At 39.1% G+C, this 72,089-nt stretch overlaps 1 protein-coding gene across 1 annotated transcript; it reads left to right on the top strand.

Annotated features, from left to right (window-relative positions):
- Positions 1-27,847: 27,847 nt before the first annotated feature.
- On the top strand, positions 27,848-71,120 carry LOC126210619 (uncharacterized). The gene is made up of 3 exons (XM_049939912.1): positions 27,848-27,913; positions 50,077-50,230; positions 70,964-71,120. Exons 1-3 carry the CDS (start codon positions 27,854-27,856, stop codon positions 71,053-71,055), a joined length of 306 nt encoding a protein of 101 aa, XP_049795869.1. The 5' UTR covers positions 27,848-27,853; the 3' UTR covers positions 71,056-71,120.
- The last annotated feature ends 969 nt before the right edge of the window (positions 71,121-72,089 follow it).

The following is a 72,089-nucleotide window of genomic DNA, read 5'->3' as shown; positions in this document are numbered from 1 at the left end:
GGTAGGTGACAGTGCTGCCCAGAATTGAGCTCTGAACCATTGTCTGGAGAGTAGTAGTGGGCAGGTGGACTCCTACGATGGTTAACAGTCCCTTACAGTTGGTTTCAGAGTGCTGGCTGCCAGGACATGCTCACTTAGGCAGAGGACCGTGGTTCACAGCACGGCAGTGTCAGTGGTGGCTTCGTTGCTGCTTTGGTAGCTCTCATAGCGATAACGACACGCAGCTGGCAACCTAACACAGTCTCACCATACCAGTCACTATATACTCAGCAGGACCAGTGTGTAAATGCAGCTGCTTGGCCCAGATCATGTGGAAGGGTAGCCTTTGTGTGCCACTGCAGGAAAGTCAGGAACAGGATAAGTGACCAGCATCTGTCTGTTTGAGGTGACAGTGTGTCAAACTGTAGAAGCTTCCTGACATCCCAGATCACTGACCTGCAGAAAGAGGCTCAAACAGAATTGGATGCACTATGAAGTGTGCTTCTGTCAGCAAGACATTGATCATAGCTATAACACTCCAAATACAGCAGTGGCATTCGCTGTGACCTAGACCTTTACATTATGATATGGGGGTATTTTCTGTAGTTAGGTTGTTTTTGCGGCATTATAATTAAGAAAACTCCATATGTGGAAGGATTTGGACACATTTTACAGCATTGTGTACTTTATACAGTAGAGGAGCAGTTCAGAGATAATGATTGTTTATATCAGCATGACATCACCCTATCATAAAGCAGTTTGCATGAGGCAGTAGTTGGCGGACATTCGCATTCCTCAAATAGGCTGACCTTCCCACAGTCCTGACCTGAACCCATGTGGAGTACCTTAGGCTGAATTAGAATATTGGCTTTGCCCAGAATCCAACACTGAACATCACTACCTTCTCTGGTTTTGGCTCTTGAGGAAGAGTGACCTGCCATTTCCCCACAGACATTACACCTCATTGAAAGTGTACCTTGATCACTGAAAGGCACAGAGTGGACACCTACCACATTAATTTGTACCAGTAGGTGTTTTGATACTTAGATCTCATAGCATATATTCATCTCAGGTAATTGGGTATTGTCCTGTTATTTTATTATTATGCCCTCAACACCAATGTGGCAAGCATTTGTTTATCATACACCACCAATTTAGAAACATGTCTCACACATATTCCTCATTCAGAACCTCTTACTCAGCTTGAAACTTTCATTTCTGACAATTAGTTCTATACATCAAAATAGTTTTGCTTTCTCTGGTGCTGTACAACTTTGACTCTAATGATTTGTTGCATGTAGATGTGCCTCAGTTTTTGATTTGTATTTTAAAAAAGTAAACCTGGGGCTTGATAAGTTTCCCTTGTGCCAGATTGATGTTACAGGTCCATGGGCCGATTCCGCAAGTGCTGCTGCTGCATCTCGCTTAGAAATGCCACACTCTTCATCGCTGTGCTGACCTCGGTACGTATTGCAACTAAAATCAGCGTCTAATTAAAATTGTACCGTGCTTATAATGTCTAATCTCCAATAATCCCATTCCGATAAAATGTAGAGTCACATCCAATGAAATGAGTTTTGACATGCACTCCAGACTCAATGTTGGCAATACTGTGTCAGTTTGGGCACATGTCAACTAAATCTGTAGTGCGTGTACTAAAATCTTTTATGAAGTAAGTGTGCTTAATTCGCAGGGAAAGTTAAAGAGTAACTGAAGTATAATCATGCTAACCTGTTCACATACCTTGAACACAGCAGGTAGGTCACCACACCTGTATTGAACTAAGACGGCAGAATAACAACCCTTGGTCTACTACACCAGCCAGCCTACATGTAGTTCTCAGTGGTTTTCCACTGTCATTTAGGTCAATGCTGGGATGGACCTGAATCTTTCTCAGAAAATGTAACAACCAAACAGTTATAATAGGATATGTGGCACACAATTTCCCTCCCCTGGTTTAAAAACTACTGTAGTGACAAGAAGGTTATCCAGCAACAAATTAAAAATAATTTATCTCTGCCGTATCATGAAAACAGTAGCCCCACAGTATGGGATAAATGATAGGAAAGAGTGAGACGATAAAAGACATACATATGCATACACCCAAGTGGAAATGCTAATATCATGTACTTAGCCCAATTTTAGTCCAAGTATTACAGTAAAAAAAGATATTAATTGGAATGATCTAAAGTAGTACAGCATACAGTATTCTATCAAAAGTATCCAGACATCTACTGGTGGACAGAAATATGTGATTGACACAACCTTCGCCTTTGACAGATTGAACGCTGCTGGGGACACTTTCAGAGAGGTTTCAAATGCCTGTGGATGAATGACAGCCCATTCCTCCTCAAGAGCCCAAAACAAGGATGGTAGTGGTTACGTTCAAGTCAGAACTCTGGGCAAGCCAGTCTATTTCAGGAACATTATTGACCACAAACCATGCCTCACAGAAGCTGCTGATACAAACCATCATGGACAAACTGTTCATGTACTCTATGAAGTATACACTGCTGTACATACGTTCATATCCTGCATTTAGTGTGTTCTTAAGCACAATAAGGGTACCACACTCTTCCTACAAAAAAATCCCCATACCAAAACACCATCTCTCCATACTCCACTGTTGGCACTACAGATGATGTCAGGCATTCTCCATACCTAAACCCATCCTTCGTATTACCAAAGGATTGTTGTTGTGGTCTTCAGTGCAAAGACTGGTCTGATGTAGCTCTCCGTGCTACCCTATCCTGTGCAAGCATCGTCATCTCTGAATAACTACTACAACCTACAGCCTTCTGAACCTGCTTACTGTATTCATGTCTTGGCCTCCTTCTACAATTTTTACCCCCCACATTTCCTTCCAGTACTAAATTGGTGATCCCTTGATGTTTCAGACTGTGTCCCACCAACCAATCCCTTCTTTTAGTCAGTCTGTGCCACAAATTACTTGTCTCCCCAATTGTGTTCTGTTCCTCCTCATTGGTTACTTGATCTACCCATCTCATCTTCAACATTCTTCTCTAGCACCACATTGCAAAATCTTCTATTATCATCTAAACTGTTCATCACGCACGTTTCACTTCCATATGTGGCTACACTCCAGAAAATACATTCAGAAAAGACTTCCTAACACTTACATCTATACTCAGTGTTAAAAAATTTCTCTTCTTTAGAAATGCTTTTCTTGACATTGCCTGTCTGCAGTTTATATCCTCTCTACTTTGGCTGCCATTGGTTATTTTGTTGCCCAAATAATGAAACTCATCCACTACTTTAAGGTCCTCATATCTTAATCTAATTCCCTCAGCAACACTTGATTTAATTTGACTTAATTCCATTATCCTTGTTTTGCTTTTGTTGATGTTCATTTTATATCCTCCTTCAAGACACTGACCATTCCATTCAACTGTTGTTCAGTCCTTTGTTGTCTGTGACAATCAAAATGTCATCAGCAAACCCCAAAGTTTTTATTTCTTCTCCCTGGACTTAAATACCTGTTCCAAATTCTTCTATGGTTCCCTTTACTGCTTTCCAAAGGGTATAGAACTACTGGGCAGAGGGTGACTGGAAACAAGTGATTTGGAGTGGTGGATCCTGCCAAAGGGTACAGCATGATTCATCACTCCAAATCACTCATTTCCAGACACCCACTGCCCAGAGGTGTTGCTCTTTACTCCATGTAAGTGTCGCTTACCATAGATCACAGAAATGTGTGGCTTATGAGGAGGGGTTCAACCATTGTAACTCACATTTTTTAATTCCCTATTGTAATACCACAACCCTTTGGAACCCTACCAGTCTCATCCCCACTCTCCCAAAGAGAGCACATGTGTGATATCAGTATGCTGCTTTGATTTTATCTTTTTTGGTTTTCTGGATTTGAATACACTGAAGATTTTCTTTTGCAGCAAATTAATATTTTGCATTAATTTATGCTATTGTTTTGACATTGTTTATGTTGGGCCTCACCAATATGCAGAATGAAGGAAACATGTTGGGTTAAAAGCTGATTTACCATCACAATTTGTACATTATACAAACTTCAGGCACATAGTAGGAATAAAATTGTTATTGTAATTATGGAGTAATTAACAATTGAAGTTCTGGTATTTCTAGTCATCAAAAGACAGCTATTTTTATGTTTTCAAACTAAAAATCAAATTGTATCCATAATAGAAATGTGACATGTTAATTTTTCAGTCAGAATTAAGCATACTAACATTTTAACTGGTGTTAGTTAATGGAATTGTAATTACAACTATACAGAAATGTAAAGTTTTACTCTTGCAAAATTTAATTAATTGAATCTCAGACTTTCATTCAATAAAACTAATCCCTCTGTTCACCTGAAAATGATAGGATGATTATCCTTTAAGTAAGTAAAATGATATATGCAAATTATTGAAATATATTGTTGTAATGATAAAACATGTAATTTATAGTCTTAATAGAATAGGAAACAGATTGTTCCTGTTGTTGTAGGAAATTATTCACTTTTATTTCATGTAAATTTCTATATAATTTGGCAAGATTTATGTAAAAGTTTTAATTGCTAAACCTAAAAATTTAATATGTAACAATGTCAGTAATTATTTAAAATCACATAAATATAGGTGATTTATACACCACCATCTCTCAGTTGGAGTTCAGTTTGACATCAGTCATGAGACAGTGTTAAGTCAATTTTACATGTCGTCTGCCACCGAACACCTAGTGAACACGTATTCCTCGAGCTTATTTCTACCATCGCACGATTCCTGAGTCGCGGTGCAGTAACATCAAGATGAACCTATGGCAGCATTAAGAATCAGCGCCTCAGATTACACAAGATACGTATTATTTATTTGGTGGAGGATATCTGTAATATGATGTGGTATTCTGTTGTGTTAAGCAACAATACACATCCCAGACTACACCACAACAAAAAATCATTTTTCGTTATGTTACATTACACTACACCTAGTCATTGCGCTAACTGGACAGCTCATAGTGCTTTGGCACTCGAGCGATTCCTTCCAAGCCGGCCGAAGTGGCCGTGCGGTTAAAGGCGCTGCAGTCTGGAACCGCAAGACCGCTACGGTCGCAGGTTCGAATCCTGCCTCGGGCATGGATGTTTGTGATGTCCTTAGGTTAGTTAGGTTTAACTAGTTCTAAGTTCTAGGGGACTAATGACCTCAGCAGTTGAGTCCCATAGTGCTCAGAGCCATTTGAACCATTTGATTCCTTCCACTGATTTGATGTGATTTTGTTCAACCACCCTCTCCAACCCTCAGTGGTTCCTGTAAATTAGTATATGAGGTCTGTCTGTAATAGTTTAACTGTGATTGTTCCTTCATGTTTCCACTTCAGAATCACATCACCAACAGGTGACTCAGGTAGTTTTAGAAGGGTTGAAATATTGTGGACAGATTTGTTACTAAAGTGATGTCCAATGACTAGTCTACATTCACAGCAATGAGCTCTTCAGACAACCAGTTCTACTGACAATGCAACGCTATCTGGTGGGTCCTCCTCTCGTGATACCTAGTGGACAGTCTCTCATTACATAAGGGGGTCTATACTTTTTATAAGGTAGTGTATAAGAATCCCTCTACAATCATAGTAGCAAACAAGAATGATCCACCCTCTCCACAACACTTTAAAACCTCCAGCACCAAATTTGTGAAAGTTTTCCTCCATTTGTTTATCAGCTACAATAGGGGCCACGTCCCCACTTAAGTTTGCTGCTGCCCTCTCCAAGATGTGAACTGCACTCGGATAAAAGGTAGTGTGCAATGATTCGTACATCACATGTATCACAGATTGGAGACATTTCATGACAGGGTTAATGAATAGTGTTGTGTTCAGAAATGGGTTAGGGTGACTTCAGTCCATCAGAGCAACAAGTATGAGTACACCACAGCCAGGTGGCTTGGTTCACCAACAGAAGTTTACTATCAATTACTGTTAACCAACCATGCTCACACAGATCCACAGCTCTAATCTCTCAACAGCAAGATGACAACGTGCAAGGGAATGGTACATTGTGCCACATTTTGTTCCATGCAGGCCTTCTTGGCTGCATGGTCTGTTTCGTAATTCTGCTAGGTCCCCACATATCCTGGTAACCCAGCACAGCCACAGTACTACCCCTGTTGTTGAAGAAGCTGCAGTTTATCCCGTGTTGTTTGTATAATCCTCTCTCCTGGATACATTTGCTACAATGCTTGAGGACACTAAGCAAAGCTTTTTACTTTGATGATGCATCACCTGATCTAGTGCCTTCAGAATCAAATGCAGTTCTGCACTAATTTTATTGTACTGACTGTGAAGACAGTTCATGAAGTCACGGTCAGGGAAAGTGACTGAACAGCCTAGGAAACCCCCTTGCTTTGAGCCATCAGTGTACTCAGTAATATCATCATGAAGCCCACCTAAAAGTTATAAAATTAGGACCTAAGCAATAAATCTGAAGTTCATTCATTCTTAAAATTTGTTAAATCTAAAATAATTATAATTCTGCATTTCTTAAAAAGTCAAAAATGAAATCTACGTCACCTTACTGTAAAACTTTGAAGTGAAATACACCTATCTCTAAAACAGTCCTTTTTGTGGATTCCAGACCTCTATGACATCCAATAAAATAACAGACATTAAAGTCTTCAGCAAGTTTGTATTTATGTGTTTGTCATTAACACAACCCACTCACCTATTTTTGACCCAACATAAATAAAGCTGGTTTCATTAATATTCGTACGGCTTAATCATCATTGTTGCAGTGACTATGTTTGCTGTGTTGCAGGACCAATTAGAAAGATTAGCCAGTCATTCACTGTTGCCCAGGAGATTCCTGAATAAGAACATTCTTCATGGAGGCTCCTTTCTTGTCCCCTCCAAATAAACCCAGAAAGTATATAATCATTTAAAAAATGGTGAAAACTATTAATTTGTGTCTTCTGTTTATAAGACTAAAACATGTACAGTGAAATAGCCATGCCAAGGACTAAAATTAATCACCACCAAGAGACATCACACTAACACTGTGTAACACAACCTAGCCATTATAACGGCCTCAAAGAATTGACAAGTTTCAAACAATGGAAAATTCAGGATGTTGTTACAGTTGACAAGTTTCTTCATATGTCATAGACAGCAGAAGTGAATCATTGATAATACAGTCTTGTAGAGTTACAAAATTGCAATGATGTTGGCTGTTGCATTTCACCTGCTGTTCCAAATAGTCTCAGATGTTTTCTATGGAATTAATATTGGGTGATTTAGCAGGGTGCCTCAGTATTCATCAAACCAGAAATGTCTGCACACAGCCCTATAAACATGGCTGTTGTCATCTTCGAAGATGGAAGTGCCTGCAGCATGCTCGCTATGAAGATGTAAAAGCTAGGGCAACACTTGGTAACCAACAATTTTGAAGTAAACATGCTGGTTCATGTTCATGGTAACTCAACTCACATGACTGTCATGGAAGTTGGCCCAATGAGAGCAGCAGTACCACAGATCACTAAACCACAGTCTAACAGCCACCATCTAATTCTGACACATTATGGAACATGTTTCTTCTCCTTGCACAAGTCATGACACCATATTCTCACAAACAAACAACATTCAAGTCAGATTTCTTAATAAGAAAACTACACATTAAACTCTCCTTGTACACAGAATGTAGTAGGTGTTTGTTGGAATGGTGCTTCCAATTCCTTTATTTGAACATAAACACTAGTTCCAAGATTGGTACAGGTTGAGAGTTTGCAGTCAACACAAACTTCCAGTTGCAAGCAGCTTTGCAAAGAATGAACACTGAGAAATTCTACAAGTTCAAAAATAAAGCCCAAGTCAGTCATACTGTTGTGAGAAATCCAGCCAGAGTCAACAAACAATCATAGCCCAAGCTTGGAGAATGGATCATCAACAAGCAGCTAGTGTATAAGGTGTAAGCATGTAGATTGAACACAACAGTCACTTTTTGCCAGCCTTATCCTGTTTTGGAGACCATGGAATCTTACCATGTGACATGACATGGTCGAAAAGGGCACGTCTCCAACCTACTTCACTTTGCTTGCTGCCTGCTGCATGTATGCATTCCCTCTAGTTGTGGCTCTATGTAAATAGTCTCACTGCCTGAGTTTCTGGCTATAGCCCCATTACTCCTACCTATTTTTTTATGGATACTCTTAAATAGTAATTGTGCACATATCTGAACATGTAGTACTTTGATCATTTGTAGCATGCTACCTTCATGGTGTTTGTATTTTATTAACTAGCTGTGTATATGGAACTTCCTGGCAGATTAAAACTATGTGCAGGGCTGAGACTCAAACTCAGGACCTTTGCCCTTCTTGTGCAAGTGCTCTATCAACTAAGCTGCCCAAGCACAACTCAACCCATTCTCACAGCTTTACCTCCGCCAGTACATCATCATTTGTCTTCCAAACTTCCTGTCTTCCTTTCTTCCAGGAGCGCTAGTCTTGCAAGTTTCACAGGAGAACTTCTGTGAAGTTTGGAAGGTAGGAGACAAGGTATTGGTGGAAATAAAGCTGTAAGGATGGACTGGGAGTCATGTATGTGTAGCTCAATTGATAGAGCAGTTGTCCACAAAAGGCAAAGGTCCTGAGTTTTGATATGTCTGACACAGTTTTAATCTGCTGGAGGTTTAATATTAGCACACACTCCACTGCAGAGTGAAAATTTCATTCTGCAAATTATATGTTAAAGTTTCAGCCCCAAAATGGATCCCTGTGGTTCCGTAGTGTGTACGTTAACACGGTTGTCGGCTCTCGAATGTACGGTTACTCTGTTTGTTTACTGCTGCCACAAAGAATGATTACAGAGTAGACACGACATCGATATAGAAAGCGCATTTGCAGGTGTGCAGCGTGGCCGACCTGACGGGGCGAGCCGTGGAGCTGCTGTCGCTGGACCCCACGTGCTCCACTGCCGTCTGGGAGATTGCAGCCCTGAGAAGACTCGGCATCGGGCTGGATAGCGCAGTCGACGAGGGCTGCCTGACTGGGGCCAGCGCACGTGGTGGAGGTAACAGCGGTGGCGGGCTTCGTGTTCACGGTGAAAGCAGCAGTGGCATTGAAGTTGACATCCGGGAGAAAGGTGGGGACATCACCCAGGACGGAAGTGGTGCTGTGGCCGGTGGCTACCGGGGGCGTGAGTACTGTAAGGGAACCTTCATTCCATTCTAGTCTGTCACTACATTTATAAACAATACAACACCCTCAACATGAAGACTGAAAATCAAAAACAAATTATCTATCAAATTATCTACCAAATATTGCCCCAATCACATTTTCATACACTGGTGCCCAAAACTTAAAACCAAAAGTAGCTTTCACATTGTGTCACTGTCGAGAAACATAGCTCAGTAAAACGTAAGGGCCATAAGAATTGTCACACACCAATAGGTGGCTTGCAGAGTATGATGTAGATGTAACTGAAAGAATTACTCAATGATATGAACAGAAATGATAATTTTACTCAGAGACAATAATTACACTGAAGTCACCTTAATTCATTTTGGTCCATGGACATTACAAAAGGAGGAATATACAGGATGTCCAGAAAAGGAGTCCCTGATTTCAAAATTAAATATCTCGAAAACAAAGATCGATAGAGGAATGCAGTAAACGGTATGTTTATTGTGAAAGCTGTAAGAAGTTTATACAGCAGTTTGAAATAATAGTTACAAAAGCTGCTAACAGATGGCACTGTACGCTGTACAGCTCATATCAGTATACATAAGTGAAATAATCGTATGAAAACAATCTTTGCAAACAATCACATCACATGTCGCAGAACATGCATTGCCACCGGACGTGATCACACATCTTATTAAAAACCATGTCCTGTCTTTTGTAACCTCCAGGGGAAAATCATGAATTGCAGTGACTTCAATGTAATTATTGCCTTTGAATAAAAGTGTCATTTCTGTTCATATCACTGTGTATTTCTTTGAGTTTCCTTCTGTACTATGTTGCAGTAGTCCCTTGTGTGTTTGGTCCAAGTTCCATTGAGCTATGTTACTTATCAGTGACACATCATGCGCAACTTATTTTCATCCTCAGGTTGTGCACACCACTGTATTAAATCTGAGCACTGTTTAGCAAAGGTTATTTCCAATTAGGGTAAGTCAATTATTATCCGCAAAGTAGTTATAAAATTTTATTGTAATCAAATATGAAACATAAGAACATCATTTTTCGATATAGTCTCCTTGCGTTTCAACACACTTGGTCCATCATTGTACAAGCTTCCTGATGCCCTCATAAAAGAAGGTTCTCGGTTGAACTGCAAACCAGGAAAGCACAAAAAACAGATCACTGAATGTTGCTCTTCTTTGGTGCAAATAGACAGTGGAGCAGCAATGATTAACAGCAAGGCAGTGGTAACGAAACTAACATAGCAGCTTGAAAACTGCAAAGATACAACAACAAATAAACAAAGCATGCATCATCAACATAAAATGAGAGTACTACAAAAATAAACAAAAATATAACTAAATTTCAGATAATAATTGGCTTGCCCTCGTATTTAGTGAATTCACATTTGCAGAGTGGCATGTTATAATTATACTTCACCCATCTTGGAACTTGGTGCAACAGTAAATGCGCAAATAAAATCATTTCCATTTCACTTGACTTCAAGCATTATTGTAATAAACGCATCAAAGCACTGAAAAGTCTATAATACATGCTACACAAAATAAACAATGATTCCATCAGCACAATTTGAGCCAAAACTGAGAATAATAATGCATAGCTGAGTCTGTGATAACAATTATCCATAACTGTGACTATGATAATAATAAGCCCAAAATTGAGACATAACTAAAACTATAGCTAAACCAAAAACAAAAATGTACCATGCAGTTACAGCCACCACTCAATTTATAATCATTTAACAATTAATAAATCTCTTACTTTGTTAAATTTTATTCTTAAAATCACAATTATTTTACTTAAATAATTTTTTTAAGATTGTGTGCCGTTATTTATTCTGGATTCCTCTTTATATTTGTTGACATCAAATTCTTTTGCCAAATCTGTCTATCTAGTACAAATATGTGACCATTTTCATACAATTCACAAACGATTCCACATTTATTTAAATTTATCCTTATCTAAAATTTCTTTAAATGCTATCATCTATTGAATAATTATGCATCACATAGAATAATTCGAGCTCTGTTTTATATCAGTTGCCTTATTTTCATATGACAAATAATGGTTTTACATAACATATAACAACAAAGAACACATCAGCTGCTTGTTATTGTTATGTATATTCTATAAGTTATGCTAATTTTTATATATAAATTCAGGACAGAACAAAATACTAGAATTATTAACCAAAAGTGTTAAATTGTCTACTCAGGAACTGTACGTTATTGCCAGTACTATGAAATGACAATTTATAAATTGGAAATATGAGTGTATCAGGTACTTTATGGAAAGTGTAGAATGAATAATGTACTAATAATAATTTAAGATGGTTATGTTTCATGACTCTTTCACAAAAGTAACTTTTTAGTGAAAACTGACCACTCATTGTGGGTGTATGTCACATACTATTGCTTGTAAATCAGCAATCTCAACAATGTGGTGAATGTGTCAGTGACTTCAATGATTAATGTGTTGAATTTAGGGTTCTAAAATGCTGAGAGTGTGCTGCAGGCTGCAGATCCACAGAAAGAAGGGAGTGTGGCATAATCTACTAACACTGGAAATTAACCTACTCTTGCTGAGCTCACTCCTATTATAGCAATGAATTTTGTGCTTCCGAACCTTCTTAATAATTATCTACTTGTTTTCTTACCACAGTTAAAAAATTCATATGAAGCACAGGTATCTTTTCTTACATTGCTCTCCCATGAAAGAGATGAAATATTTGTAAACAAAAAGGTACTGGTACTGTTTTTTACATGTTACTATACATGCACAAAGAAGCAGCTAACAGTGTGCATACATGATAATATAAATTGATACATGTTTATGTAAATTGTTTCATTGGTGAAGAAGTCAGTTCTATTTAATAAGAAACTGGCACTTACAAAGAAAACAAGATATAAAGTACATAGTATAAAGAAAAATGTTATTTGGTGTGTTTGTAAGCATATATATTTTCTTGATAACATGAATCTAGATGTTTTAAAGTGTTCAGACAACATGTTTCCTATTCTTCCACTTCTCAGGAGTGTAGAGAATTTACCTTATGACCTTTTTCAAGAACATCCATTATGAATTTCAGTTTGGTCATTAATAATCTCTATCTTTGCTTGTTCGATTAATATGTTTCAATGTTTTCATAAAACGAATGGTCTCTCAGTATCCTCACTTTCACTGTTCAGCTGTCAAACTTCACAGCAGACAGCTCTCACAACCCTTTGGTGATAAGCATGTAAATAAAAGTGACAATTCGTGACATGTAAGACTGAGTACAGCAATAAAACTCCAAGGTTGCAGCTGTAGACTTACTTACCACAATAGTCAATAGAGACAAAAACACTGTTCATGTAAAAGGGGCCTAGTCTTTGGCAGCTAATGTTCCTGATGCATGTTTTGTGGAGCGGTGCTCAACTCTGAGGTAACAGGTTTCAGTCCTGGCTGTGGAGAAAATATGAATTAAAAGGACCTACAAAATTGAACATCAGGCACAAATGGGACAATGGAATGGTTCCATTCAAAAGTAATCATGACATGTGTTGAGATATTTTTCCCACTGGGAGATGAGGTGATCAATTCCTGTTTTTTAGAATGCAGTCCGCCACTGTCAGATCCACAACTGCACCAACCCTTGCACTTCCTCATCCAACAAACCAATGTCCACACGTCTTCCTTCAGGTTGCCAAAGATGTGAAAATCACATGATGAAAGAGCTGGGCTGTACAAATGATGTGGCAGTGCTTCCCAACCAAATTGCTGAAGTGTGCTCTTCATCTGACTGACAGTGTGGGGGCGGGTTTAAACGAATTATGCAGTAGGCTGATTCCATCTGACAGCATTCCTGGGTATTTTGACATTAAGGTATGTTGCAGTATCTGCAAAGTGTCTTCATAGTGGTGCACATTGACTGTGGTTCCACACTTGAGGAACTTGAGGAGCAGAGGGCCCTTGCGGTTGAAGAAGGACGTCATCATAATCTGATCAGAGCTTATGTGAACAGTTTAGGATTTGTTTTGTGAGGAAGATGAGGGATATTTTCACTGTTTGCTTTCCTCTTTGCCCTTGGGCTATTGGAGTGCTGTTGGTCTGAATCATCATGTTGCATGATAATGCCTACACCCACACTGCTAACTGGACAAAGGCTATGCTTCAGTGATTTGATTGGGAAACACAGCAACTTCATCCATACAGCCTGGATCTTTCATTGTCTAATTTTTACATCTTTGGTGACCTGAAGAAAGACATATGTGGACATAAGTTTCTCAGATGATGAAGTGCAAGAGTGGGTGTGGTTGTGGATCCATCAGCAGTTGCAGCATTGTATAAAACAGGAATTGATCATCTTGCTCCCCAGTGGGATAAATGTCATAACACATGAGGTGATTATTTTTGATGGAAACATTCCATGGTCCCACTGTGGCATATGTTTGGTTTTCATCTGAATGCCCCTCATAAGAAAATACATTTATATTATTAATACGTGTATGGATACCACTTTTTTGATTTATGATCTGAAATCACATCATATAATTACATTCAGTGCATCTGATTAGTGAAGTTGCACAGTGTTGAGATGTTGAATGCTGGTTAAAATCCCAGTCCAGCCATCCAAATTTAAGTTTTCATTAATTTCCCTAAACAGATTATGGTACATTCTGGAATACTTCCTCCACAGCCAGGATTCAGACCTGCTACCTCCAAGTTAGCACTATTCCAGCAAGCTTCTTTTGAAACCCAAGTTTTAACCCCACTCATTCAATTTCCAAGACTTTATCTTCTACAGGAATGAAATTTTAAGTTACACATTCAACAAAAAGTTTTCATTTTCTAAAGAACTATCTAGTTTGAATCATGAATAATTTTTGTACTGATATACGAACAAATTTGGGTTTACTTCCTATGATCACACTCAAGGTAAAAGTTTTAAATTATCTATCATGTATCTTTAATGCACCCTCCACTGCACAGTCAACAACTATCCAGACAATAGTAAAGCTCATCCCATTCTTTTGTGAGCATGTCTGCAGTTACTGCATTCACTGCTGCTGCTGTGTAGCATTGAATTTCACCCAAATATGTTGGACTAGAATTCATGTATATGGAGTTTTTCACAAAAGCCCACAAAAATAAATCTCCAAACATATCTGGTGACGATGGGGGCCAGTTGGGTGATGCAAGTCCTGAACACACCTTGTGCTGTAAGAGGCACAGTCCCATACTCTGGAAGAAAATCACTCCATGCAGTTGTAAATGAATTGCTCCTGCTGAAATTGAGAATGCAAAAATACCTTTTGTTGCTGTGTTGTCAGTATCTCAGTTCAATGTACATTGTATAATGAACGAATGAGCAAGCAAGCTAGCTGTGCAGAGGAGACAGTAGGAGCAGCCACATGAACTGGCAACTTACGACTGGTGCCAAGATAAACATCTAGTGTCAATGCTCAAGTTAAAATTTAGCACAAGTTTCTATCTTTGTTTGTGTAGAGCATAACTAGACCCACTAGTAATATAGTCGTCTGCTTCTTTTTGTGAGTTTTCTACACAATGTGATGCCTTTCACATCCAGGTTTCCATCTCTTACTATCTTGTCAGTCCTCTTCTTGCATAGTTCTGTCCTGCACCACAAACTTCACTCCATCATTCCAATGCAGCCAGGGTCTTCCTCTTTTCTGTGTCATATAGATAATTTAGAAGGCCATCTTTCCTCTGGTATTCTTCTAAGATGTTCATACCATTTTAGCCACTTATTTTCAATTGTGTCAACAGTATACATTGTAAATCCCACCTGCTCTCGTAGCACTTCATTTCTTATTTTGTCTTTTCTTGTTACTTCACAACTTTGTCTCCAAACCTCCATCTCCATTGACTTTAATTTTTTCTGATTGATCCTGGAGGCTTCCCATGCTTAGCACCATACAGAGCAATGCTCTCAACTGTAGTTGGCTATATCCTTTCCAAATCTTATGATGTAATTTTATTTTTTTTATTTTTTCCCTTTCCTCTTCTTTGCTTTAGTTCATCATTGCTACCACGTTTATCCAGAATGATTGTCCCTAAATATTTATATGATCAACTACACTTGACTGTAAATCCATCATCCATACGAGATCCTTCCTATACCTTCAGCAACCATATGTTCAGACGCACCGCTGCTCATAATCTTCTTTAAATTTTCTTAACATATATGACACAGCATTTTCTTCCTCAGAAAAGATGACCTGATTGTCAGGAAAATTTATGGAGAACAGGACATCATCATCTACTCTAATTTCCATGTTTTTGCACTTTCTTTTCCAATTTTTCAGTGCTTTGTCCAAAGTATTTTGAAGAGAACTGATGCTAAGCAGCATCTTGTCTCAGTCCTTTACTAAGCTTAAGTTTCTGTGATAGTAGCTTTCTAATTTTAACATGACAAGTATTATCTGAATACAGCTTTCTAATGGCTTGTACACAACATTTGTGAATGTTCTGTTTAGTCATTGCTTTCCACATCCAGAAAGGGGTACACTGGAGACACACATGGTTATTATAGACTTTCAGAGGGCCTATGACAGTGTACCATGTGTTTATATTCTGGCTATGAGAAGACTCCCTTCTATACTAGAGTTCACAGTAGTTTGCTGTCATGTCATAGGCTCTCGCCTAATAGATTGGCACCTCATGTGTTATGCCATTTATCCCACTGGGGAACAAGATGATCAAGTCCTGTTTCATACAGTGCTGTCAGCTGCTGATGGACCCACAACCACACCCACTCTTGCACTTCCCCATCTGACAGACTGATGTCCATATACGTCTTTCTTCAGGTCACCAAAGATGTAAAAATTAGACAATGAAAGACAGCTCAATCATGCAGGCAGCTACTACTGCCCCTGCACACATCAGCATCACAAATACATCTACATCTATACTCTGCAAACCATTGTGAAGTGCACAGCAGAGGATACATCCCACTGTACCAGTTATTAGCATTTCTTCCCATTCCATCCATATGTGGGGCACAGTAAGAATGAGTGTGTGTGTTGTTGTTGTTGTTGTTGTGTGTGGGGGGGGGGGGGCACACGCGCGCGTGTTTGTGTGTGTGTGTGTGTGTGTGTGTGTGCAGTAATTATTCTAATCTTATTTTCATGAGTGATACATAGAGAGTCGTAGTATATTCATAGAGTAATCATTTAAAACCAGTTGTTCAAACTTTGTTAATAGATTTTCTTGGAATAGTTTACAGCTGTCTTCAAGAGTCTGCTAGTTCAGTTCCTTCAGTATCTATGTGACACTCTCCCATGGATTAAACAAACCTGTGACCATTTGTGCTGCCCTTCTCTGTATATGTTAAATATCCCCTGCTAGTCCTATCTGGTATGGGTCTGACACATTCAAGCAATGTCCTAGAACTGGTCACACAAGTGATTTGTAAGCAATCTCTTTCATAGACTGATTTTACTGCCCCAGTAATCTACCAATAAACTGAAGTCTACCACCTGCTTTACCCAGGACTGAACCTATGTGAGCACTCCATTTCATATCACTACAAGGTGCTACACCCAGGTATTTGTATGAGTTGGCTGATTCCAGCAGTTACTCATTGATATTATAGTCATAGGATACTACATATTTTTGTTTTGTAAAGTGCACAATTTTAAATTTCTGATCATTTAAAGCAAGTTTCCAATCTCTGCACCACTTTCAAATCATATCAAGATTTGACTGAATATTTATGCAACTTCTTTCAGATAGTGCTTCATTGTAGAAAACTGCATCATCTGCAAAAAGCCTTTTTTACTATTAATATTGTCTACAAAGTCATTAACATACAACATGAACAGCAAGGTTTCCAACACACTTCCCTGGGTCACACTCAAAATTACTTGTACATCTGATGATGACTCTTCATCCAAGATAACAAGTTGCATCCTCCCTACCAAAACGTCCTCAGTCCAGTCACAAATTTTGTTTGATACCCCTCAAGAATGTACTTTTGACAATAAATATGAGATGACACCATCAAGACCGACCACCAACAAGCGAAGCTAAAGCCGGGAGAGGGCACCACCAACAAGGAACGTACTCAGTTCCACATGCCATATGACAGGGAAATAGTTCCAACAGTATTCCAACTCACGCAGCCACATAAGAGAGTAACAGGACAACAGGAGTTGCCTTAGAGACCCGTAATTGGTCCAGGCGAGGGATGTCTTCAATGCATCAAACAGAATTGTTCTCGAAGTCCATCATTAGGGACAACAACCCTTGCCAGAAGTCATCACCAATTATTCTCCCAGACTCTCATACTGCCTGATGTCCAGAGAAGTTAGCTTCTGCAGCAGCACAGTGTACTCATCACTAGTGATATTATTCTGAATAGGACATTCCAGCATTTTTGGCCCAAGTTCCTAAGTAATATCTTGTTGAACCTAAGCCCGGGTAGCCATCACATACAGCCAGTGTTCATATGTTGAGTTTAGCATCCAGCAAGTGATTGCTCCTGAACTGGCTCCAGGCAATGTTTCTCTTGATGTACTTCATTCTGACCATTCTGACCAGTGACCTATTGTGATCAAAAGTGATTTTGCACCTTTTTTGTTATGCTTCTTACTGTATTATTGGCTTCTAATCCCCTACCATCGAAGCAGACATATGAAAATGTATGGTTCCAGAGACCTTTCAAAGTCTCAAACATTTATGATGTATACATTCAGACTCGAGCAATGAATAAAAATTTGTACCAAGTCCGGAATTTGAACCCAGATCTCAGCTCACTAGGCAGATGTGCTAACCACTATGATACCCTGGAAAGGATTAAATCACCTAAGTTTCAGGCAGGATCCCCCATTTCGTACTATGCTGAGGTGCTATTCTAATACAGCTGAAGAGCCTCTGCAATGCTGTTTGAATTTAGGGGAAATACCTAGTGGACTGAGGCATGAATGGGAATTTGTTTTGAGGAGGGAGGTTGTAATCTGACATTCCCTCACGTCACCTGTTGATTGTCACTCATTTCATAATAAGTTCATTTAATAAGTTTCGAGAGAAGTAAGATTTACAATAAACTTGTTACTTACCTTCTTTTCTCATTGTTGGCTCCAGTTCTTCACGTCTAGGGGTTGATTCTTGAGGCTGAAATTTTTGTAGATTCCAAATGACATGATAATGCTGGAGTGAGCCTACTCCATAATTTCTGTTTCTATAATGTTTTTATTATATCAGATTTTTCTATATCACACTGTCTTTACAGTTTCCACTTTAAAATAAAAATTACACTGTTATAGCCAAAATTAAAAACATTTCTGATCACATCAATGGCATGCCCACTCCTGCTTCATTCTGCGGTACTAACAATATTCCAAAAAGTTTACAAATTTTGTTGTTGACACATGGCTTTCAGTTAATTATTATTATTATTTTATAAATGTATCCAGAAATAAATTTAATGATTGGCATCAGATTGTGCAATTACTAATAGGAATTTTAAGTGTGCTGAATATTTTGTCATTTGAAATGTTTCTAAATGAAGAGTAATTTTAACTGTACGTACAGAGTTCTATGTACATATCGACTGTAATAAAGAAAATAAAGAATTTCTATTTATACATTTTAGCCTGACACATAATAATATACAAAATCATATGAAATTGTTTTAGAAAAACAGCTGAGATAATATTAGACTATTTAAAAGTTAGAAGGTATTTTGGTATTGATAAGTTCTGTTGAAGAAAGGTAATGTTAGAGGAGGGTGTCTCTTTACAATATGCCTCCACACAAAATTTGGAAACAATGTGTTTACAATATTTTGTGACAGACTATAAGGTTTACAAAATGATGCCAAAATAGAGAATACAGATGTATAGAAGTATCTGATACATAACGTATTACAGGAAACAAGAGTAATATCTGCTATACAAGTCATAATCTATACATATATCAGGACATGACATTCAGATTTTCAGGTCTGTGGAACATTCTGTCACAGGACAATTGATGCAAAGTTAAAACAACATTGCAATACTAAACTATAGAAATAAATACAGAGACAAGGTAAATTACTAGAATTACAAATAGCAAGTTTACATCCATAAAATCACACCTTCAAAATCTTCAAAAGAGAAGGGAAAAAATCAGAGTCTAAGTGTACGATGAGTGAGCCAACTCGAAAAACTCTCCACAACGGTTACAGAGCAGAAGAATACATTCAATCCTGAATAGGATTATAGCACAAAATCAATCAGCCACATAAACCAGAGTATTTAAGGATATGTTGACTCATGAAAGGACACACTGGGTGTGTGTGTGTGTATTGTTTGTTGAACCAGGGACCTAGAAATGACGGAGAGGCTGCTTTCCGCCACAGCACCACAACAGGCCACAGCAGTCCACCCACCCCACCGCTGTCCCACTCTGAACCGAGGGTTCTTGTGCGATTCGGCCACCAGTGCAGTGGACCCCCCCCTCCTCCCCCCGACCTAAGTCGAAATAAGGCCCCAGGAGTAGACAACGTTCCACTAGAACTACAGATAGCCTTAGGGAGGGCCAGCCCTGACAAAACTCTACCATCTGGTGAGCAAGATGTATGAGACAGGTGAAATACCCTCAGACTTCAAGAAGAATATAATTCCAATCCCAAAGAAAGCAGGTGTTGACAGATTTGAAAATTACCTATCAGTTTAATAAGTCATGGCTGCAAAATACTAATACAAATTCCTTCTCTCTATTAACATTTTTACTGTCATAGAAGTTACCATGATCTCTGTTTCTGTAGTTATTGCCATTATGATTTCTATCATTCTGATTATTATTGTACGTACTTCTTTCTACTGCCCTATCCAGCCTGTCAACATATCATAAAAATTGTTAAAGACAATCATCAGGTCCATGTACTAAATCCCATTGCAACCTTTCTGGTAATCTCCTTTTAAGTGTATCAATCATTGTCATTTTGTCAAAAGGTTTGTCAAGGTGTGTTGATTTATTAAGTTGATTCTTACATAACTCTTTCATAGTAAAATCCCTACTCCTATAATTAGGACTATTCAAGAATTCACTTTTAATTCTCCCCTGTTCAGCTTCTGAGCAAATTTATTTAAAAACCTTTTTCGAAACTTTTATATGTTTCCCACTGACTTAAATTTGAATTTATGCAGGACAGAGCTTCGCCTTCAAGACAGTTTTTAACAAATTTAATTTTTTGATTGTCTGTCATGCCTTACACAAAACTATCTCTACAGTAGTGCAGAAAATCCTGTGGTTGTAAATTGTCTGATAGGAAACTTTTGATTGACGAGTTGGACCACACAATACCATTGTTTGAATAGACTTTTGTGAATACAATTTTCCTGAAATGCTGAAATTTTTTGATCTAAAACATTTACATTAGTTTGCATATTGTTTCCAACATTTAAAATTTTTTGATCTAAACTACTAAAGTTCTGTTCCATTTTTTCACTATGGCCTTCTGTTCAACTCTGACATCATTAACATTCTTCATCTGTTTTGCAGATTTGACTGTGAACGCATTTTCCAAAACAATAAATTTATTTTCTAAGACATCAACTTTTTCATTCACACTCTTTCACCCCTCTGACAACCCATTTTTTAGCTCTAAACCCTGATTACTAAGTTGGTCTATTTGGTATTGTACCCTCTCCATTGTCCTATTGTTTTCAGTTTTCAAGTCATTTAATTGTCCTTGTAGTGAAGTAAATTTTTTGGTTAACTGATAATTAACTCCACTAAATTTGCTACTGTTATCTGTCTTCATTTTCTCTAATTTTGCCAAAATTAACTGCAATATATCAGTTTTTACTGTTTGTTTGCTGACTATGCTTTCACTCGCCTCAAACATGTCCTGACTGTGTCCCACAGCTTTCACATCTGCATCACAACTACCCTCATCTGTATTCATTTTGTTAACAAGCACACGAGTCTGCAAACAAATTAATTTCACAAATAGTTAATACTTATCTTTCATTTTTGGTGTCCCTCATCATAGTTGTAAAGTCCTCTCTCATTCAATCTGGTGTGTCATTTTAGGTAATACCTTGTCACTGTTGATATGACTTTGTTGGGAAGTCCTCAGTCTTCTTTCTTCACGTGATTGGAAATTCATTCATATATAAACTGTAAATGACACAAGTCACTGTGCCTTCATCTGCATCAGACAAAACTTCATTATCAGTCAATTGAGCCTGCATGATACCACACTTGATTGTCACTCATTTCATAATAAATTCATTTAATAAGCTTTGAGAGGAGTAAGATTTACAATAAACTTTTTACTTATCTTCTTTTCTCATAGCTGGCTCCAGTTGAGGCTGAAATTTTTGACATTGTAGGTTCCAAATGACATGATAACGCTGAAGTAAGCCTGCTCTGTAATCTCTGTTTCTGTCTTTTTTTTTTACTCTGTCACATTTTTCTATATCACACTTTCTTTACAATTTCCACTTTAAAATAAAAAAATTATGTTCTTATTGCCAAAATTAAAAACATGTCCATTCACATCAGGGGCATAGCTACTACTACTGCAGTGTGCGTTACTAACAATATTCCAAAGAGTTTGCAAATTTTGTTGACAAATGACTTTCTGTTAATTTCTATTATTATTTTATAAATGAATCCAGAAATAAATTTAATAATTAGTGTCAGATTGTGCAATTAATAATAGCAATTTTAAGTGTGCCAAATATTTCATCATTTCAAATGTTTCTAAAAGAAGAGTAATTTTAACTGTACATACAGAGTCAATACATATTGATTGTCACAAAAAATAATAAAGTAATTTCTTTTTATACATTTTAGCCTGAAATATAGGTCATGGTATACAAAATCATATGAAATTCTTTTAGAAAAAGAGCTGAGATAATATTAACCTGTTTAAAAGGTAGAAAGTATTTTTGGTATCAAAACCTTCTGTTGAAGAAAGGTAATGTTGGAGGAAGGTGTCCCCTCACAAAGTGCACTAGGGTGATCCATGCACTTGGGTAAAGTCACTGTGGTGGGGAGGGGTAGTGGTCAGTGCACCAGCCTAGTGAGCAGCAGATCTGGGTTTGAATCCTAGCCTTGGTACAAATTTTCATTCGTCACTTCAGCCTGCATATAAACATTTATTTGTTCAATAAACTTGTAATATATTGGACAGTGTTTCTCTTGTGTCACAAAGTATGAGACTTCAGGAGCCTTTGCATACTGTTGGTACACAGGTGTTCATATTATTTCACTCAATCTTGTATCTGCTTGTTGATTTTCCAAATGTGATAAAATATTTCAGCACCTGTGTATAGATTTTGACCTACTTTTCACTAAAAGATCCGCTGGTTTGTGAGAAAGGTTTGCATACATAATTTATAAATATTTCCTACAAATTGTCTGAATTATGGTGAATTAAAGTTAAGTTCTGAAAATGATGCCATTGCCAACTAACAAACAGTCACCATAGCTCAAGAGAGCAGCGGGGCTTGACAAAATTCACATCCGGTATGGTGATGTAGCAGTAGAGTATGTGTCTGGAAACTGAGAGGCTGTGGCATCAAATCCCAGCTGGGTCATTTTTTACACTCTGCTTTTTACGCTAGTATTCACCTAGTATTATAAGAGTCGAGGGGCATGAAAGGGAAACAGCGGTTGGGAAGGGAGTGAGACAGGGTTGTAGCCTCTCCCCGATGTTATTCAAATGGTTCAAATGGCTCTGAGCACTATGGGACTCAACTGCTGAGGTCATTAGTCCCCTAGAACTTAGAACTAGTTAAACCTAACTAACCTAAGGACATCACAAACATCCATGCCCGAGGCAGGATTCGAACCTGCGACCGTAGCGGTCTTGCGGTTCCAGACTGCAGCGCCTTTAACCGCACGGCCACTTCGGCCGGCGATGTTATTCAATCTGTATATTGAGTAAGCAGTAAAGGAAACAAAAGAACAATTCGGAGTAGGTATTTAAGTCCATGGAGAAGAAATAAAAACTTTGAGGTTCACCGATGACATTGTAATTCTGTCAGAGACAGCAAAGGACTTGGAAGAGCAGTTGAATGGAATGGACAGTGTCTTGAAACGAGGATATAAGATGAACATCAAGAAAAGCAAAACGAGGATAATGGAATGTAGTCGAATTGAGTTGGGTGATGCTGAGGGAATTAGATTAGGAAATGAGACACTTAAAGTAGTAAATGAGTTTTGCTATTTGGGGAGCAAAATAACTGATGATGGTCGCAGTAGAGAGGATATAAAATGTAGGCTGCCAATGGCAAGGAAAGTGTTTCTGAAGAAGAGAAATTTGTTAACATCGAGTATAGATTTAAGTATCAGGAAGTCGTTTCTGAAAGTATTTGTATGGAGTGTAGCCATGTATGGAAGTGAAACATGGACAATAAATAGTTTGGACAAGAAGAGAATAGAAACTTTCGAAATGTGGTGTTACAGAAGAATGCTGAAGATAAGATGGGTAGATCACATAACTAATGAGGAGGTATTGAATAGAATTGGGGAGAAGAGGAGTTTGTGGCACAACTTGACAAGAAGAAGGGACCGGTTGTTAGGACATATTCTGAGGCATCAAGGGATTACAAATTTAGCATGGAGGGCAGCATGGAGGGTAAAAATTGTAGAGGGAGACCAAGAGATGAATACACTAAGCAGATTCAGAAGGATGTAGGTTGCAGTAAGTACTGGGAGATGAAGAAGCTTGCACAGGATAGAGTAGCATGGAGAGCTGCATCAAACCAGTCTCAGGACTGAAGACAACAACAACAACAACAACAACAACATTCACCTCTCAATGATATGAAGATTTGCTAGAAATGAAATCAGGTTCCACAGTAGCTCCCCTTTCCCTGGTTGGATAATTGGTTAAGGACATGTAAGTCACCAAGCTGAAATCCAGTTCATTGCAATCATTTCAGAACAACAACAACAAACAAAAAAAGAATCCAAAACCTGTGGTTTTCAATACCTTATGCATAGAGTAAAATGTTTCCTGAAAATCTGCTGCAGCTTTGCTTAGTTTACATAAAGATAGTTTTGCAGCAGTGCATCAGATGACTCAACTTTCAGCTTTCTGCTTTCCTTGGATCAAACATAGACGCGCACGCTTTTCTTTGTGTTGTGTGGCAAAAGACATTATTTGTTTGGACACTTTTAAATTATATAGAAGGCTGGTAAATGAATCTCCATTGGTGAGAAAGAGATGTAGGTCTTTTAAAGATCATAGAGACATGGGAACAATCCTCTTGGATGAGATTCACAAATTTCTTGCAGATGAATATACAAGATTTTGGAATACTGCTACAGATGATCGAGGGATGCATTTCAAAATATTCTTTTCTACAAGTAAAACATTCTCCGAAAGACTACTCCAGCTCCTTTGCTTCATTTACATACAGTACACTCTTTTAGCAGTGTAGCACATGATTCATCTTTCAACATTCTGCTTCCCTTCAATGAAAACTAGATGTAGCCATGATTCTTTGTGTAGCCTGGGGAAGAAGTCTGCCATAAAGACTATATGACAAACAACTGTGGCAGTGAGTGTCAACAGTGCATCACAGTGTGTGCTAAGCTTCACAAGAAGAGTACATTAAGCATGGTTTTCCCTTCTTTTTTATTTTGTGAGTGCCACCACAGCCAGCCCCTGATACATAGTGGAACAGACACACACACACACACACACACACAGAGAGAGAGAGAGAGAGAGAGAGAGAGAGAGAGAGATGATTCACATAAAATATTTAATTGGATGTGAACATATTACTCACACCATGGTGTGCTCCCATCATTGCCATGAGATGTTACTCCAAATACCAATTCAATAAGGAACATGTAAATTCATATCTCCAAACAACTTTCCTAGCAAGTGCTGCTTATGTTGCATAGGCCACGCAGTGGCATGTTAACAAAATATGTTATGCCAGATAAGCCAACGGGCATAGCTATCTGTGTGAAGCTGGGTAGGGTCACTAGCATTACAAAATTCCTAGTTGTCCAAAAATGGATGACAAATGACATAGCTAAAATGATTTCCTTATTCGAGTATCATGTTACCAGTTACACAGGTCTTTCACTTTAGTGCCTCGAGATGACTGGGTGTTTGTGTTGTCCTCATCATTTCATCCTCATTCATGAAAGAACTGAGCAAGGGTTGGGAATTTGTACAGGCACTGATAACCACACAGTTGAATGCCCCACAAACCAAACATCATCACCATCAGTTGGTTGGTTTCATATTCTGTAGATCATATTCTCGATAATACTCCCCCCCCCCCCCCCCCCCTGATCTATCCTCTCTCTCTCTCTCTCTCTCTCTCTCTCTCTCTCTCTCTCTCTCTCTCTCTCTCTCCCCCCCCCCCCCCTCTCTCTTTCTCTCTCGAATTGCTCTGTGGTAGAGTAGGAATTGTTAAGGAGAAAGAAGTTAAATTGACACTGATGGAAGAAAATTGCAACACCTACAAATAATTCATACAGATAATGAAATTTCAGAATACATTTGTTTATGTAAAATATTTAAATGATTACCTTTGCAAGATCACAGATAAATGTAAGAACGAGATAAGCCACTGCAAATGTGAAATGCTGGTACATTAATAATGAATATAACCACCAAAATGTTGAATGCAAGCATGCAAACATGTGTGCATCATGTTGTACAGGTGCCAGATGATCAGATTGTGGGATGGAGTTCCCTGCCTGTTGCATTTGGTCAGTCAACACAGGGAGAGTTAATGCTGTTTATGGATGACAGAGGAGTTGTCATCTGATGATGACCCATACATGCTGAAATGGAAACACACTTGGTGATTGAGGAGGCCAAAGCAACATGTTAACACACTGTAGAGCATGTTGTGTTAGAATACCGGTATATAGGCAAGTGTTACCCTGTTGAAAGCACCCCCCTGGAGTGCTGTTCATGAATGGCAGTACAGCAAGTCAAACCACCAGATTCATGTACAAATTTGCACCCAGGGTGAGTGGCATAACCATGAGAGTGCACCTGCTGTCATACAAAACTGCATCCCAGGCCATAACTCCAGGTGCAGGTCCAGTGCTTATAGCACTCAGCCAGGTTGGTTGCAGGTCCTCAACTGGCCCCCTCCTAACCAACACACAACCATCACTGACACTGAGGCAGAACTAGCCTTCATCTGGAAACAAAATAGACCTCCACCCTGCCCTCTCATGAGTTCTCGCCTGACACCACTGAAGTTGCAAATGGCTGTGGGTTGGGGTCAGTGAAATGTATGCCACAGGGCATCTGGCTCAAAGCTGTCCTTGCAGTAACTGATTTGTAACTGTTTGTTTTGTTGCTAAGGAGCCTGCTGCTGCATATGCAGTACAACGCACCAGAACCGTACACCAAAGGTGATGGTCTTCCTTCTCAGAAGAGCCACATGGGCTGTCTGAAGGCCAGTCATCTTGCATCCGTACATTCTTGTGACCACCACTGCCAGCAAATGTGTGCAGTGGCTACCTTCCTGCCAAGTCTTTCTGCAGTATCACAGACAGAACATGCAGCTTCTCATAACCCTATTACACAATCTCATTTAAACTCAGTGTGGTGTTGTTAATGGCATCTTTGTCACCTCGAAGACATTCTTAACTAACATCAACTCACCATGTCCAATCTACATCTACATCCATACTCCGCAAACCACCTGACAGTGTGTGGCGGAGGGTACCTTGAGTACCTCTATCAGTTCTCCCTTCTATTGCAGTCTCGTATTGTTTGTGGAAAGAAGGATTGTCGGTATGCCTCTGTGTGGGCTCTAATCTCTCTGATTTTATCCTCATGGTCTCTTCGCGAGATATACGTAGGAGGGAGCAATATACTGCTTGACTCCTCAGTGAAGGTATGTTGAAACTTCAACAAAAGCCCGTACCGAACTACTGAGCGTCTCTCCTGCAGAGTCTTCCACTGGAGTTTATCTATCATCTCCGTAACGCTTTCGCGATTACTAAATGATCCTGTAACGAAGCGTGCTGCTCTCCTTTGGATCTTCTCTATCTCTTCTATCAACCCTATCTGGTATGGATCCCACACCGGTGAGCAGTATTCAAGCAGTGGGCGAACAACTGTACTGTAACCTACTACCTTTCTTTTCGGTTGCATTTCCTTAGGATTCTTCCAATGAATCTGTCTGGCATCTGCTTTACCGACGATTAATTTTATGTGGTCATTCGATTTTTGATCACTCCTAATGCCTACTCCCAGATAATTTATGGAATTAACTGTTTCCAGTTGCTGACCTGCTATATTGTAGCTAAATGATATGGGATCTTTCTTTCAATGTATTCGCAGCAAAGGTAACTAACACTCGTGGCTGTTACGGTGTGTATTAAAAGCAAATGTGGTTTGCATTCTCATAGTGGTCCTTCCAGCACCCCTCTCAGGTGAATGGTGTGATTTTTTAATAGACATTATCTTTCAGGTGTAGAAACATATCTGTCAAGTTGCACTTGTTCTGCAACTCCTCCTTGGTGCTGTTGGCTTTTTCCATCAATGTATATTTGAAAACACTTTTTCTGCCAGTCAGACATTTTATTTCAGTGGGCTGCTTTTTAAAGAGTTTTGTAGTTGTGTATTGTGCTTCTTTCTGTGCTAAAGTTAGATTCACAAGAGAGAAATGCAAATCATTTTCACTAGTGATGGTTGCGTTCATTTCTGCCTAGCTCTGTAACTCATTTGTCTGGTTATTGCAGGGGATGTGCGGCCCTACCTGGTTGCAAGCATGGTTGTCAGCTCCATATGGGCTGGTGCAGGCTTCTCCCTGTTTGCCGGTACTCTCAGGGTAAGTATTGACATACAGTAATGGCCACTAACCTACTTTCATGATGCAGGTTGTAGTGAACAGTCAGTCAACTGCACTTTCTGAAGCTGTTTACACAACGATGGATTTATTATGTTGTCCAGTTTGAGAAGCTAACTAGCTCCACATAATTCCAGCATTTGCAATGAATAAAAAAGTCGGACTAGTCTCACCAGCTGTACAGATGTAATTAAACTACATCATAATTTATGCAGCTAAACTGATCACATTTACCCTTTTCAAAATTATTGACTTTAGACAGAAAAGCTTTTATCCATAAACCAGCAAAGATTTAGAAACCATGGCTTGTGCAACACACTGCTCACCCTTATCACATCGTGCAAACTGTAGATGCACACCAACAGGTAATCTATATTTCTAAATTTCCTGTATGTAACACAGTGTAGATTGGTGACAACGAATTAAGCATATGGAATAAATTATCAGATATATGACTAGCTTAAACTCTTCTTGAGTGACAAAATCCGCTTCATTGTCCTGAAAGGCACGTGTTCATTGGAGGAAGGGTAATGTCAGGACTGTTTAAGGGAAGTGTGATAGGACCACTCTCGTTCTCCATGTACATAAACAATCTATTGGATAGGGCTGGCAGTGATCTGAGACTTTGCTGATGACACTCTTATGGCTGGGAAAGTGTCATTGTTGAGTGTGTAACATGTTTAAGGCATGGGAGCCTTTGTCAGTGCATATCAGTCTCTTTGTTTTATGTAACTGCACAGTATAAATTAATTTAAATTGTCATTTCTGTAAACAAAATTTAGAAAATCATAAGATATACATTTGGAGTAAGGCTTACATAACTAACCTGTTGTGTGTATGATCCTGTTCAAAAAAAAAGAAAACCTATTTGTAATTTCTTTAATATTTATCTTTTCTAATTGAAATATAGATATTAAAATGTTACAAAATAATTATTCCATTTTATAAAATATGCATAATTTAAAATTGTCATAAAAGTACGAGGGTTGACTGAAAAGTAATGCCTCCACCTTCATAACTCTTCAACAGTTGGCAGCATTGTATGCGGCAGTTACTAGCTTGTTCTGTAGCGTCTTATCTACAGCTCCAGTTGTCGGAAAGCCTTAGCATTGAATGATTGTGCTGTTACCGTGTAAAGTATGGAACCCTGTGCAGACAGTCGGTCAATGTAATTTAAGCAATGTGCAGTCATTGAATTCTTGACAGCAGAAGGTGTCACCCCATAGGAGATCCATCAGAGAATGAAAGCAGTTTATGGTGATTGTATTGATGTGAGTACTGTGCATCATTGGGCAAATAAGTTTAAAGATGTTGAGGCGGGAACATCTGACCTGCATGACAAATAGAGTTGTACATCCTGTGACAGCAACCACCAAGTTTCACAAGCAAAATGTTGATAGATTGATTCAGGACGATCGTCGTATCACTCAGAGCAGGGCCAGCGCAAGACACGTGTGAAACGTGCGACCACACAGGGCGGCACTCTCAACACTCATGTCCAGGAGGGGATTCGAAACCAAACCTCGAAACCTCGGAGGGAGCGGCTTCAAGAACTGTGGCATGGCGCCTCGACTACCTGCCAGCCACCCCTGTTGAACAAGGAGAGGGAGGAGGACTAATTTCTTCCTCACCACTGTGGCATCACCCTCGTGTTTACACCGGAGGAACAGAGAGGGGGAAGCAGTCTGGCGTACACACCAGTATTCTTATGAGTGGAGCACTGCAAGCATTTTACACGCTGAGCAATAACGCACAACTAATTTTGCAGAAGATGAAATCTAATTCGGAAATTCGAATGCAATGTTTGATACTGCAGTTACATGTTAAGCCTGAAGCAATTTTGCTAAGCCCTTCAATGGCAGTTTCTGAGTGTTTTATTCTTCCTGCATTATGTAAAAAGAAACGTTGAACATTACTACAGTAAAATATGTCCAACACCTACAATGGTTAGAAGTATTCTGAATGGGTAAATACGCTGCGAGTAATTACAAGGGATAAAGACATTGCTAATAAACCTGGCATAAGTTGGGATTCAACGTATTTTTGAAAATTTTTGCTATCTGTTTCTGAGTGATAGTCAGACGTTTTGGTTTTTGAGCCATGAAACACTTGCCCCGCCTGCATGAACAACAATTAAACCCTGACCAGCACCTCTGTTTGACAATACTGCTCGCACACTGTCACTTTGCCAACATTTGTTTGCTGTATAATGCGTGTGAATACATGTTTCATCTTAGTAAACTACTGGTCGCTTTGATACTGATGAAAACCTGAGAAAGTATGGTCTTTTAGCAACAATGCCGCCTTGTCCACACAAAACAAAACGTAAATTTTGACACCTCCTAAAACAAAAATACATAGACAGAACATTGCTTCTAAGGGTTTCCTTGCTAGCTTTGAAGCTCATTTCTGTTTGACAAAAGTTGTGCAGTTTTCACAAAGTTCGTATTTCCTTCTATTGTTTGTAATGCCATAGAAATTGCTGCCTGATAATACATTTACCCATATCATCAGTCACATACTTATTGTGAGCTTCTTGCTTCTTCTTCTTGGGCGCTAGTTTAACCATAGCCTCGTTGTACCTAGTCACGTGACCTAGTTCCTGGCACTGCCGCATCACCACTTCGCCTTTCCAGGCAATAGGTATTGTTGCGTTCTCTACAACAAAAACTACAGAATTCATTTCGGTAGTTGGCCGAGGGAGTCAAGATTGCATTTCGTAAGAACAGAAGAATTGGTGCATCTGAATTTATTGCAACTTGGGATGTAATAGGTAAGTGCTTTTCATATAACATACAATTAGTATTGTGCATGCACATTACTCATAAGTTAGAATTTTTCTCCATCAAGATTGCAGAATAGGAAAATTTATTTTTCTTATGATCTGTTACTTCAAAAATTGGCAAGTCGCAAATAAGCACGCGTCGTCCCAATAGCTAGACTCAAAATGGCTCAAATGGCTCTGAGCACTATGGGACTTAACTGCTGAGGTCATCAGTCCCCTAGAACTTAGAACTACCTAAACCTAACTAACCTAAGGATATCACACACATCCATGCCCGAGGCAGGATTTGAACCTGTGACCGTAGCGGTCGAGCAATAGCTACAATGAAAATAAAGTGAAGTGATTACAGCGATGACTAATTTGTTACTCCTTATTCCATAATCAGACACAAAAGAAGTGACACATGGAAATTACGACAGATGTCGAGTGTCAGTTCTTTGAAATGAACAACCGCAATACAGTGAGTTAATATATTTTGACTAGCATTAGTACCCGTCGAGGCCCGGGTGTGTATTTATTGCATTATTATGTTACTCCATCCTCCCCCCATCAACCATGGACCTTGCCGTTGGTGGGGAGGCTTGCGTGTCTCAACAATACAGATAGCCGTACCGTAGGTGCAACCACAACGGAGGGGTATCTGTTGAGAGGCCAGACTAACGTGTGGTTCCTGAAGAGAGGCAGCAGCCTTTTCAGTAGTTGAAGGGGCAACAGTCTGGATGATTGACAGATCTGGCCTTGTAACATTAACCAAAACGTCCTTGCTGTTGTGGTACTGTGAACGGCTGAAAGCAAGGGGAAACTACAGCCGTAATTTTTCCCGAGGGCATGCAGCTTTACTGTATGATTAAATGATGATGGCGTCCTCTTGGGTAAAATATTCCGGAGGTGAAATAGTCCCCCATTCGGATCTCCGGGCGGGGACTACTCAGGAGGACATCGTTATCAGGAGGAAGAAAACTGGCATTCTACGGATCGGAGCGTGAAATGTCAGATCCCTTAATCGGGCAGGTAGGTTAGAAAATTTAAAAAGGGAAATGGATAGGTTAAAGTTCGATATAGTGGGAATTAGTGACGTTCAGTGGCAGGAGAAACAAGACTTCTGGTCAGGTGAATATAGGGTTATAAATACAAAATCCAATAGGGGTAATGCAGGAGTAGGTTTAATAATGAATAAAAAAATAGGAGTGCGGGTAAGCTCCTACAAACAGCATAGTGAACGTATTATAGTGGCCAAGATAGACACGAAGCTCATGCCTACTACAGTAGTACAAGTTTATATGCCAACTAGCTCTGCAGATGATGAAGAAATTGAAGAAATGTATGATGAGATAAAAGAAATTATTCAGGTAGTGAAGGGAGACGAAAATTTAATAGTCATGGGTGATTGGAATTCGACAGTAGGAGAAGGAAGAGAAGGAAACATAGTACGTGAATATGGATTGGGGCTAAGAAATGAAAGAGGAAGCCGTCTGCTAGAATTTTGCACAGAGCATAACTAATCATAGCTAACACTTAGTTCAAGAATCATAAAAGAAGGTTGTATACATGGAAGGATCCTGGAGATACTAAAAGGTATCAGATAGATTATATAACGGTAAGACAGAGATTTAGGAACCAGGTCTTAAATTGTAGGACATTTCCAGGGGCAGATGTGGACTCTGACCACAATCTATTGGTTATGAACTGTAGATTAAAACTGAAGAAATTGCAAAAAGGTGGTAATTTAAGGAGATGGGACCTGGATAAATTGACTAAACCAGAGGTTGTACAGAGTTTCAGGGACAGCATAAGGGAACAATTGACAGGAATGGGGGAAAGAAATACAGTAGAAGAAGAATGGGTAGCATTGAGAAATGAAGTAGTGAAGGCAGCTGAGGATCTAGTAGGTAAAAAGACGAGTGCTAGTAGAAATCATTGGGTAACAGAAGAAATATTGAATTTAATTGATGAAAGGAGAAAATATAAAAATGCAGTAAATGAAGCAGGCAAAAAGGAATACAAACGTCTCAAAAATGAGATCGACAGGAACTGCAAAATGGCTAAGCAGGCATGGCTACAGGACAAATATAAGGATGTAAAGGCTTATCTCACTAGGGGTAAGGTAGATACTGCCTACAGGAAAATTAAAGAGACCTTTGGAGAAAAGAGAACCACTTGTATGAATATCAAGAGCTCAGATGGAAACCCAGTTCTAAGCAAAGAAGGGAAGGCAGAAAGGTGGAAGGAGTATATAGAGGGTCTATACAAGGGCGATGTACTTGAGGACAATATTATGGAAATGGAAGAGGGTGTAGAGGAAGAGGAAATGGAGAAACGATACTGCGTGAAGAGTTTGACAGAGCACTGAAAGACCTGAGTCGAAACAAGGCCCCGGGAGAGGACAACATTCCATTAGAACTACTGACAGCCTTGGGATAGCCAGTCCTGACAAAACTCTAGCATGTGGTGAACAAGATGTATGAGACAGGCAAAATACCCTCAGACTTCAAGAAGAATATAATAATTCCAATCCCAAAAAAAAAAGGTGCTGACAGATGTGAAAATTACCGAACTATCAGTTTAATAAGTCACAGCTGCAAAATACTGACGCGAATTCTTTACAGGCGAATGGAAAAACTGGTAGAAGCCGACCTTGGGGAAGATCAGTTTGGATACCGTAGAAATGTTGGAACACGTGAGGCAATACTGACCTTACGACTTATCTTAGAAGAAAGATTAAGGAAAGGCAAACCTACATTTCTAGCATTTGTAGACTTAGAGAAAGCTTTTGGCAATGTTGACTGGAATACTCTCTTTCAAATTCTGAAGGTGGCAGGGGTAAAATACAGGGAGCAAAAGGCTATTTACAATTTGTACAGAAACCAGATGGCAGTTATAAGAGTCGAGGGGCGTGAAAGGCAAGCAGTGGTTGGGAAGGGAGTAAGACAGGGTTGTAGCCTCTCCCCGATGTTATTCAATCTGTATATTGAGCAGGCAGTAAAGGAAACAAAAGAAAAGTTTGGAGTAGGTATTAAAATCCAGGGAGAAGAAACAAAAACTTTGAGGTTCGCCGATGACATTGCAATTCTGTCAGAGACAGCAAAGGACTTGGAAGAGCAGTTGAATGGAATGGACAGTGTCTTGAAAGGAGGATATAAGATGAACATCAACAAAAGCAAAATGATTATAATGGAATGTAGTCGAATTAAGTCGGGTGATGCTGAGCGAATTAGATTAGGAAATGAGACACTTAAAGTAGTAAAGGAGTTTTGCTATTTGGGGAGCAAAATAACTGATGATGGCCGAAGTAGAGAGGATATAAAATGTAGACTGCCAATGGCAAGGAAAGCATTTCTGAAGAAGAGAAATTTGTTAACATCGAGTATAGATTTAAGTGTCAGGAAGTCGTTTCTGAAAGTATTTGTATGGAGTGTAGCCATGTATGGAAGTGAAACATGGACAATAAATAGTTTGGACAAGAAGAGAAGAGAAACTTTCAAAATGTGGTGCTACAGAAGAATGTTGAAGATTAGGTGGGTAGATCACATAACTAATGAGGAGTTATTGAATAGGATTGGGGAGAAAAGAAGTTTGTGGCAGAACTTGACTAGAAGAAGGGATCGGTTGGTAGGACATGTCCTGAGGCATCAAGGGATCACAAATTTAGCATTGGAGGGCAGTGTGGAGGGTAAAAATCGTAGAGGGAGACCAAGAGATGAATACACTAAGCAGATTCAGAAGGATGTAGGTTGCAGTAGGTACTGGGAGATGAAGGAGCTTGCACAGGATAGAGTAGCATGGAGAGCTGCATCAAACCAGTCTCAGGACTGAAGACCACAACAATAACAACATGTTACTCCATCTCCTTATTCTTCCTCTCTCCATTTTCTTCCGGCTCACTCTTTGACAGATTCACCTGCGTCTGTAATGAAATTTGGCCTGAAATTCAATTTCACGTGGATCAATTCTTATGACTTCATCTCCTGAACAGTGTATCCTACAGTAATATAATTTTCCATTTAGGTGCAGCAGAATATCAGGAAGTTGTCTGCGAAGTGTGTTGCAAATAAAGTTAGTACGCTGACATTAACAGTTAGTTTCAATTAATTGTTCTTTACAGGCTGTATCGAAACATGTTCGATGGTAGAAAAAGACTGTGTGGCAGGTTCTATAGGAAAAGACGGGTGCTGAAGGAAGATGATGATAAGAAGCAAAAGGATGCACTACAACGATATTTCAAGCCAAAGAGAGTGAACTAGCAGCAGCAAGGGTGGAAAAATAGATCCTGAAAGTACAGAAACTAGTGGAACTACTGCAGCTACATCTTCATCTTCAGGACATGACCAGAGAATTGACGAACACAGTACTGTGACCAGCACATACAGTAGCAATGCTGATGGTGGGCCATCCACAACACGTTCAACAGACCTCATCTGGACTCAAGACCTGCTTTGTGATGCAAGCTCCAAGATTGAAACATCAGGCAGAACTGAAATTAAGCAACCCGATTCAAAAAATACCGGAGGAACATCAGCTGAGATACTCACCACCAGAGAAGGGATTGAAGGCGAGCATAAACTGGAAGACACAATTGACTCATATCCCAGAAGATGGTCGGAAATTATTACCGAATACATTCGAATGACTTTGATCATGCAAGGCCCTCCCGAGCGCATTAAGGAAGCTGAAGAATGTCCTAAAAACTCAGACAACCATCGTTTCAGCCCTGTGCACTACAGCTATTCTTTTAAGAATTTAGAAGAAGCAGATAGACATTGGTTGGTGTACTCAGAGAGCACGGGTGCTGTGTTCTGCTTTTGTTGCAAACTTTTTTCGTCATCTACAGTAAAAATTGCAAAGAACAGTATAAGCAGTGGCAGCACCCTGCTTCATATCTTGAAAGTCATAGGAAGTCTACTGAGCATTTGAATTCACATAAAAAGTGGATCGTGAATTCCGAGGAACTGAAAAAGTCACGAACTATCAACTCCCATCATCAAAGGCTTCTGAATACTGAAAGCGATCATTGGAAAAATGTTCTTGAGCACTTAATAGCAATAATTCATTTCCTAGGTTGGCAATGTCTTTCTTTGAGAGGAAGTACAGATACTCTCTTTCAGCCTGACAAATGAAACTTCTTGAAACTCGTTGAATTATTCGGAAAGTTCGACACTGTGATGGTGGAGCACCTGCACAGAACAAAGCAAGGTGAGAACAAGGATCATCATTAGCTTGAAACAGAAACACAGAATGAAATAATTCATCTTATTGGATCATCTATAACCAACAACATTCTATTAATGATGAAATCTGCAAAGTATTGCAGTATAATTCTGGACAGCACACCAGATATTTCAAAAGTTGAGCAGATGACAGTTGTGGTACATTTCGTCCAGGAGACAAGACTCGACGGGGTATATGATGTCTGAATTCGGGAGCATTTTCTTCCAGTGCCCGATTCTTCAAGCTCCACTTTGACGCAGGTAGTACTCAAGTTCTTGGAAGATACAAAAATCCTGATGTGTAATATGTGAGGGCAAGGATACGACAATGGAGCAAACATGAAAGGAAAGAAGTCTGGTCTCCAAAAAAGAATTTCATATATGAACAAGAGAGCATTTTATGTACCGTGTAGCAGTCACTCATTGAATCTTGTTGCAAACGATGCTACTATGTCTTCTAAATATACTGTTTCCATGTTTTCGACAGTGAAAAGCTTGTATGACTTCTTCTCATCCTCTGTTTGATGTTGGGATGTCTTGAAGAAGTATCTGCCTAACCTGTTGCTGAATCCACTGAGCAATACTAGGTGGGAAAGTCGCATTGATGCACTTACTCCCCTGAGGTTTCAAATTGAAGGCGTTTATGATGCACTGGTTCAGATATCAGAAGAATTCAATGGCATGACCGCTCACAAAGCAACATCACTTGTGAATCAAATAAAAAAATTACACCTTTCTCACTTCTCTTGTAATCTGGTACAACATTCTGCTTCACATCAGTGTAGTCAGTAAGACCCTCCAGACCACTGGCATAAATGTTTCTGAGGCCGTGGAAATGCTTGAAAAAACGAAAGCGTATTTTGAGATCTGCAGAACAGAAGAAAAGTTTGTGTCTTTCTCGATGGATTCCAAAGAACTGGCTACAGAATTAGAGCCAGAAGATCTAACGTTACCACAGATAAGTGTTTCCCGGTGATGAAGTAAGAAGCCAATACACTTTACCTATGAAGGAAGGGATGAGATAACAGATGACCCAACAAAACATTACAAGATTGAATTCTACTATTTTCTTTTAGATATAGTAACCACATCTTTGGATGAGAGATTCAATCAACTGAAATCTGATTGTGATTATTTTGATTTTCTCTATGACATTGGCGAGCTGAAGAATGCACCTCCTGACAGCCTGGACACAAAGTGTAGAAACCTTGCAGCCATTTTGCAAGATCATGAGTCAAGCGACATTGATGCACTGGAGTTGAGAGAAGAACTAAAAGTGCTTTCAACATTGTTGAAACCTGGAATAGGTCCAAAAGAGACTCTGAAGTTTATAGCAAGACATAATTTTTGCCCTAATGTTAACATTGCTCTGAGAATTCTCCTAACACTCCCAGTGACAGTTGTGAGTAGAGAGAGGAGTTTCTCAACACTGAAATTGATAAAGACATGCCTCCTATCAATGATGAGCCAAACACATTTGAATGATCTTGGAACAATATCAATTGAGCACGAGCTTGCAGAGGACTTAAATTACATGGATCGTGTGAAAGAGTTTGCACAAGCAAAAGCCAGGAAGGTTCGATTTCTCTAGTATTTTTTTTAATTTTTATACTATGATCAGTGTCTTGGTTATTTACTGTGTTGTTTCTTATTTTGTTCAACATCAAATAGTTATTGTAAATATTATTCTTCAAACCAAATTATCATTAAATTGTAAATATATTTTGTTTTCCGTTGAATACATTATTTGTTCACAACCATTGAAAAATGTTTATTTACGTTAACTGTAGGTTCATACCACATAGGATTAGCCGAGCAGTCTAAGGCACTGCAGTCATGGACTGTGCGGCTGGTCCCAGCGGAGGTTTGAGTCCTCCCTCAGGCATGGGTGTGTTTGTTTGTCCTTAGGATAATTTAGGTTAAGTAGTGTGTAAGCTTATTTCACACACATTTGAACATTTCTGTAAATTCATAAGGTTTATTAAAATTAGCTAGATTTCTTCAATCAGGTTTGACTCCATTTTTGAGCTGGTGTCCAGCAACTGTTTTGTACAAATCTGTAGAGAATGTCACCAATCAGTCGCAATTTTTGTTTTTATTTTCCAGATCTATACACATTTTGGGCACAGTGTGGCTATTCTCAATGTTTTAAGTTATGTTTACATCCATACCTTCATGCTGAATGTAACTGTAAACATGACGTTTTTTAGATGTAAGTACATATTAAAAGCTTTGAGACTGGCCACTCAGTGGCCGAAACCTAGGTAGATCTGAAAAGTAAAAACAAAAATTGCGATTGATTGCTGACATTTACTACAGATTTGTTTAAATAAAATTAGCAGCTTGCACAGAGCGGCACTTGGGCTTGCCCCGGCCCTGACTCAGAGAGAAATTGCAAGCACAATTGGCATTTCACAAGGACATGTGGGTCACATTATTGCTTTGCTTGGCTATTGGAAGATCTGTGCATGATGGGTATCCCGGATGCCGATTCCTGAAATGACAGTGCACAGACTTGAAATTTATCAGGAACTCCTCTCGTGTTATGAGAATGAAGGTGACACCTTTCTCCATTCAGTTGTGACAGGAGACGAAACATGGGTACACCATTATGACCCAGAGACGAAACGACAGTCTATGGAACATCAACACAAAGACTCGCCCCAGAAAAAGAAATTCAAGACGCAGCCCTCAGCTGGAAAAATCATGGCCACAGTGTTCTGGGATGCAGATGGTGTTATCCATGTTGATTGCCTTGATTGTGGAACATCAATAAATTCAGAGCATTACATCACAACACTGTGAACTCTGAAATGATGGCTAACAAGGGTCTGAAAGGAAAAGGGAAATGCTTTCCTGCAGTTGACAGTGCCAAACCACACACTTCAAGTGCAACCATAGCAGAACTTCAGAGACTGAATCATCCTCCATACAGTCCAGACTTAGCACCATCTGACTTCCATCTGTTCCCAATAATGAAAGGTGATCTGCATGGACATCATTATTCTTATGATGAAGACATTGAGAGAACTTTGAGACTGTGGCTGCGGAAACAGAGTGTCGACTTCTTCCATGACGGCTTCAGAAAACTTGTTCATCATTGGCAACAATGTATCCAATTGGCTGGTGATTAGGTGGAAAAGTGAATACTGGTAATTAAAGATCACATTCTAAGTGTTATTTCCACATTTGATTTATTAAAATATTCCCATCCAAACCCAATTACTGAAGGTGGACACATTACTTTTCATTCCACCCTCATACACAAAAGTCTTAGAATCAACTGTGCTAGGAAGCAGAAAAAGTGGCAGTTGGAGGGTTTGTGTAGAAGGCATCCCCTCCAACTTTTCTGCACACTTCCCATGACTTACATCCTCTTCAGACATCTCACTTGCCACCAGTCAGAAGCCTTCTGCTTGCACGTGTTGAGTTGAACTCGGAAAACTGTGCCATCAGGTAATGCCATTTGGTGCATTAAAAGGCACTTCCTTGAAAATGATATGATAACCCAAAATCAGTAGATAGCACATTCCAATAAACATTTTATAATCCTAAGGGCTGCCATACACCAAGAAAATGTGTAGAAAATAACTATGCTAGCCATCTGTTAAATTGTAGAGGTATTTCAGTTTTGATTACTTGAACATTTAAGCATTTCTTAACTTTGTTTGTTAGTTCTATCCTGAGTAAAAAACTGAAAACATAAGTCATCAGTTCCCCATAAGTAACACCAACAAATATGCCAGCACAGATAGTGTAAGCCTGGTGGTTGGTCTGCCTTGTACTAATAAATTTTTGGGAGGAGAGAGGGAAAAGATGATGACAGGAAAGCAAGCAGAATGAGAAACAGCTTTCAGGAGGGGAAAGAACAGGAAACATAATATTTAACACAGTTTATTTCTTTTTGAGTGACTCACTATCTGAGGAATCATTTGCGATGACAACAGTTATTTCAATGAATTTTCCTGGATGCCTTCCTTCAGAAAGTAATTTTATTGCAGGTTATTTGTGTGGCACCTTCCATTGTGACATCATCATTTGCTTCTTCAAGTGAATTCTACACTGCTTTCATTCTCACTGTGGAATTTCTGAATGTGATGTTTCCTTTCACTAGGGCCCACACATTTCCTTTTGAGATGTATTGGCAATGGTAAGTGGGCAGCTTCACAACATCGTGGCCCATTTCTGGTGCTAAGCTCAGCTTCATGTTGATTATGAAGGTGTTTGTGGCTGCTGACTTTCTCCAGCATCTCTACCTGAAGTTGATATACTTTTCTCTTCTAGTCACTATGCAATTTCTTCCTTCTTAGTAACTGAATTTGGCATTTCCACCTTTTTTGTTTGATTCATAAATGGTGTTATCCATGTTAGCCACAAAACCCTCTTATAAACCAGTGTTTAAATAAATCACTACTCATTTCTCCATGATAATCATTGGATTTGCTAGATGTGATTATTACCATTGTACATTTGGTAAAGCCATAGTTGCATAATCCTATCTAACAGTATCATTTGCCGGTTGGCACTTTCAACCTGCCATTGCCCTTTAAATCCTGCCACATGTGCTTCTGCCATGATTCTGACAAGTCAGGTCTCATTGAGTTAAATAATTGGGTATCCATGATTTTCTTTCATGGTGCATGTTTTTCTCAGAAAAGTAGTCCTAGGTGATGCAATGTTGGATCTCTTCATCACAATGTATCTTCCATCACTGCATTTTCTGTAACTTAACTTCAAATATTTCAGACTTCTTCCTCTCAAATGGCTCTTGTTTAAAACATCTGCTACATTTTTCCTTGTAGGATACTCGGCACAATCAAAAAATTCCAATACAATATGATGAACAATGCCTATCTGTAAATTGTCCAAAATCAGTCACAGTTCTGCTTCCACTAATGTATTTTCTCATAGGTTCAAATTCACTTCTTGACCACAGGTTTTCATTGCCTGTGCCTCTGTGAATATTATCTGTACATTTTGTGGTGAAACACCACACACCTTTAATGTTGCAATCTTTCCTAACATTGTTTTTAAGATTGTAAAGAAATTTGTATATGCTGTACACAACTCCCTTCGTTTGGCTCTGTGTGTCTTGAAACTCTATCATCTTTACTTGCAAACAAAAATAGCAATATTACCAAATGAAAATCACTGCCCTCTTCACAAAGTTACATTTCCAAGCAGCGTGCTTACAAATGAATGCTGGGTGATGTGTAGCAACAAAGCTGCATAGCCGTGGCAGCACCAGCATGAATGAAGTGCAGTATTGCTACATAAACTGTTAATGACAAGTGTTCGTTTACTAGCCATTGCTTCTTATGGTGTTACCTTGAAACCAACTGCAGCAGAAGTGACACTGTGGCAACAATGTCTGCTTAGTCATGCATCATAGTGGTCTGTACCAAAGACTTTCTTATTGGCACTTACAAATAGAGGGTAGATGAGAGCTGGAAGAACTGATCTACTCCTATCAGCCGGCACTTCACTGCTTCCTAGTGTAGTATTATTTTACAAGATGCATCAAATAAAGACTTTACTTTTTTTTTAATTTTTGGTGTTGAGCAGAAGTGGAGCACGAGAGTATCATTTTTCGACATAGTCTTCCTGTCAATCAATGCACTTAATATTATCTTACAAGGGATCATCAAACAAAGACCTTAATTTAAAAAATATTGTTGAGCAAAAATGAAGTACAAGTGTATCAATTTTTGACATAGTCTCCCTATCCAGTGTGTAGGGAGTGCACAGATTCACCTGAAGAAAATAATAATAATAATAATAATAATAATAATATTTTGGCCATGTGTGCAACACTCATGTGCTGCCTGCTACGCCTCTTCATCTGAACAAAATTTCTTCACTCTTTCCTCCTGATCACCTGTTTGAGTGGTCTAAACTTATAATAATCACTTGGTGTGAGGTTTGGTGAGTATGATGGTTGGGCAGAGTATCAAAGTGTGGGTCATCAGTTGCTGCAAGCATGTAGTATGAGGATGAACATTGTCATATTGCAAAATGATGTCTATAGTCAGATGTCCATGTCACTTTGGTGTTACTGCAAGCCAAAGATGATAGAATGTGACACACTGTTGGTGTTTCCCCTAACCATGCAGCATTCCAAGGCAATGCCTCAGTCATCAAAAAGAGAGTCAGCAAATCTTCCTTGTGGCAGGCTGTGTCCAAAGCTTCTTGGTTTTGGTGATGAGGAATGGAGCCTTGTTCTCTTTGTTTCAGGTTGGTGTAGTTCATCCAGGTTTTATCTCTTCTAATGATTCTCACAAAGAAGCCAACACTTTCTACTTCCCACAAATGTTGTTCACAGACATTAAAGGGTCACTCTTTCAGTTCTGAAGTGAGATACCATGCTACCATCTCGCAGACACTTTGTAAAACTTAAGCACTTCCTGAATTATTATTTATTTATTATATGGATATACATGTACAATTCACATCAATATTTAAACAATGAAATACAAAAGGGGAATACAAGAGCTATGGTCTCAGTTGATCTTAGTCATGTCAAGAGAGTCTATTCATTCTAATGTTCTTGGAGAGGCATTGATGATATCCTTCAAGTCTTCACTGAAACATCTTTTAGGATATCTTCCTACTATGTTGACAATGATCAGGTACCTAGCTTCACATTCACACAATGGAGTAATCAGAGTCCCCCACTTGTACATGAAGGACTTAAGTTCTTTTATGTTCACATCGGACTCTGTTCAGTTGACATAAGGTTTTTCTAGGCAGTTGTCAGCCCACTATACTTAGAGAGTCTTCAAGGCCATTACAGTGTACGCTGGTTTTGTTTTTCTGTCTCTCTTTCCACCCATCTTCAATCTTCAGTGGTTGGTCCTCATGGGCTATTCAAAATGGTTTCCTTGACCTGAGACACAAGCTGGGTGGACTGAGCACAATTTCCTGGACAGGTAGCCTTGGGGAAAAATCTCTGATTAACCTTTTCCCATTCATGGGTCACTGCTTCTTGTCATCTCAAATGTGGTGGAGCAATGTTACAGAGAGCGGACAGCCAAGATAGAAGAGTTGATCTTCAGGTACCTGTTAATATTCTCATGGAATCATTGAGCTGAACATCTACCTTACTGACACGTATATTCTTGTATCATACTGTTGCACAATATTCAGCCACAAAGTACATGAGATACAAGGCCTCTTCACAGAGCATATCAGCCAGTATCTGGATAAGAGATGTGAGGTGAGTCCTGAACGATACAATGTGATTCTGAGATCCTTAGTGTGAGGGTTCAGGACTTACCTCATATCACTTGCAGAAAAGCTTATAAAAAGATGTGATGTGTTGAGCCATGAATAATGTTCATATCTGTGGCTGTCACATGGTGATTTTCCATTGCAGTGGCTTCAACTTGAGCAATAGACTGGTGTCACATTTCAGTGTGTCTAACTTGGGTGCTGAGTGTCTGTCACAGAAATCATCCCATTTTGAAACTTTGTAATCCACTCATACACTTTCTGCAATAATAGTCATGCAACACCACACTCGGGCTTCATTCGCCAATGGATTTAAATAGTTTTTGTAAATTCACTGTTCAGAAAATGTTTGACAGAACATTATTCTTCCATGGTGCATGTCATGTGCAGCAGACATTTTCAACTGATATTGTGACTGTGTTTCACATGTCTGTAGTACGTTGCCACTTGTAGAGCATTCCTTACATCATTGGTAACAATACTGTCACAATGGTGTGATATGTCAATTTTTAATTACATTTTTACTCATATATTAAATCAGATAAATCTTTGTATTGTATATTCTTTGTATGCAGAATATATCTGGAATGAGATGTTGTGTATCAATTAGTTAGTTGAATCATGGCTATCAGAGTTTGGCAAGCAAAGTGCACATCATTTCAGTAGCGGTGAAGACAGTTGTCATGTTTCGTGTGTGTGTGTGTGTGTGTGTGTGTGTGTGTGTGTGTGTGTGTGTGTGTGTTTGTGTGTCACTTTTGATACATTTCCAAGTATATGATTACAGTACAGGGCAACAGGACACAGGGGTGAAGAGTATTCTCTACATGGTGATTAATTATTGAGGTGGATTTACAGCAGTCTTTGAAAAAGCTGCAGCAGCAAATGATAAGCTATGCAACTCACAATTGCCCCTAGACTCAAGTTACCCTGACTAAAAGAATACAAAATAGTGCTATTTTTGGTGGCAGGGAAATAACAGTAATGTTTCTCTGTGTCACATTATCATTTGACAGAGCTTTCTGTTTACTCATGGTGGAAGTGTAATAAACAAGACTTTTCTTTGCACTGAACAAACTTAGTATGTTTTTCAACTGAACTGTGGACTATAGCATCAAACTTTTCCAAACATCACTCTTGTTCTTATTGAGCACATCTGTGATTGTATACACTGCATCACTTAATTTTCATCTTTCACCCTCCACACAACCTCACAAAACACACAGTGTTAGTGGCTATCTGACCCCGAAATCCCGGCGGGGTCAGGGATTTTCTCTGCCTCGTGATAGCTGGGTGTTGTGTGATGTCCTTAGGTTAGTTAGGTTTAAGTAGTTCTAAGTTCTAGGGGACTGATGACCATAGATGTTAACTCCCATAGTGCTCAGAGCCATTTGAACCATTTTTTGACCCCGACAACTGGTCATTTTCACTTTGTCACTGCTACACTACAGCAACAAGATAACATGCTCATATTGTGTACTCAGTCACAATTAGCCTTACAGCTCTACATGCTTCAGTAAGAGAGAATGGGTCAACAAGCAGGAAGTGCCACTATTCTTAGATTCATCATACTCTCAGGGCTACAGTGGAATGGAAGGAAGCCAGTATGGCACTGATGTAAAATTAGCACCTTGATTTCTACTGTACACTACCCTCAACGTTAGATTCCTACTCACTCCTTTAGTGATCTTTTCTGGGTATGCTTTTGCCTCCGACATTTGTCTCACATAAAGACAGCAAATGTGAAATGAGGGAGATCACGCTCACACAGAGGCACACAGATAATTGTGATTAGCAGTGATACAAAGTACCCTCCGCCATACAATGAACAGTGGCTTGTGGAGTATGTATGTAGATGCAAGCTCTGAACCATTTGACCGAAAACAACTGATGTCGCCAATCACAAAACAACAATTGTAAGTAATAATATGCCCATTCTATTAACAGCAATCAGTGCCTCAATTTTCATAGAGTTGCTCATTACTTTGAGGTGAACTAAATGTTTCTTAGTGAATTTCAAGAGGAATGATTTAATGCATATCATCACTAGTTGGTCATTGGTGTGTTGACTTCATTAGTTGGTGCATGGCTTCCACACTGCATGCCAAAGTTGTATAGCATCTGCAAGTGGTAATCACGTGTGACAGCATCAAGAGAGTTGAAAAAAGTTTCAAGTTCTGCCCTGGGTACATTCTCACTTTCACTGCCCTGCTCTGATTCATCCCCCACCCCACCCCATGTCCTTCCCAATCTCGTGCATATGCCCACACACACATGCACACACACACACACACACACACACACACACACACACACACAAACAAACTGAAAGGCGCAGAACTGTAAAAAAAAATATTCCTTCCAAAAGCAATTCAAAACTACACTGCCTTGCAAACAGAGTGAATCTCCTGGGTGACATAGTCAGATGTCACTGTAACTTCTTACGTTCTGGTATAGAAATGATTAGAGCTGCAGTTATCTGTGACAAACTGGCCATCAGATGCCATTAGTGCTGTTTGTGTTTAGTGTTGTTAGCAGACCTGGTAGGGTATATAAGGGGCATGAAGATCATCAGATGTTGAGTCATCATTTGGAATGAGACAGAGATGCAAACTTGCATGAGACAAAGTAATCACTACCTTATGATGTTTGAATTGGGGATCTCTATTTGGCCAGTTGGTCAAATCGTGCAATATCCTAATTTTTGGGGTATTTGGCTGCGACAGTGTCCCAGTGTTGGACTGCTCAGGAACATGAGGGCTGGCACATTTGTCATAAAGATTCACCATGTCTGACCATTACAAAGTAGGATTACCATATTGTGCACGAAGCACATTGTAGCCCCTCCACATCTCTGCCTGACATCTGAGAACAAGTAATTGACTTGCTGAAACATTTTGTGTTATCACGCACCATTGTCAAAGACTAGGAGCAGCTGGACTAGGGAACGACTGTCTCATTTATAGGCCACCATTATCCGTATTTACTCGAATCTAAGCCGCACTCTTTTTCCGGTTTTTGTAATCCAAAAAACCACCTGCGGCTTAGAATCGAGTGCAAAGTAAGCGGAAGTTCTGAAAAATGTTGGTAGCTGCCGCCACAACTAACTTCTGCCGTCGAATATATGTAGCGCTACACAGGCATGCTTTGCAGGCACAAAGATAAATACTGGCGCCCAAACCTCTGCGTCAGTAAATAAATTTAAAAAAAGGTGGAAGACGAGCCTTTTTTCCTCCGCCCCGAGTTTTGACCACTGCATTTTCATACATTATCCATCGAAGTAAATACAAATTCCGTATTGTTCATCTTCGAATGTTGCAGTGCTTCAATGTACTACGAAAATCCAACTGGCAAGACTGTTAGGGATGTATGTCAAGATGGCCAACTCTAGGCTAGCACATTGGACTCGCATTCGGGAGGACGACGGTTCAATCCCGCGTCCGGCCATCCTGATTTAGGTTTTCCGTGATTTCCCTAAATCGCTCCAGGCAAATGCCGGAATGGTTCCTTTGAAAGAGCACGGCCGACATCCTTCCCTGTCCTTCCCTAATCTGATCAGACCGATGACCTCGCTGTCTGGTCTCCTTCCCCAAAACAACCTCCCCCCCCCCCCCCCAACCAAGTATTGCCAACTCTATGTTCTGAATTTTTTCCCACCTGTGAGAAGAGATAGGTTGCTAATATGAAGTTTTATGCGTTGTGAATCACATGCAGTATTCTCTTCACCATAAGAGTAATATGAATATAAACATTTTGCCACGTATTCTTTCATGTTTGCTGCTATCTCATTTAAATTCTGTCTGCCTAATAAAGTACGAAACTAGAGTGAGACAACAGCAAACGTGGAAGAATATACATATCATGTCATGTTTATATTCCTATTATTCTTATGCGTAATAGTGATACAGTCAGAAATGAAGCACGGCAATTGACTAGATTTTTGAATCTAAGATTACTCTAATTTCTGTGCAGAATGTAATGTACTAAAGAGGCATCTGCAAAGATTTTCAAACGGGGAAAAATGTTCGCTAAACTCTCGTTCAGAACATCTCTAACGCAGTCTATTATTTGGTTCTTGTTGATCATTATCAAAGAAAGCAGCAGTGTAAGTAACAACGAATAGCAGTTTCTTGCCATTGTTTTGCTAATAAGATGATTCCTCTCTCTCTCATTAAAAAAGAAGCGGCAGTAGCGCGCACAAAAGCAAGCCATGCCGCGAGTGGCGACAGGCTGTAAACACTCATTATCAGAATGTGACAAACAATGCATGACACAGTACAGTAATGCATCTTCAGCTTAGAGTGACGTATACACCTATAACAAAGAGAACGGCACTTAACAGATCAAAGAAAAATAAGCAATCAATTCAAACCAGACAAAGCACGTGAAAAAGGAAGGGTACCCATATAAATACGGACGGAGCGCCTGACACATAGCAATGGCTACCTGGTAAAGCTTAACTGCTAAGCTTACGTCTCGAACCAAACTACTGTAGCTGTATCGTCATTCATTCGACCTAAATTGTGTCTCATATTACAATGGACCAACTTTGTTTCGATTTGGAGGTGCGGCCCAAAAACTTTTCTCTCCCCTTGAATTTCGAGTCTCAAATTTCAGGTGCGGCTTAGATTCAGGAATTTTTTTTTTCCTTGATTTCGAGTCTCATTTTTCAGGTGCGGCTTAGATTTGAGTAAATACGGTAATGCCACAACACAGATGGTTGCATTTGGAATGGTGCTGTGACCAGAAAGTGTGCACTGCTGGCGATTGGCATATCACTATATTTTGCAATGAATCTTGGTTCTGCGATACATTGGATGACCTTCATCTGCCAGTATGGTAGTAACCTTTGGAGGTCCCATTCTTCCACTGTTTTGGGGATGCACAGCCTGTGTTACCCCTGGTTTAGTGATGTGGGGATCCATTGGGTATGACTTCAGATAATGACTGGTGGTGTTTGAGGGAACTTCAACAGCACCATGGTACTTCTCAGAAATCTGGCATCCTCCTGTATTACTGTGATGCCATTTTTCAACAGGACAATGCTGGTGCAAGCAGAGCACATGTGTCTATGAACTGCCTGTGTGACATTGAGGTATTCCTTTTATTAGCAAAATCTCCATGGGACCAGCTCGGAGTACATCCCAGTGCCAGGACACTGAGGACCAGTTGCAACAATTGGGAGTCAGCTTGCCTCAGGAGAGAGTATGACAGCTTCATGATGCCATTCTCAACCAAGTTAGCACATACATCCAGACAAGAGGAGCTTCAACATCACATTAATAAATGAGCTTGTACTTCCAAGTTCTTTGTAAATTTGACTTGATTTTTTAATCACCATAATAATATCTCAATCTGTGGCATTTCATTTTGTTTCTTTCTCCACTCCTGAGTGCTTCACTTTACATTAGGCTGTGTATATTGCTTGCATTTCTAATATCTTCCCCAGTTGCTGCAAACTACTTCTACGTCACAGATATCCTGGTTTTTAGAATGGTTCCTTTACAGTGCATTATACAGACCAATAAAAATATATTTTGTTTCCTTTTTTTCTATTATGTAATGTATTGTCGCAGTGTGACTTTGCTATGAACTACCAAACTACGTACACATCTACATCTATGTCTACATTTATACTCTGCAAGGCACTCTAAGGTATGTGGTTGAAGGTACTTTGTGTACCACTGCACATCCCTCTTTTTGTGTTCATCACGAACAGTCTCCAGAATGAACAATTGTTCGTAACTTCTCTGTTAACTTGAATCTCTCTAATTTTATCTTCATTGCCCCTTATGAAGAAGTAATATAGGAGGAAGTGACTCTTACAGAAATGTACACTCTTGGAATTTTACATGTAAACTGCACACACATATCCTCTCTTGCAGCTTCTATCACTGGAGATGGATAAGTATCAATGTGACACATTAGTGCTTACTAAATAAACCTGTGACAAAATGTGCTGCTCTTCTTCGTAACTTATCTATTTCCTGCATCAGTCCTACATGGAACAGATTCCAGACATAAGAGCAGTATTCAAGTATTTGTCAAATTAATTTTGTAAGCCGCCTTCTCCATGGGTGAACTACACTTTCTGAGGCTTTTTACAATGAATCTGTCTAGCATCTGCCTTACTTGCAGTTAGTTTGATGTGGTTGTTCCACTTTAAATCACTCTGTACATATATTCAGGGATATTTAATGTGTGTGATTGTTTCCAATGATTTTTCTGCAGTCACATAATCACACAATAATGGATCTTTCCTTATATTTGTGTGCAACATGCTATGCTATTCATTTATGTTGATGATCAACAGCCATTCCCTGCACCAAGTGTCAATTATCTGTTGGTCTTCCTGCATTTTGCTACGATCTTCTAGTATTCAGATTTCTCTGTATGTAACAGCAAAATCTACAAAATCCTGATGGTACTTCTAACATTACCCACCAGGTCACTTATATTACATTGTGAAGAGTAAAGAACCTATAACAGTTCCTTGGCATACCTTCACAGATACATTTTAGTTTAAAAATGCCACTGTGTTGAAAATGACATGCTGTATTCTGTTTTGGCTAGGAACCACTCAAACCACAGCTGGTCTGATACTCCAGATGCTCATATTTTGGTCATTAGGCAGCAACAATGAAAAGTATCGAACACCTTCTGGCAGTCCAGGAATGTGGCATCATCCTGGTTTCCAGTATTTACTGTCTTTTGGGCTGTGAAGACAGATGGGATGAGCTGAGTTTCACACAATAGACAATACATCCAACAGCCTGCACAGGTCAGCTCAGTGGCTGGAGGATATCAAGGGTACAACCGAATTAGTAGAACATGTTTAGTAAATTACTGTAGTTTTTAAATCAACCTTACAGTTGAGGCCAGCTTTGCCATACCTTACTCTATCTTACCTTACCTTAACTCATGTGCAGGAACGCTCCTCGTGGCTGACTCCGTGGCTGCTGGTGGACAGCGTCTTGATCCTATTGACCACCGTCTTTGGTTCTGTGGGCATCGGTGGGCTCTGTTACTCCGGGCGGTACCAAGTGGCGGCCACTTTTGCCTTCGTCATCAGCTTCACCTTCAGTAAGTAGTGATGCATTCCATCATGACGGGGGGGAGGGGGGGGGGGCACAACAGCAGCCTAGAACACACTCTGAGCTCCAAAACAAGAGAGGAGAGAGAAGAAAGAGGGGGGAGGGGGAGGATGGGGGGGGGTGAGCTTTTTGACCACCTCATCTTCTCTCCCCTTGCCTGAACATCATTTTACTGTGGCTGTTTTTATTTTTACATACAGGGTGTCCATAAATTATTGTTAAAGCCTTGGATTCTAAACAGTAAGCACCAACACACCCCAGTTCACCAAAGAACTGAACTGACATGTATAAAACAGCTTCGTAAGTCTGATTTTTTACAGATGAGCTAAATATTTTATGTTAAATGTGTGAAATCTGTATGGTTCAAGATGCAAAACCATAATTATATTGGTTTTATTAGGTTCTGATTATTCACTGATAGACTAGCAAAAAAGTTTACTAAAGGTTTGAAATTATGTTTAAAGTTTGTTGCAAGGCACTAAGTGCTCTCATTATCAAATACTAGATGAACATAGTCTGGGTAATTTGCACTCCATTTTAAGAAAAGCTTGTGTTCCAAGCATTTCAATATTCACAGTGTCATATCTCCAGAACTATGTATTGTACAATGACATAATTTGGAAGTGCAGTTGGTGGTTCATGTGGAGACTGTCTTCAGAATGTGTTGCAAATAGTTAGTAGTAAGGAAGTAATATATTAAAATATCAGACCTGATTCTGAAGTTGCATTGCATGAACAGCTAAACTGAAGTAAGTGAAGTAAGTCATTATTTTTTGGGGTGCATCAGCTGGAAAAAGATATTAAATTATGTATAAAGTTTATTGGAAGTCACTAAGTGCTATCATTCTCAAATACTGGATGCATCCATATCTATTGAGAGGCCAGATGAACGTGTGGTTCATGAAGAGGGGCTGCAGCCGTTTCATTTGTTGCAGGGGCAACAGTCTGGATGATTGACTGATCTGGCCTTGTAACACAAACCAAAACGGCCTTGCTGTGCTAATATTGTGAATGGCTGAAAGCAAAGAGAAACTACAGCCATAATTTTTCCCGAGGGCATGCAGCTTTACTGTATGGTTAATGATGATGGCGTCCTCTTGGGTAAAATATTCTGGAGGTAAAATAGTGCCCCATTAGGATCCCCGGGCAGGGACTACTCAGGATGATGTCGTTATCAGGAGAAAGAAAACTGGCATTCTACGGATCAGAGCATGGAATGTCAGATCCCTTAATTGGGTAGCTAGGTTAGAAAATTTAAAATGGGAAATGGATAGGTTAAAGTTAGATATAATAGGAATTAGTGAAGTTCAGTGGCAGGAGGGACAAGAATTCTGGTCAGGTGAATACAGGGTTATAAATACAAAATCAAATAGGGGTAATGCATAGTGAACTCATTATTGTGCCAAAGATAGACATGAAGCCCATGCCTACCACAGTAGTACAAATTTATATGCCAACTAGCTCCACAGATGATGAAGAGATTGATGAAATGTATAATGAGATAAAAGAAATTATTCAGATAGTGAAGGGAAATGAAAACTTAGTAGTCATGGGTGATTGGAATTCGATAGTAGGAAAAAGAAGAGAAGGAAACATAGTAGGTGAATATGGAATGGGGGAAGAAATGGAAGAGGAAGCTGCCTAGTAGAATTCTGCACAGAGAATAACTTAATCATAGCTAACACTTGGTTCAAGAATCATGAAAGAAGGTTGTATACATGGAAGAGGCCTGGAGATACTGGAAGGTTTCAGATAGATTATATAATGGTAAGACAGAGATTTAGGAATCAGGTTTTAAATTGTAAGACATTTCCAGGGGCAGATGTGGACCTTGACCACAATTTATTGGTCATGAACTGTAGATTAAAACTGAAGAAACTCAAAAAGTTGGAAATTTCAGGAGATGGGACCTGGATAAACTGATAGATCGAGAGGTTGTAGAGAGTTTCAGGGAAAGCATTAGGGAATGATTGACAGAAATGGGCAAAGAGATACAGTAGAAGAAGAATGGGTAGCATTGAGGGATGAAATAGTGAAGGCAGCAGAGGATCAAGAAGGTAAAAAGATGAGGAGTAGTAGAAATCTTTGCGTAACAGAAGATTTACAGAATTTAATTGATGAAAGGAGAAAATATAAAAATGCAGTAAATGAAGCAGGCAAAAAGGAATTCAAATGTCTTAAAAATGAGATTGTCAGGAAGTGCAAAATGGCTAAGCAGGGATGGCTAGAGGACAAATGTAAGGATGTAGTGGCTTATCTCACTAGGGGTAAGATAGATACTGCCTACAGGAAAATTAAAGAGACCTTTGGAGAAAAGAGAACCACTTGTATGGATATCAAAAGCTCAGATGGAAACCAAGTTCTAAGCAAAGAAGGGAAACCAGAAAGGTGGAAGGAGTATATAGAGGGTCTATATCAGGGTGATGTACTTGAGGACAATATTATGGAAATGGAATAATATGCAGATGAAGATGAAATGGGAGATATGATACTGTGTGAAGAGTTTGACAGAGCACTGAAAGACCTAAGTTGAAACACGGCTCCGGGAGTAGACAACATTGCATTAGAACTGCTGACAGCCTTGGGAGAGCCAGCCCTCACAAAACTCTACCATCTGGTGAGCAAGATGTATGAGACAGGTGAAATACCCTCAGACATCAAGAAGAATATAATAATTCCAATCCCAAAGAAAGCAGGCGTTGGCAGACGTGAAAATTACCAAACTTTCAGTTCTGACTTATTGAAGTCATGGTTGCAGAATACTAATGTGAATTCTTTACAGATGAATGGAAAAGCTAGCAGAAGCCAATCTCAGGGAAGATCAGTTTGGATTCCGTAGAAATGTTGGAACACGTGAGGCAATACTGACCATACGCTGTATCTTAGGAGATAGAATAAGGAAAGGCAAACCTATGTTTCTAGCATTTGTTTCTTAGAGAAAGCTTTTGACAATGTTGATTGGAACACTCTCTTTCAAATTCTGAAGGTGTCAGGGATCAAATACAGGGAGCGAAAGGATATTTACAGTTTGTACAGAAACAAGATGGCAGTTATAATAGTTGAGGGGCATGAAAGGGAAACAGTTGTTGGGAAGGGAGTGAGACAGGGTTGTAGCCTATCCCCAATGTTATTCAGTCTGTATATTGAGCAAGCAGTAAAGGAAACAAAAGAAAAATTCGGAGTAGGAATTAAAATCCACGGAGAAGAAATAAAAACTTTGAGGTTTTGTGATGACATTGTAATTCTGTCAGAGACACCAAAGGACTTAGAAGAGCAGTTGAACAGAATGGACAGTGTCTTGAAAGAAGGATATAAGATGAACATCAGCAAAAGCAAAATGAAGATAATGGAATGTAGTCGAATTAAGTCAGGTGATACTGAGGGAATTAGATTAGGAAATGAGACACTTAAAGTATCAGATGAGTTTTGCTATTTGGGGAGCAAAATAACTGATGATGGTCGAAGTAGAGAGGATATAAAATGTAGACTGGCAATGGCAAGGAAAGTGTTTCGGAAGAAGAGAAATTTGTTAACTTCGAGTATAGATTTAAGTGTCAGGAAGGCGTTTCTGAAAGTATTTGTATGGAGTGTGGCCATGTATGGAAGTGAAACATGGATGATAAATAGTTTGGACAAGAAGAGAATAAAAGCTTTTGAAATGTGGTGCTACAGAAGAATGCTGAAGATTAAATGGGTAGGTCACATAACTAATGAGGAGGTACTGAATAGAATGGGAGGAGAAGAGAAATTTGTGGCACAACTTGAGTAGAAGAAGGGATCAGTTGGTAGGACATGTTCTGAGGTGTCAAGGGATCACCAGTTTAGTATTGGAGGGCAGTGTGCAGGGTAAAAATCGCAGAGGGAGACCAAGAGATGAATACTCTAAGCAGATTGAGAAGGATGTAGGTTGCAGTAGGTACTGGGAGATGAAGAAGCTTGCACAGGATAGAGTAGCATGGAGAGCTGCATCAGACCAGTTTCTGGACTGAAGACGACAACAATAACATAATATGGATTGTTTGCATGTCAGAAGTTATGCTGCCTCAAGACACTGCACTGATTCTGACTTTAATACTTGACTTGTAGTTTTAAACATTCAATGTAAGCTTATCTCTTAATTATGCTATGACAGCATTTTAAATTTTTAAATTTGATCAGTAGTTATATGAAATATTGAAAATGAATTTTAGATAGACAACCTCCAACTGAAATTGTACATTGTGCAGTCTTTAGACATAGATAACATCAGAGCTATACTAGAGAATGCCAGCTAGTTTCCTCAGTAATATACATCAATTTCTGCACCCTTAGTAGCAAGAACAATACCCGTGTACACTGGAGGAATTATATGATGACGTGTCCAAATGAATTTTGAATGCATTTCTTAATGTTCTTTAGGTCTGTAACCTGGATTTAATCCTTTATAAAAACCCATATGAAGCTATGACAGTTCAGTTCACTGGGTGCATAAAAAGTTCACTCACTGGAGAAACAGTTTTTTTTTCCAAATGGTCATTAGTCTTTGTTAAGATACCTACAGCAAACTGTACTTGCTAAGGATTGTGTATCAGCTGTAATGTGCGAAGCAGGGGCACCTTAAATGCATAATGACATAACCTCTTTTCAAAACTTTGTGCGCTGTTTATTGAGGGATTCTAAAGTCTGTGGTCACCATACTCACTAATTTTGTCAGCACTGTACTGATGCCCACCATATCCCTTGTCCACTTTGTTTTCTGAAACAGATGGGTGACCTGCCCCTTTTTATGGAGAATACAACATGTTTCCATAAAGGCTAACAGCCACCTATAGCACTATCCTAAATGATTCAATGTTAGCAATTCTAGAAATATGACAATTAGACTCAGAAATTAGGAAAAGAACTGAGGTTGATGACCACTGAATGACATAGTTTTCAAGAATTTACATTGCATTGGTGGAAGTGATCAGGAAAGTGTGGATTCTAAGAAGTTACAGTGAACCATTAAATCACTTATTATAGTGGAAATGCTGCAGACATGATGCCCTATGCCCAAGAAATAAAGCAGACAATGGCTGTTGACTGGGGTAGTATGAGGCCGGGTTCGATAGAGGAAACAACCCTCTACATTTTAGAAGCACTCTAGTAATTGAACAAAACAGAACAGAATCAGTCGTGCACTAATTTTAGTATTAGCATTTTTGTAGTATTACCATTTTTTAAAAAAGTAAGCACCAGGAATAAATAATTCACAAGTTGTGACATGGTCGCACATTAAAACAGATATCCAGGAAGCTTAGACCGAATACCTTTAATTTCCACCAATTATCATAAAATGTTTGGTCCTTAGACTACCATTACAATTAGAAATGACCATCTTGAGATTTGTTTTATTACATGTCCTAAAATAACAAAGCCACAGTGGCCCTGTCACAAATATACACAAAACCAGCATAGCATCATCACACATATTTCAGATATGATGTGAACTAGGCCACAGATCTGGCAATATGACAGTATGACTGTGGCAAAACTGTGGCAAAACTGTGGCCTAGTTGAAATCATATTTAAGATATGTGTAACAATGGTATGCTGATTTTGTGTGTGTTTTGTGACAATGTCACTATGGTTTTCTTATTTCAGGACATGTTATAAAACATTCCTGAAGATAGTCATTGCTAACTGAAACCAGTAGTCTAAGGGCCAAAAGCTTTATGATCATTGATGGCTCTGAGCACTATGGGACTTAACATCTATTATTGATGGGAAGAAATAATTAATATATGCATCTATTATTGCTCACAAAAATGTGAATTGCATGGCCTATTTTAGATTATCTGAAAATAGGTTGTAACTGAGAAAATTAATTAAATGAATAAAGAAAATCTTTCCATGAAAGACATGCGCCAAGCCCAAATAGTTGGCCATTACTGAAGTTTCTTTCCATATTGAGCCTGAAAGTTTTGTTGTACATGGGTATTGGACTGCATCTCTGTGAACCAGGCTACACACAGAGATTTCCCTGTCATGTATATACTTTCCATCAGACTGTGGCACCTGGAAAATATTTTTAAAACTGTAAGTTATCTTATCACATGCTGAAAACCACTTGTTATTTAATATAGTTTTAACGTTATAAAAATCTAAAGTTGTAAAAATTGTATTTCGGTATCCAAAATTTTCAGCAAACTTTCTGAGAATAAAGTAGCATGGGAACTGAAGGTCTTAAAAATAGCAGAGAATTCTATAAAAGTTACAAGCTATGCATAACACAGGATATTTTTCAGTTGCTTGTCTGAGCACTAGTCCATGTGGACTGACTGGCAGCAGAAAACATCCCAGAAAAGGATTTTTTATGTGAAAACTCTTAAAGCTTTTTAAATAAGACATGTATTTTTAATATTCTGCTTCTTTATTCTTCATGTCTACATATTTGCAGACCTTTACCACTAGAGGGCTCTTAATTGTTATGTGTAACTGGTGGTGTTGTGTAATGTGACTATGTCGGTGTATGACAAACAACACGCTATAATCGAGTTTCAAATGCAAAGAGTTCATCCACACATGGAGCACCCTCTCCTTCAGCATACAATGACAGACTGCACACAGTGCTGCAACATCTTCAACAATCAAATGTCTTGTGTTCACTGTCATCGATCATCCTCTACACAGTCCTGAGTTGGCCCCATCTGATTTTCATCTCTTTGAGGACTTCACTCTGACAGCAATGAAGCACTGCAAGCAGATGTGGGGTTGTGGATTCATTAACAAAGTTAAACATCCTACAATGACAGTTTCAATAAACTGGTCTCTTGTTGGAGAAATGTGTTAGTTTCCAGGGTGACTATGTTGAGAAGTAAACATGTAGGCATGAAGACTGAAGATGTAGAATGTTAATAATGTCATTTTTATTTAGCTTTAAGAGTTTTTATATACGGATGGTGCCTGTTCTTTTGACATGCATGTCACGCTTCTCTCATGTGGCATTCTGAAAGCAGTGGACCAAGGCAATCAGTTGTTGTTGTGGTCTTCAGTCATGAGACTGGTTTGGTGCAGCTCTCCATGCTACTCTATCCTGTGCAAGCTTCTTCATCTCCCAGTACGTACTGCAATCTATGTCCTTCTGAATCTGCTTAGTGTATTCATCTCTTGGTCTCCCTCAATGATTTTTACCCTCCACACTGCCCTCCAATGCTAAATTTGTGATCCCTTGCTGCCTCAGAACATGTCCTACCAACAGGTCCCTTCTTCTTGTCAAGTTGTGCCACAAACTCCTCTTCTCCCCACAGGAACCGCGCGACTGCTACGGTCGCAGGTTTGAATCCTGCCTTGGGCATGGATGTGTGTGATGTCCTTAGGTTAGTTAGGTTTAAGTAGTTCTAAGTTCTAGGGGATTTATGACCACAGACGTTGAGTCCCATAGTGCTCAGAGCCGAGGGGTCTTCTCCCCAATTCTATTCAATACCTCCTCATTAGTTATGTGATCTACCCAACTAATCTTCAGCATTCTTCTGTAGCTCCACATTTCGAAAGCTTCTATTCTCTTCTTGTCCAAACTATTTATCATCCATGTTTCACTTCCATACATGGCTACACTCCCTACAAATACCCTCAGAAACGACTTCCTGACACTTAAATCTATACTCGATGTTAACAAATTTCTCTTATTCAGGAACGCTTTCCTTGCCATTTCCAGTCTACATTTTATATCCTCTCTACTTCAACCATCATCAGTTATTTTGCTCCCCAAATAGCAAAACTCCTTTACTACTTTAAGCGTCTCATTTCCTAATCTAATATCCTCAACATCACCCGACTTAATTCGACTACATTCCATTATCCTCGTTTTGCTTTTGTTGATGTTCATCTTATATCCTTCTTTCAAGGCAATTACAATGTCATCAGCGAACCTCAAAGTTTTTATTTCTTGTCCATGGATTTTAATACCTACTCCGAATTTTTCTTTTGTTTCCTTTACTGCTTGCTCAATCAGGTGGCTGCAGTATTTCCTGACTTCCATAAAGCATTTGCTTCAGTTTCACACTGACTATTAATGAATATACAGTCATGTGGGACATCAAACAAAATTTGTCACAGAATTGAGGACTTCATGGTAGAGAGGATACAACATTTTATCTTGGATTGAGAGTCTTTGACACAAGTAGAAATAACTTTAGGCCTGCCCCATGGAAGTGTGTTGGCACCATACTGTTCATGTGGTATATTAATGAAATGACTGACAGTATTGATAGTAGTCTCAGGTTTTTAGCAGATGATGCTGTAATCTATAATGAAGTACTGTCTGAAATAAAACTACAAATATCCAGTCAGATCTTCATAAGATTTCAAAGTGGTGCAAATACTGATATCAACTTTAAATGTTCATAAACGTAAAATTGCACACTTCACAAAATATGAAAAATAGTATCCTATGACTACAACATCAAAGAGTCACAAGTGGGATTGGTAGACTCTTACAAATACCTAGCTGTAACAATCTGTAGGTATATGAAAACAATTGATCACAGAGACTTGGTCATAGGTTTTTTAAAACTGTATTAAAAACACAATAAAATACTTATTGGTAATGGTAACCAGTTGCAGTCAAATTGTGACCATACTACACCATGTTGGCAGACAGATATTGTGGATCCACGAATGTCAACTGCTCCATTCAATGCAACCACCTGCCATCATGGTGCCATATGATCTGAAGATTGTCACAATTTGACTGAAACCAGTTACCATTGTCAATGAATGTTTTATTTCAGTCAAGACTATTTTAAATTCAATTTTTAAAATATTTTATTGAGACCACTGATATTCTCCATGAGAAATGTTCTCGAAAATTACTCAGTCATAGGTAGTGCAGATGGAAGACTTAATTAAGTTAACTGGTAGGATACTGAGAAAATAAAGTCAGTCTATGGAGGAGATTCTTTAGAAAATACTTGTGCATCCTGCCCTAGAATAATGTTCATTAAAGGATGGGATATTTTTGCTTAATGTACAGATTGAATAACATCAGGGATAGACTACAACCCAGCAGCACTCCCTTCACAACTACTGATGCCCTTTCATATCGCTAGATTCCTATGACTATAGTGTGGTGTCTGCCCCAGTTGTAGATAACTCTTCACTTCTGTAGTTTTTTCCTCACCTACCTTCACAATTTCCAACCATGTATTCCAGTCAACATTGTCAAAAACTGTTTCTAAATCTACAAATATTATAAATGTAGGTTTCCCTTTCTTCAACCTATTTTTTCGATATGAATCATAGGGTCTGTACTGCCTTGCATGTTCCTACATTTCTCCAGAGCTCAAACTGCTCTTCTCCACAGTCAGCTTCTACAGCACTGTCTGATGAAAAGAAGTAAAGCAGCTATGACAGGAGTAGGAAACAAAGTCAAAATTCATGGGTTGAGAGGTTAAGGAATGTTATTTCAGTGATTATGAAATCAATTCAAATTTACAAGTAATTTAATGTAATCTCACCAAATAGTAGCAGGGAACAAACTCACAAAAAGGCTTAACTTTTACAGGCTTCTGGAGCCAGTGGCTCCTTCTTCTGGCAGAAGAATTGAAGGGGTAAGGAAGAGGGGTGAAGGAAAAGGACTGGAGAGATTTAGGGAAAGGGGTACAGTTCAGGAAAGTCATCCTGAACACCAGGTCAGGGGAGACTTATGGGACAGGATGAAAAGGAAAGACTGCTTGTTTGGGACTGCACCAGATGAGATTTGAGAACCTGAGAGCTTAAGGGTGGAAGACAGGGTAATATGCAAGAAAGAGATTACTACGAAAACATCGTGCATGAGGCAGTAAGAGTGAAAAGCTAAGTGCATTGTCTATAACAGAGGTGGGAGGTGGGAAGGTGAGAAATAGGCAGGTCAGAAAATGAAAGACGTAGAAGACTGACACAGAGTGACAAAATAGTTACTGTGAAGAAACGCTGAGACAGAAGGAATTAACATAAGTAAGGCCAGGTGGGTGGTGAGAACCAAGGTGATCATAGTTCCCACCTGTGGAGTTCTGAAAAACTGGTGCCTGGCAGGGGGGCGAGAATCTGGATGATGTGTGTGATGAAACAGGTACCAAGACTGTCATGTTCTACAGTATGCTCTGCAACAGAATATTGTGTGCTGCCTGTATACATGCTCTGCCTATGCCCATTCATCTTGACTGATAACTATTGTGAAAGGCCGAACAGCTGGTATGATGTGTGTCGTTTCACATAATATATGTTTCACATAATATATGTTTTTCCAGTTTCAGGGCTGGAAGAGGTGGTGGTAGGAGGGTGCACATGGCAGGTCTTGCAGCATGGACAGTCACAGGGGTAGGATTCATAGGGTAGGGAGATGGATGCAAAAGGAGCATAGTGTCTGACAAGGACATTGCAGAGATTGGGAGGGTGATAAAAAACTATTCTAGGTGCGGTGAGCAAAATCTCAGACAGAATAGATCTCATTTCAGGGCATGATTTTAGGAATTGTGGCCTTGTCAAAGTAGCTGATTAATACATTCAAGACCAGGATAATAATGGGTGACAAGTGGTGTGCTCCAAAGTCATTTTTTGGAGGGATCAACAATATGAGGAATGTATGTGATGACCTGGGAAATATGCTTTTGTAATGGGCTGTTGGAATAGTTACATCCAGTGAAGCATGAAGTAAGAGTGGTGGTGTATTGCTATAAAGAGTCTGCACAGATATGTTTGCCTTGAATTCGAAGACTGTATGGGATTTTCCTGATTTTTCCGGATTTTTTCCCTGCTTTTCTTACATTTTTCTATCTTTTCCCACCCTCTGCCTCTTGTTTTCATCACTCCCTCCATTTTTAACAATACAAACCGTCCTCTCTTGCCATGATAAAGCCCATTGCATATTACATATGTTCTTTTCAGAAACATGCTTTTGCACTATCAACATTAAGGTCTAACATTCTGTTTCTTGAAACCTGCTTATTCCTTGGAGTTACTTCCAAAGGCCTAACACTGAAAGTCTAATTCTACTCTACACCAGCCTCATTTACAGTTTCAAATACAGCAATCTCTTGCACTTACATGACTAATCTGTAACCTCACTGCCAGTTTCCACTCCACCAGACTTCTCTCCTTCTGCAAAATACTGCAGTTATCTGCCTCTAATGTTTCCTTGGGTTACATCATCTGCTATACTAACTTCATACTGCAACAACATGCCAGACTTCACTTCAAAAATCTATCACACCTTCTCCTAAACTACCTCAACAGTGGTGATTCCCTTCCTGTCCCTCTGCAGCTCCCCAGTCACACCATCAACCGTCATTCCTCTCCTACAAACTAAGCTTTGCTGACCTCCTTAACATCCCACAGCCTCCACCACTGCCTTCCAGACCAGTAACAACTCACAGTCACAAGAACCAGTCACAATAGTACAGTGTTGGCAACCTCTTGTCCAAAGCACTCTCCTCTCCTGCATTATCTGTATTACCCAAGGGTCTTGCTTTCAGCCCTAAACCTGCATTTAACCTTGGTGCTTTAGTGGAGGTCCTACGTTCCTTTACACATAATGTCTACTGGAAATACCACTTTGCAACCCAATCCCAAAACCTTTCAATACCAAACCTGACATTGAACCTTACCTTGAACAGTTCTGACCATGATCCCAACTTGATCCACCATCACTACCTTAGAATCATCCCTTACAAGCCTTACAAGAATTCCTCACATCCAGCATTGCTTCACAACCTTTCCTCAGGTCCCTATAACATGACCCTAACCTAATCTCTGCAGAACTCCAGCCTCTATATTCCCTAAAAACTGATGACTCCATCACTATCCTTCCAACAGACAAAGGATCTACCACTGTGGTACTTGACCAACAGGAGTATGTTACTGAAGATTTACGCCAGCTGTCTGACTCTTCTACATACAGCATCTGCCAGATCCCATCCTTGTTATTCAAACTGACCTGCAGTACTTCCTAAGAACCTCAGGCCCCTCACAAGGACCTACACCTCAAGCCATAGAACTTCTTACCCCACCCAAACCAAGCACCCACAACCTTTACCTTCTGCCTAAGATCCACAAATCCACAAATCCACAAATCCTGGCCATCCTTCAGCTGCTGGCTTCATAGCACCCACTGAATGTGTATCTGCCTTAGTTGATCAACACCTGCAACCCATATTACAAAGAAATCCCTCCTGTATTAAAGATATCAACCATTTCCTAGATCATCTGAAATCTGTTCTTATCCTACTCTCACCACACACGTTGCTTGTCACCATTGATGCCATCTCCCTCTGTACCAAACTCCACCGTGTACATGGTCCATCTGCTGCTAACAGTTCCTCAGTCAACACCAACCTGATTCCAAACCTATGACATCTTTCTTCCTCACTTCAATCAACTTTGAGGGGCAGACATACAAACAGATCAGGTGTATAGAAATGGGAACCAGGATGGCTCTTTCCTATGCCAACCTTTACATTGGTTGCTTGGAGGGGGGTCTTGTTTGGGATCCAAAAAGCCTTCAGCCCTTGGTTTGGTTTAGATACACTGATGACATCTTTGCTATATGGACTCACAGTGAAGCTGACCTGTTAAAATTCCTTGAATCTCTAAGTACCTTCTCCCAATTAAATTTCACATGGTCCTATTCCAGATCCCGTACCACTTTCCTTGATGTTGATCTCAGCCTCATTGAAGGTCAGCTACTCACTTCTGTCCACATCAAGCCAAGAAACAACAGTACTTACATTTCGACAGTTGTCATCCCGTCCATGTCATATGTTCCCTCCATACAGCCTTGGCATATGAGGCAAACATATTTGTTAGGATGCAGGCTCTGTACAACAATACACCACCACTCTCACTTCACCCTTCACTGGACGTAATTGTCACAACAGCTTAGTTCAAAAGAGATTTCCTGGGCCATCACATCCAATCCTGATATTTCTGATCCCTCCAAAAAACAACTCCGGAGCACACCACTTGTCACCCAGTATTATTCTGGTCTTGAATATATTAAGAGCTACATTGATAAGGCCATGACTTCCTAAAATCATGCACTGAAATGAGATCCATTCTGTCTGAGATTTTGCCCACCACACCTAGATTAGCTTTTCATTGCCCTCCCAATCTCTGCAACATCCTTGTCAGACCCTATGCTCCTTCTGCATCCATTTCCCTACCCTGTGTCTCCTACCACTGTGACTGTCCATGTTGCAAGACCTGTCATATGCACCCTCCTATCACCACCTATTCCAGCCCTGTAACTGGCAAAACATATACTATCAAATGGAGAGCCAACTGTGAAACGAAATGTCATATACCAGCTGTTATGTAGACACTGTTCGGCCTTTTACATCGACATAACTACCACACAGTTATCAGTCAGGATGAATGGCCATAGGGGAGAGGGAGAGGGTGTATACAGACAACGAACAATATTATGCTGAGAACATGCTGTACAACATGACAGTCATGATCTTGGTACCTGTTTCGTCACACACACCATCCGGATTATTTCCCCAAACACCAGTTTCTCAGAACTACACAGGTGGGAACTAGCACACAACATGTCCTTGGTTCTGGCCACCCACCTGGCCTTAATGTACATTAATTCCTTCTGTCTCGGCATTTCTTCACAGCAATTATTTTTTCACTCCATTTCAGTTTTCTACATCTTTCATTTTCTGACCTGTCTGTTTTTCACCATTCCCCTCCCACCTCTGTTACATTCAATTCACTTAGCTTTTTACTCTTATTAAATCATGCACTATGTTTTAGTAGTAATCTCTTTCTTGTATTACTCTGTCTTCCACCTTTAAGCTCTCAGGTTTTCAAATCTCATCTGGTGCATTCCCCAACAATCAGTCTTTTCTTCTCATCCCATCTGGTAAGTCTCCCCTAACCCGGGATTCAGGGTAACTTTCCTGAACTGTACCCCTTTCCCTAAACCTCTCCAATCCTTTACCTTCACCCCTCTTCCTCCCCCTTAAACTCTTCTGCCAGAAGAAGCAGCCACTGGCTCCAAAACCTTGTAAAAGTTTCGTGGGTGTGTTCCCCTGCCACTGCTTGCTGAGTAGTTTTTTTATCTATCGATTTACATTACACTGTCAATAATTCATTATTTTCATTTTTACAAATAATTTAGCAATGTGAGTCCATTTACAGTATGATATGGCACCCACTTTGGTCTGGATGCATACATTGATTTGGTTGGGAAAGGTGGCCTAAAATCATTCTATCATCTCCCAGAACAATCTGTCCGACAACTGTCGTAACTGATCCTTTATATCCATACTTGCACTAGAAGGAAGTTGACATCCAAGCTGGTCCCACACATGTTCTATTGGGAACAAATCTGGGATCTTACTGGACATAGAAGTACCTCAACATAATGCATAAAGTTCATAGAGACACGTAACGAGTGTGGATGAGCATTGTTCTGTTGAAAATTGGCACTGTGATACTGCTGCATGAGAAGTAATGTATGAGGACAAACAATGTCTGCAACATAAAGTTGTGCTGTTAAAGTCCTGTCAGACACTATCAGCTGCAGCTTGAAATCATAGTAAGTGACACCGAGATTAATGCCGCTGTACCTTTAAAAATATTGGAAGAATGGGACCTCTCCCCAGGTCACTGCCATACTTATTGATGACGGTCATCTGTGGTACTGCAGAACTGTGGTCCATCGCTGAACACAGTATGACACCATTCATGAGCAGTCTACTCCTCCTGGTCATGTGACTATTCCAAACACAGTCATCTGAGTTGTGTTGTTAAATGCAGTGTATGCACTGGCCTGCAATACCTTAGTCTGGCTGCTGACAGTCTCTGACCAATGGAGCAGCATACCACAGTATGATTCAGAGAGTCCATTACTTTTTCATGGATGGCAGGAGAAGATGTGTATAGGCTACAATGTGCCTTGCGCACAATACACCTATCTTCCCTTCTAGTGGTCAGATGTGGTCGACCAGAACCATGGCAATGAGTATATTTGCCCTCACGTTCCCAAGCAGTCCAACATCACCTCACTGTCACATCTGATGGTCCTCAGATTTGGATATTGCATGATTCCACCAGCTAGCCTACAGAGACTCACAATGAGGACTCTTTCAGACTCTGTCAGGTGCTGAAATGCTGTCTGACATGAGTACATGGCATGTCTGTGTCCTTCAATGTTCTCTCTCAACATGTGATGCTGTTCACACCCCTTGTATACCCTACCAGACCTGCTGACAACACTAAACATGAACAGTACTAATGCAAACCAGTGGCCATTCTACCTGTTCCAAGGAATTGCAACTCTTAATTATTTATATACACACCAATGATGTGTACATGTACAAAATTACATCAACAATTGACCATGTCTTCTGGATGCTACACCTTTATTAGGCAATGTACATTCATATCCATAACAAAAAAATCAAGAGAATTTTCCATCAGGGATTAAAATTGTACAACAAGCAGCCCAAGAAGAGGAAAATATTACTGAAATACATCTACTTAAAAAGGCAGCTAAATCGTACTTCATAAGTAATGCATATTAAGCAATGAAAGATTACTTAGAGAACTTAGATTAGGGGTTAATACCAAAAAGGGAGAACTACAACATCCTGTCATTTTACAGTGCTTTATCACAGTGTAACACTTCTAAAAGGAAAAAAAAAGTGCCCAAATCTACAGTGCACAGTACTAATGTCTTGTCAGTCTCCTGAACTCAACATCTCCTCAAAAAGAAGGAATCACACTACATTTTCTAGATAGTCTAAATGGAGAACACAGAGACGTGCATTGGGGCATAGTATCATGGTTACAGACCTGTAGTCAGTTTTCCTAGAAGACTGAAGGGACTGAAATGGGCTTAATAGCATGTTCATGGTCTAAGAGTCACAAGTGTGTGTCCAAAAGGGTGCACAGTGATGCAGTGCAAAGCCTTGTTTTCTGGTACAGAATGAGGGAGTGCAATTGTTAAGATACTGACCTAATATTTGGGAGGATTGAGGCTATCCTGATGTCGGTTTTCTGTGATATTCCTAAATCATTTCAGGCAAATGCCAGGATGCTTTCTTCAGCAAGGGCATGACCAACCATCTGCCCTATTATCATAGAAACATACTTACTTATTATCTGTTTTCATTGAATCATGTTAGCAAATTCTGTATTATTGCAAGATGATTAATAAATAAATAAAATTAATCCAATGTACAAGATAATATCCAAAAGTTATAAAAACACATTAATTAAAATTATTGTGTCTTACCAAGATATTGTTCTGCAGCATTACATTTAAAGTAATCCCCTTGGGAATGAATATACCAAGCCCGACATTGCTGTCACTTTTGAAATGCATTCTGGAAGGCATTCTTTTTAGGGTATCCAGCAGCCTTTGCTATTCCACTAAAATGTGACCCACTGTATCAAATTGTTAACACTTCAACACAGAAATAAGTATGGTGTTCACGAGGGAGGGCGGGGTGGACAACTGTTATCTTGCTTTTAGTTAAAAATACGTAAATAAGACAGACCGTATGCAGTCATGCATTTTAAAGGTGCAGTGCCCAGTTGTACCACTCCCGTGGATATTTTCTCCTTGTATCATTCTTGAAACATCTCAGAACATAGCTAAAGAACTCTTTATTTACAGCTGCTTAGTCTCAGGGTCATAGCCATAAACCCAGATTTCCTCACCAGTGACAACCTCTCAAAGAAATATTAGAGTATCTCAAGGCAGTTTTTTTATGTTCCTGCAGACTTCCTAACACAATATTGCTCATCATCATCTTGATGCAGTCATGGCGCAAATTTCACTGCAATCCATCTTGCATGCAATTCTTCTAACAGGAAACATTCTTATTTACCGTGACTTATTCCCAAATGTGTTGCAAAGGTCTCAGGTGGTCTGTCTATGAGCTGTCATTTTTTTAGCATGGTGCTGGTTGACAGCTGACTGGAACAGTCAACATCATCAGTCAACATCTGTCCATTTTGAAATTCTTATACAAGATAAGTGTCTGACCTAAAGTGTATCTCCAACAGCTTGTTTCAATATTTGGTGCATTTTTACAATAGTTTTCCAAAGGTTAAAACAAAACTTTATATGGACATGCTGCTCTTTGAAGTCATACATCACAACACTGCAAACTCATGGAAACATGACAATAGCTAACCAAACCACTCAGTCCACAGCTGCTGCCACACTATGGGGGACATGTAGTATTTCAGGTGTGCATAACCATTTGCTTGCAATATTCAAATTTCATGAACTTTCAGATACTACCACACATGTAAGAAAACTGCAGCCAAAATTCATTACTGATATTTATGCTTGTCTCACAGCATAATTACTTAGATCTTATTCTAACTATAATTGATGATAAGCTCTCTTTTGGCATTTTTGGAATAGAAACTAGTACAGACCAAATTGTGCCCTCCAGGTCAGCACATTCCCAATCTCATAAAAAAGGCTTTTTCAATTCAGTCATTCTTTGGGCTGTTTCAACACCTTTCACTCAAAAAACTTAGAGTTGAAATGAATTTAATAAAAACTGTAGAAGTTAATAATGGTTATTAGACTTCCTTAGTTGATAATATTTTCAAAGCAAAAACTACTTTAGGCAATATTGCCAATAGAGCAGAAAAATTTTCTCATTACCCTAGTTAGGGACAATTTCCTACAGAATTCATCATCTACTAGAAAAAAAAAAATGGATGCAAAGTCACTTTTTCCACTAATGTCAGTTTTCAGAAAAATCTAATTCACAATTTGAAATGTTTGATTACTCTTTTGTGTAATTCAGGGGTTTATAAACTCAGTTGTGGCTCTTGTCCAGTTTACTATATAGGACAGACCAGGAAAGCTATCAGATCAGATCTAAAGAGCATTTATTATTAAGATTAGGGTACTACTGTGCATAATTCATCCTTTGCAGATCATTAGGTAATTACGGGCCTCAGAGTGAAGAGAGTCTATGAAGTTACTATCCTCCATTTAAAAAAAAAAAAAAAAAAGGTTAGGCTTGATATTTTTGAATAACTGAAATTTTTGTAGCATAAGTCTATTAATGAGGGTCTCATTCTCAATGAACAGCTACAATTGCAAAATAAAAATTTTTATTTTTTTAATGGCTTTACATCGTTACTCACAACTTTTAAGTACTTTGGCTGAAGGTCTTTAAACATGATTTCCTCTTATTTTGATTGTTGCTACTGTATCCCACAGCGGTTATCCCTACTATGTTTGTTTTGTTCATTTTAAGCACTTTGTTGCCATCTACACTGGAGAGATGGTGCATACTACTTCTATTTCATTTTACAACATTTCCTGTATATTTCATTTATTACCTTTTCTACTTCTGCTATTTATTTATTTATTTATTTATTATTTGTCCCATAGATCAAATCAGTACAATGGCTTGTACAACTGATATGGGATAAGTCAATACAAATATACAGTTTACAGGAGTCTAAAATAGTAAACAAGAATACAGAAGAAAGTTTATTTTACATTACCTACAAAATTATGTTACTTAAAGTTACAGCTTTACAGAGAATTGTTACATGATGTGACAAAACTGACTTAACAACATTCAGCTTTGATACATTATCATGCACTAAGACAATTTTGATTCCAAATATTCCTGGATGGTATAAAAGCATTCTTTTATTAAAAGAGATTTCACTGTCTGTTTGAATTTATTTATTTCTTGGATTTCTTGTATAAAAGTTGGAAGATGATTATATAATTTTATTCCCATGCACTTGACACCATCACTGTACAGTTTTGTTGAGTGGGGAAGTATTCTTAGAGAGGTTTCTGAGCTTGTGTCATAATCGTGGTAGTCCATATTTCTGCTAATTTTGTTGATACTTTTTTTGGTAAAGAATAATAATTCTAGTATGTATTGGCATGGGAGGGGCAAAATATTTAGTTTCTTAAATAATGGTTTACTAGTGTCTCTCTGTTTTTTGAACATAATTGTTCTGACTATCTTCTTTTGCAGTTTGAATATCTTAATTGATTCAGAATTTTGGCCCCAGAAGATGATTCCGTAGTTAAGTACAGAGTGAAAGAGTGCGTGGTACATTGTGGTTAGGGTACTTGTGTTAGTGATGTTCCTTATTGATCTAATCATGAAGCATACTTTACTAAGTTTTGTGCTGGTAACGTCAATGTGCCTTTTCCATGTGAGCGTATCAGTAATAGTGACCCCCAAAAATTTTATTTCATTTTCAAGTTTAACATTATTTTTTTCCAGTGATATAGTTGGTAGTAATGGATTTCTGTTTTGGGCAGTGTGAAAGGTTATTCCAATTGTCTTTTTTGCATTAATCAGCAGCCTGTTACTTTGAAGCCATCGACTTATTTCATCTGTGGTTCTATCTATATTAAATTGGAGAATTTGTTCGGGCGCAGATATGAGTATAGAGGTGTCATCAGCAAATAAAAGGGTTTTTGTGTTTGGTAGGCTGTGAGGAAGGTCATTTATGTAAAGTAAGAACAGCAAAGGGCCCAGGATGGAGCCTTGGGGAATTCCTTGCTTTATGGTATGTATGGAGGAATATACAGTGCTAGCTGTACCTGAGAGCTTAGTTTCATTTAATTCGACATACTGCTGTCGATCTTCCAGATAGCTTTTAAACCATTCATAGGCATTTCCTCTTATTCCATAGGAATGCATCTTTTGCAGAAGTATACTATGATTAACCATGTCGAATGCCTTTGTTAGATCTAGGAAGATACCTATGGCTGGGAGTTTTTTGTCCACAAGCTCCAGTGCATGATCTAGAAATTCTTGTATTGCATCTGTTGTAGCTTTCTTACTTTGGAAGCTGAACTGAGCAGGTGACAGGATATTTTCTTTGTCTAGAAAGGACATGATTCTGGTGGCCATTATATATTCAAATACTTTACTAAAAGTTGAAAGCAATGCAATGGGTCGATAATTACCGGGATCCTCTTTGCTTCCTTTTTTGTGAACAGGTATAATTTTTGCAATTTTGAGCATACCAGGAAATGTACCATTCAGGAATGAGAAGTTTATTATGTGAGCTAGGGGTTCACTGATAAAGTTATTGCAATTATGAAGGAGGAAGCATGGGATTTGATCTTGTCCAGCAGATGTTTTTTTTTTTTTTTTTTTTTTTTTTTTTTTTTTTTTTTTTTTTTGTCTCTGGTTGTAACTATTTTCATTATAATATAACTGTTTTCTTAATTTGTGCCTTATTATGCTGTTCATATCCATAGGTCTTAGGTACTGCGGTGCTTCCACATAGTGGCAAAATCAGTTGACAAACGTATCAGTCTGATGTCAGTCATATTGGCTTGCTGTACTCATCGGTTTAAACATTGGCTTTCCAAGATAACTTTTACTTATTTGACTTGAGCACTTTAGCTCATATATTTTTATTATATCTCCATGCATTGTGAACCTGTGTGAGTAATACTTTTTTCCATTTTTAACACTTCTAGTGCTATTTATGACTTTTGTTATGGTTGTTATTCTCCTATGTTAATTAAAAAAAATTTTTTGTAGATAACTGTAACTTATTCTGATGAAGATACCCATAGTTGTTATAGAAATCAAGTCAGTATAATAAAATTTGTGCAATTGGTTGGCTGGTTTTAATCCTTCATTAAAACTTAAATATGATTGCTGGACATCAGCCATGTTCAGAACTGTCTTACACTAGTGGTAAATGGTGTGTAAAATGTAAACTGAGTGCCCACTTACACTTACAGTGGTGAGTGTGTACATGAAGTTGGTTGTGTGGAGCTACTACTGTGAGCTGAGAGAGCGTCGGCATGCCACACAGCTACCAGAGCGAGTCTGACGGTGTCCTTATGGCCTCCAGCCTGTGCTCGCCTGGGTCTGAAGATGCCACACTGTTGGGGGCCAAAACATCATCACCACAACTAGACACAAGATTGCCACATCCTCCACAACAGACAGAGCACAGAAAGGTTGTAGTTACTTATTTTGTACTAACGAAGACAGAGATGTCTGTCTTAGTGATGTAATTTGAACTCATCACCCATTGGTTGAGCTCAAGAGATCAGTTAATTTAAGCTCATTCTTTTGACAGAATACGAGGTAGGATCAAAAAGTAATGGGAATTTTTGTTTTTCTTAAAGAATATTTATTTATTCAACAGCACCAGCTTTGTCCCCTACAAAGTAATTCCCCTCAGATATAATACACAGATGCCAGCACTTTTACCAATAGTGGAACCACTTCTGGAACTCGCTTTCCAGTATGGTGTTCAGCTCCTTCAGTGATTCTTTTCTTATCTCATTAGTGGTGGCAAAATGACGTACTTTCATAGTTCTCTTTAGTTTCAGAACTAGAAAGAAGTCACAGGTGGCCATATCCAGTGAATACAGTGTATTGAGGTGTGCACGGGAGCATTATCATGCATTTCTAGAGTTGTTTTGGCACAATTCTGGTCATTTTCTTTGGATTTCTTAATTCATATGGCACATAACTTCAAACTTACTGACTGTTTGACCCTAAGGCAGATACATTACCCCATTGTAATTAAAAAAAAAAAAGTGAGAAGAATCTTCCCATGTGATCAAACCTTTTTTCTGGGGGAGGGGGTGGGGGGGGGGTGGGGGGGAGGCTCTTCAGCTAGTTTCCATTGGAATGATTGAGCTATGGTTCTGACTTCAAACTCATATACCCATGTTTTGTCAGGTTTCCATGTTTTGTCAGCTTTCTTTAGAAGTTCTGCATCATTGTTGGATTTGTTCAAAAACTTCTGAGCAATGTCTATGTGACATTGTTTCTGGCCGAAATGCAACAATTTCAGAAAAAACTTTGGTGCTACATGTTTCATGCCTAAAACATCCAAAAAAAAAAATTGCT

The sequence above is a fragment of the Schistocerca nitens genome, chromosome 10, assembly GCF_023898315.1.
Source record: "Schistocerca nitens isolate TAMUIC-IGC-003100 chromosome 10, iqSchNite1.1, whole genome shotgun sequence".
Lineage (NCBI taxonomy): Eukaryota > Metazoa > Arthropoda > Insecta > Orthoptera > Acrididae > Schistocerca > Schistocerca nitens.
This window is presented reverse-complemented; position numbering and strand designations above follow the sequence as displayed.

What these genes read in the sequence shown, in the direction of transcription:
- LOC126210619 (XM_049939912.1), top strand. Translation starts at nt 27,854, where the DNA reads ATGGTTGTCAGCTCCATATGGGCTGGTGCAGGCTTCTCCCTGTTTGCC. An exon ending in TGTTTGCCGGTACTCTCAGG is followed by an intron (nt 27,914 to 50,076) that starts GTAAGTATTGAC and finishes ACTCATGTGCAG; the next exon opens with GAACGCTCCTCGTGGCTGAC. An exon ending in CGTCATCAGCTTCACCTTCA is followed by an intron (nt 50,231 to 70,963) that starts GTAAGTAGTGAT and finishes TTACACTTACAG; the next exon opens with TGGTGAGTGTGTACATGAAG.